Source organism: Rosa rugosa, chromosome 1, assembly GCF_958449725.1.
Source record: "Rosa rugosa chromosome 1, drRosRugo1.1, whole genome shotgun sequence".
NCBI classification, from domain to species: domain Eukaryota; kingdom Viridiplantae; phylum Streptophyta; class Magnoliopsida; order Rosales; family Rosaceae; genus Rosa; species Rosa rugosa.
Genome location: NC_084820.1, coordinates 3,940,153 through 4,003,305, shown reverse-complemented (window position 1 = coordinate 4,003,305; position 63,153 = coordinate 3,940,153). Strand labels below are relative to the sequence as shown.

Genomic DNA, 63,153 nt, shown 5'->3' with positions numbered 1-63,153 from the left:
AGAGTGCTTCTATATAATTACCACTCATTTTGGTCACTGTCCTAGGACCATTCTATTAGGTCTATAACTAAATTGATCATTGCAGTTTTTGAAACACTGATTTGAAAAAAGAAAAAGAAAAGTTAACAAACTATATATTCTAGAACTAGAAGATGAAATATTAGGGTATTTCTGATTAATTGATTGATGGTACACAAAATTCAACTAAATCGTGTAAATCCAAGGAAGCATGACTATGGATAGACTGCGACACATATGGAAGCTGTATGTATCAGCACGTAACTATGGATCCTAGTCATCCTACCATGGAATAGTAAGAAAAAATTGTTTCAAAATTTTCTGTGCCAAATGGCCAATGCGTTGTGGCTGCTGATCATCCCCAATAAATATCAGGATTTTCTATCATTATAAGCTATATGCCTTTTGGCCTTACAAAACTCATCCCAAATACTCTATTATGGTCCAGAGAAAAAGGAAGACAGTAAGCAATATTGGTCCCTAATTAATCATTTATCTACAACCAGCTACGAGTGGGTGCTAATCAGCTAATGTATAGATAAGTCGTCCTTAATATTAAATTTTGAGGATAAAGCGTGTTTATCAAGTAAATTTTAAATGAGATTTTGGAAAAATTCTATTATGTTGTTCACAATTCTTCATTCATTGATTGAGAGGCGTTGAATTAGCGGTCGATTGAACACTAAAGTAATTACAAGTTAAATGCATGTATAATTTATTGTCATTCAACGTGAGAATGTTCAACATTGCAGAAAGACTAGCTATTTGCATAGAAATGATCGAATGTACATCTTTAATAAGTTGATGCTACATTAATTGTTCAGAAAGAAGAGAAGAGCTCATACTAATAGTGATAAAACTGTTTTACATTATGCATGAAGCTGCATACATGATTCATGAGCTATAGCCTGTAAATATATCCAACACACATGACACGGCTTATTAACCGAACAAACAGAGAAATTCCCTATATATATCTATTTGACTTATACAATTTATTAGTATACAGAAGGGTGCTAATCAAAAGGAATAGCAAGTAATCAACACCAACTTTCTTGCGATGAAAGTACTTAAACCTGTTGATCTTAATTAATTTAAGTAGAGTGATCAAGAACAGATGTGGGAGAGAGAGTAGCCGGCGAGTTATTGGCTGCAGGCATGGACTTTGGGCGCTTTGTCCAAGCCGATGAGGAGCCGGAACGATGAAACCGGCACCGGAATGAGCCTTGATGTGTTGTTGGTGAGCATAAGCATTGGCCTCCTCCTTTAGGCGACGGTGCTTCTGCAGCGTTGCAGCTTTTCGGAGAATTGGTTGATACACTCATGTTATTGCTACCATGCCCGTGTGACGCCATTTCTATCTGGAATGAATTAAGAGAAGAAGAGTAGTATGAGGTAGGAGAAACTCTACTATGGTGCAAGTACTTATTGACAAGGCTAGCTTAATCTGAATGAAAGTATATATAGGAGAATATATCTAATTCGAGGAAAAAAGGTTAATTTATATCCTCAAAGTTTGTGAGGCCAGAACAAGCATAAGCCAATCAAGTTGTGCTCTTTGATTGCTATATATCCTCTCTTTAATTTGTCATTTTGTCCCTAATTCCTATGTTTAGCGTAGGTCGGTAACCATCTTTGCTATCAATCAAAGAGTTTCACTTTGAACAACCTTATCAGATCGCAATAGGGAATTGGCCCTCATAAGATGTTTGTGAAAATGCTTTAAAATTAATCTCTAAATATTAACTATTTTGAAAAAGATGCTCACAAAGTAATCGATAAATTGTCTCAAATGGATCAAAACAATGACAACAGCAACTTGAGGCGTGGGCATGTAGATGGGGTTCCATGTGGAATGAGGTCAGCTTTATACATCAGATGGTCCATCTATGCATTCATATGTTGTGAGTCAAAAGGTTTCTCCTCCTAATGTGGCATTGTGGCTAAGAGTTTTTTGTTGTCTTCTGCTCAACTCATAATGCAATATAAGCGCATATCCAATATGTGATTAGACATCTAAGCCATAACAAGCCCATCACTGTGAAAACGAGCTTCCAAGAGATTCCAGAAAAAGCTTCAATTCTTCTTGCTTAAGTTGTTAGAACTTGAATTGAACTCATCATCATCTTAAGTAAACAGTTCTGATTGAAATGTTATTCTAATTTATAGGTGATATATGTTAAGTACTAGACTAGATACCTAATTAATGAGGACTTTTTTTTTTTTTTTTTTTGAGAAATAGATAACTTCATTAACTTATCCATAACCAGAAGGTACATACATCACAAGCAGTCTCATACCAACAGTTCTAGATGACACAAGCCGCCAAGCAAATGACAAGTAACCCTCACTGCAAACAAATACGCACACTTATTTATGCACCTAGCTCGATGAACACAAATCCACACTACCTAAACCCTTGCTAGAACAACTCTAATTGCCTAGAGACCTCAATTGGTGTACAACTAGAGAAGTTAAACTTACAGACTAGAATTCAAATGCTAGGTACCAGACTAGCCCACACCAAACACATCAAGAGGTCCAGCCCAAACAAGCCCAAGCCGAAAAAGGAGTAGGGGAAATGGGCTGAAACACAAAGCCCAACCCATTACCCCCACCCTCGCTCCAGCACCAGGCCAGCAAGAACCCGGAGCCGCCGTTGCCGCCGAGTCAGTCCGGTGGCCGCCCTACTCGAACAACCATGGCCTCCATATCGCGCACCAACCTGCCGGTAAGCTACCGCTAGAAAACACGACCTAGTCTGAATCAAGAAAGAGCCGCTCGCCTCCTCCAGAAGACCGACAACAGCGTCCCAGTCGTAGCACCGCCACCGCAGGCCGATCAGAAACTGCCTCTTCTCTGCAAGGTTCTGCGATTCCTCCCCCACAAACCGAGTGTGCGTAAGACCCGAAACTGATCTCGAGATCTACCGCCACCGCTTCGCTCACTGACCTAGATACTCGATGCCAAAGCGTCCTTCTCACAGGCGGAGGATCCTCGGAACCGCCGCTGTGCTTCCGCACGAAACCTAGGGTTTCGGCCTAGGTGCTCCGAGAAAAGGGGAACGTTTTAGAGATTTTACTAAATTTGACTAATGAGGACTCTCTTTGGTTAGGAATTCATTACTTAATTACAAGTTAAATCTATGAATATGTAATACATTAGGATACTTATTAAGGTGATTTGATTCTTAAGAAGTACCTTTATGGGAGGACTCTTAATAATTACATTATGTAACAATAAGCATTAAGTCTTTGTCGGAAAAAAAAAAAGAAAAAGATAAGCATTAAGTCCCGCCCCATTGAAGGAGCTTGAAATCAGAGAAGAGGAGAAGGCCTTCACTTGTGAAGTCGTACGAGTTCAATCAGCTGCTGCTCAGGATGTCTACCATCAATGAATCAGGTGATTTGCTTTAAACCATGCAGTAGCTAGCTGTGTTATCTATCTTGTTGAATAATTTGAGTCTCATCTATATCCAATAATCGATGAATTGTCAAACAATTTTCAAAAGGAATAGTCTTTTAAGCAGATATACCATACTGATATCTTCAAATTTAGAGAAAACATTTTTCAACTTGCAATACTAATTTCATTTTGCTCCGCTGTCGGCTTGCTCATAAAACAATTTAACAACCTGAATTACGATTTAATCATTGAACATAAAACATCCCTTCTAGCATTGTATAATATTATCCAAGTCCAACCTAATATTCTAGAATTAGGAGGAATGTGATGCTTTCTAGTTTCTACCCCGTTCTTCAAGAACGTACTCTAACCCCACAAGTTTCCTATTTGTTAAATGATGTGACAACTATATAGCATACAAATAATAATACAAGTCGGTGAAGTATAAAAGATTGCTTGTACTTCTTTTGGACAGAATCAGTCATGTGAAATGAAAATGGATAAGTATGAGGCATACGCAGATTTAAGTCGGTGCCAACAAGGTGTTTGATGAATTGGTTCAAAGTAGCCAAAAGCCTCAAATAAAATTTACTACGGAGTAAAACCCATAGTCAAGGATGAATGGAAACGTACTCGATGCATGAATATAACTGGATAAAAGTAGAGTTTATCCGCCATTTGTTGAAGTGATTGTGTATGGTAATAAGTAATAACTGAAATTGCCATTGCCATAATGTTGATGATTCCATCCAGACAAAGACTTGATCCACTGTCTAGTGTTTATTGAAAGTAACAAAAAAGAGGGAAATGAAAGGAAATCAGTGAACGAACGAATAAAAAGGGGGAGAAATGGAAGAAAGAGACAAGATGAGAGGCAGGTAGCAAATGAACTGCCAGTCAAAGAACAAACTACCAGTCAGTTTGGAATGCTATAGCCACTCCATTTTTGCTTCTTCCAGAAACTAATCCCCTATAGTCAAGGCCTCAAAGGCTAATCAAGTGTTCACATTGCCTGGAAACATCAAAACGGATACCACAATAGCAAGTCCCGTGTATAACTTTTCTCTCTCATTGATTCTCATTACAGTGCCTTCGCTTGGTTTTCACTTAATTTCAAACTGATAGAAGTCTCTCCATCCATACATCCTGTGTTTGAGAAATCTGATCGTGTAAGCGATTATGGCAAGAACAGGCAATAAGAACATACAAGCCAAGCTGGTGGGTATGTCTTCCTTTTTTTCTTTCATTCATTTGTATGCATGTATTGGCCTAATACTGATTAGCAATCTATTCTTATTTATATTTACATGATATGTTTGTTTAGGGAAATGAATTGAGTTGTGTGAGGATCCATGATCAAATTATGTTCCTCAAGTTACCACTTTGATTACTATTTATGAATTCAGAATTGTATATGCCCAAAAGTTAGTTTCTTGTGGAAAAGCACTTCCCTTTGTATTGTTACATTTTATGCTTTAGAAATTTAGCATTGAACATCAGCAAGAGGAATAGATGTTGGTTGATTCACTCTATTATGGATTTCTCAGGTGCTTCTTGGGGACATGGGAGCTGGGAAAACAAGTTTGGTATTGAGATTTGTCACAGGAAAATTTTTGGAGTACCAGGTCACTTTTAACATCAGAGTCTTTGTTATTGTATAATGTTTCATTATTCCTTCATTTTCTTCAGCATCAGCATTATAGGATAGTTCATTGCTTCTAACATGTGTAAGCTGCAGGAATCAACTATTGGAGCAGCTTTCTTTACTCAGGTTCTGTCATTGAATGAAGCTACCATAAAATTTGATATATGGGACACAGCAGGTCAGGAACGTTACCATAGCCTGGCTCCAATGTATTACCGTGGCGCTGCTGCAGCTGTTGTGGTCTATGATATCACAAGCATGGTAATTGATCAACTGTCAAATTTAGGTTAAATGTCCTTATGTGTTGCGGGTTTTTTGCATTTTCATGTTTGTAATTGTCATGGAACATTAGACTTTTACGTTTCAAAATTATACAGTCCCTTAAGTGGTTCCATTATAAGTACTCTGCAGACTATGTAATTTGATGTGAAGTTTTTCTTTTTTCGATACTCTTGTAGCAAAGACTTTGGCATCTTTGATATTTAAGCTTTGAAAGCAGAATGTGCCACTTGTGACATGGTCATTGTAAATCTTATACTTTATCTGTGATAGAAGACTATGTCATTAATGATCTGCAATATGAGTTGCTTAGACTTTATCTATCAAATGATACAAGACTCATTAGTGATCTGTAATATGAGTTGTGTACCTTTCGAGTGTGATTAGTTCAATGCATATTGTTTTTGGCTGCAGGAGTCATTTGTACGAGCAAAGAAGTGGGTTTTTGAATTGCAAAGACAAGGTACATTTAAAAAGTTTGAAGTGACCACTTTTTGGATTCATGTAAATTCAGTAACCAATATTTACTAACTCACTTGAGTGTATTTTACTTCTTGTTTGATATTAGCAAATCCAACTTTAATAATGTTCTTAGCTGGAAACAAGGCTGACTTGGAAGAGAAGAGAAAAGTAGGGTCTGAGGTATATATTCACTATTACCTTCCCCTGTTCATTTTTTTTTTACCTCTATTCATAAAGTATAGTCGACTGTAAATTTGCATCTGGATTGAGTTTTGCAAATGATTTTTCTTCTTGATGCTGTTAATCAAGCAATTTGACCTTGGATTTGCTGCAGGAAGGTGAGCAATATGCTAAAGAAAATGGCTTGGTGTTTCTTGAAACATCTGCAAAAACTGCACAGAATGTGAATGAGCTCTTTTATGAAATAGGTACTTTACCTCACCCTTTAATCTTCAAGATGGTGGCATTGAGACAGTCTTATCTCTTTGTATTTGATGTAGTTCTATAGCTGCAATCAACAAAATTTAAGAGAAACTTGAGAGATTAACCAAAACATGTTTCTTTTGTAGCAAAAAAATTGGCTAAGGCTACCCCTTCTCGTCAGACTGGGATAAAATTGCACAGCAGATCACAACCAAGCAGCAGGAGATATTGTTGCTCTGTATGATGCCCTCCCTATTTAAAGGTATGCAATTTCTTCTATGCATCAAATTAGTCACTTGTTAAAGTCTTCAAAAGAGTAAAGTTAACAAGCCTTTTGTTTCGGACTCCATATCCTTTGATTCACAGGTTTGTGATCTATTTCAAGGACCCTGGTTCAACAAGATGGAAACCGAACCGAACTGATTGTGGCGCATTGATGCATCAGTATGATGATGAAGACCCATCTGGAAACTTGTTACGTATTTGAATCTCGTTTCTGTACATTATAAAAGTATTATCTCATTACCAACAACATTGCCTTTGTTACAGTACTCAGTGATGTTCATTGATGTGCAAGAGTGATTCTGCAGCCTAATAATGAGAACAGAATGTCTCAAACAAAAATGTGTCGCAAACCAAGGTTAATCTCGACTACTAAATACTTGTTATGCCCTACATTATTTCTGCGATTACAATTCCGATACCATGTTAGACAACTAATTGTTATAGCTGAAATAGCCCATACTAGTCTCCTACACATTGTTTTGGTTCTATTTCCCATCGGTCAACGACTCGACGTTTCTCAGTTTGTCCATTGTGGTTGGAGACCTATTAGTGGTCCTATGCTTCACTGAATGCTTTAAGGAAGAGTTTGGGACCTCATGAATGGCATCCAAAGACAAATAGATCCAAGAAAGAAATTCAAGGATTCATCGAACATCTTCATTGTTCAATCAAATAACAGAGCGAGGACAAACAAAGGTCCAAAATGAGCAATATCTGTGAAGTTCTAGTTTTGTTACACAAACTGGACGATCATGACCCATCACAATGATTAAAAGGCCCTTTGGTATTACTTTTAAGCCTCTGAAAAGTCAATTTTACTTACCTCAAAAGCACTTTCATTAATGGCAGTTCACCGAAGTCGTTAAAAGCACTTCCGATGGCACTTCTAACAAAAACGCTTTCAACAAAAGCTACGGAAAGCAGCAATGTAGACCTAATGAAGCAAATGTCAAACGCATCTCTTAATTCATGATAAAATTAAGCTTCCGATCTCTTAATTCATGATAAAATTAAGCTTCCGATCTCTTAATTCATGATAAAATTAAGCTTCCGATTCTAGAGTTTCAATACTCCGAAGCACATGAAATGGGTAGGACTGTCGGAGGGAGGCCATGCACTCTTTTGGCCACATTCCCTATTCAATTACACTAGTAAATGCAGGAGTGAAGTTTCTTGCCTAATAGTGCTCTCATCTCATCTCATGGAAACCCAAGAGGTCTCGTCCTTATCAAACTGGACAAACACCTCGCAGTGCCATCACCACAGGTGACAACAGTTTCGGTTTAATTTAATTTAGGGTTCACTTGCACAGTGATCACAACTCGAGGTTCCTCAAAAACAGAGAGAGACTTAAATTTCCTTAAATTTTTCTTCCCAATTTGTTTTTTCCTTTAATTTTTGTTGCTTTGCCCTCTAGTCCCCCTAGTCCACTCCCTTCATAGCTCAGACTTCACGTGCATTTCTCACAAATTCACAATCCCAAAAACAAAAACAAAGGGTCATAATTTATGTACTGTACTGCTGCCATAATAAGACTGCTTCCCAATAACAATTACAAAAAAGCAAGTGAAAACAAAGAAATCAATTCTGTCAAAGAAAGAGATAGAAGCAGCTCTGTTTCTGGCACCATGGCTTTTCACGCATGCAGTGAAAAAAGTTCATCTCGCTGCTCTCTCTCTCTCTCTCTTTCCAGCTCATTTTACCATTTCCCAGTACAACATCACAGACCTGGTGAACTACCCAAAACAACCCTAGCTTCAATCACCATGAAGGAGAAGTACAAGGAGAACCTGAGGATGAGGATGAGTTACCATTGTTAGTGTTGGAATCACTACCTGAAGTTCCTAGAGACCTTGCGTCTCTGAGAGAAACAGAGCATGCCTCTTTGGGTAGCTTCTTCATTGGAGTTAGAGGAGGTGTGGTTGGGCTTGAAGGTCCAGAACCGGATGGAGTTGGTTGTGCAACCTCATCGTTATCTTCACCGGAGCTAGAAGTAGAGCCCCCCATTTCAAGTCTTGAAGGCGATGTGTCCGGAGTTTCAAAGGGAGTGTTTGCTTCTGTAGTAGTGCTGCTGCTAGCTCTGTTTGCTTCGTTGTCGTATATCGGATTGGAAATGTATACCAAATGATCTTCTCCGGCAGCAGCGGCAGTGTTTGGAGTAGTACCAGCTTGAACTGGGTCTCGTTGCGCTGGCTGTGGTGAATTTGCTAAGGAAATAGATGGTGATTCGTTTGATATTTCTTGGTTTGGGATGTCGAGAACGTGGTGGAGGTGACAGTGTTGTTGCTTCTTTGGTTCTGCATTGTACTCTTCTTTGCATGATGGGAAGAGGAAGCTTCTCGGAGCTCGAAGAACGCCTAAAAAGCTGCCTAGAGGAGGGCCTTGGGGTTGTAATGAGGGCTCGGCAGAGGTGGTGGTGGTGGCTGCTTCGGTGGCGGAGGCGGCGGTGGTGGACAGGTCGGTGTTGACGATGGAGTTGTTTCTGTCGGTTTTGTGCTGACGCCTGCGGCGGAGCAAGAGTGAACAGTATAGCTCAGCTAGGAGAACCAAGATTAAGCCCAAGACTATGGCAAGGCTCACCACCATTACCAGCGTTGCCCCCATTATCACTTTGGATGTGCCCTTCATCTCTCTCTCTCTCTCTGGGCTGTGGAAATGTGAGGCAGTGAAAAGAGTGCACTGGGTTATATTCGAGGGTGGGAAGCTTTGTTTTGGCGGGAAACAGTACTAGACCTTTGATAAGGAAAGAGCATGGGAAGGGAATCTAGAAAGGGCAAAAAGACCTGGGGAATGCGAAGGCTTCCCTTCTGAGCTCCTGACATTCAAGGGCAATTTAGCCATTTCATCTCCACCATGCTGCAATTGGCCATACATATAAAAACTACAGTTTAACCTTTTCTTCTTCCTGGTTCAGAGGTAAAATATATGAGCTTGTTTTGGTCTGAAAAAAATATATAATGACATTGAAACTCTGATACAACAAGCATTCTCAATCTCAACATCCTGTCAAATCATGGTATCTCTATCAATCAAAGCTGCACACTGTTAGAACTGTTACAACGAAAAGCGACGATGATATGAAACTCAGTATATAACCTATAGATATGCCCTAGTACATGAATTGCAGGAAATAGGGGATATTCTCTGATGAGTTGCTAGGGTTTTCAGTGTGAGGTAAAAAGGCCAATCATGTGGTGCCGTGGTGCTTAACTCGGTTGTAATGGGAGGATAGCCTTTGCTACATTTCTTCAAGGAACAAGCAAGAAGCTAGCAATGGTTTTCAATCGTGCTTGTAAAATTCAGCTTCTGATTGCTTAAACCTTTACCTTCCTCTTAAGGCTGCAAACTTGGCAGCCAAATCCTCATAGTCGGGCAACTTGGGATGCACATGCCGAGCTGGGTTGGACCCATCTGGTTGGAAGGAAGCCGCACGAGCAAATACTTTGGGCGTCTCTGATGGACCTGAATGTTCATGAGGAAGGGAAGTTGATCTTAGATGAGTTGGTTCAGACTCCTCCCCAGCAGGCTTATCTCTGCTTGCATGACGACTTTTTGACTTTCTTCTTGACTGCCCTGGCTCCAAGTTAGATGGCTTTGTGCTGTAATGAAGCAGCAGTTCGTCAATTCTTCTCTCTTCATCATCTTTCCTGTGGTGGTGGTCATCATCAAACAACAGCTGCAGGCCACGTCTTGACTCATCCCTTCTCCTACTCCTGCTTCTTGGTTTGCTCATTGCAGCTCCTATATCTTCACCGTTGCCAGCATCATTGGTAGAGGAGCGCGATCTTGAGGGTCTCCTTCTAGATGATCTTGGTTTTGGTACATTGTTGGTAGCTATATCATCCTGATGAACATACTCGTTCTCATGATCATAACTATCAACTTTCGCAGTAGCACGCCTCTCATGATCACGACCTAGTTGTACCCTTTCCAACACATTATCAGCAAAGGCTCTCTTATATGCTGCAGGATCCATAGAGATGCCGGTACCTTGAGAACAATCATGACCGAAATTAGCTTCATGTTTTCTATCTTTTGCTCTGACATTAGATTTCACATAAGGAGGAGGAAGGCCATAGTTGGAGAAGGGCTTCAATTTAGGTGTTCCTTCTTCTTTACCAGCAAAAGAATCTTTACCATCACTTTTCACAGGTGGTCCAGCAACATTTGGCTTTACATGAGGAATAGTGTTGGGGTCGTCTCTTTTACGAACGCTATTCTCTGCTTCATAATGCCTTTCTGCTCCTTTTCCCCGAGAAGAACTGCCTAATCTAACTGGTTTTGAAGGAGCATCCTCTCTTGCTTCATACCTGTGAGCAACTTCTTGCCTTTCCTGGAACAAGATGCCATGGCCCTCTTTTTCCTTGAGACTACCTTCCCCGCCTTTGAGAGACTTGTATTCTTTTCCTAAAGGTCTATGCCTAGTCTGATCATCGAGCTCATCCTTCTTCAAGGCTATAACCTCCTTGTTGTTCTGTAATTTGTGGCCACCATTAGGATCAAGTCTCCTTTCTGTTGACAGATGGTCATGCCTATCTCCTTTTAGTACTGCACCATTCCCATTAGACAATTTGCCTTTATCGTCAGTAACAGGGAAAGACCCATAAGTTTTTGGCTTGTCCTGCAAAATTGCAACTGCCTTAGAATTCGAAAGAGCAATACTTTTTTCCCAAAAAAGAAATTCACCAATCTTCGACATCCTAGGACTTTGTATTTTATCTGAATATCTGATACAGGTGTTAGTACAGCAACACAGTAGGCCATACCTGTATAAAAGCAGGAGGTTTAGACATCATTTGTTCAAAGGCCTTGGAGTCCCACTTTATTGAATACTCTAATGCTATGTCTTTCATCAATTGAACCTTCTTTTCCAATGTGGGAGGCTTGGAAGCTATGTTCTCAACAAACTATCAATTAGAAATTCAGTTAGTCAGTTTCAAAGCAGTTAGGGATTCATAAAATTCCATCAAGAGCAGGTATATAATACTTACCTTTTGATCCGCACAGTAATCCAAAGAATTCGCGTATCTCTCTTGAAATAGTTGCCTAATGTCACGCAACTCTGGTAAATCAGAAAATCTTGCCGCAGCAACCATCAGTGATGCAACAGCTTCCTTACAGTCCTCGGGGCATTCACTGAAATGACAATAATGGAGCAAAGTAAACATTATAATGAGGTAACCTGTCCTCCTTTCAACTCATTAATGAAAGAAAGGTTTCAAATATAAAATTTCATTTCCTTTAGCAGGAACTCAGACCATCTATCTGACATACACTATTCATGATTCTATAAGGTCAACAAACAAACTGTAGTAATGACAGAACCAGCTAAAGTTTCAAACATTCATGACGTGAATATCTATGCCAGAACCGAATCAAAGTTTCTCCAGTGAGTCTTTGCAATTATATTACAACCTGTCACACATGAAATGATGATCTAATTTATTACTTTACTCATATCAGCATCTTTCCCAACTATTATCCCACATGATGGCAACTAAATTCACCTCATTTCCTTTCTCATCAAATTTGCATTCTTATTTTCGATTTCTAAGATCAGCACTCCATGAAATCAAACTATTTACGCCAATGTAATGGAGCTTAATTCTCTTGTCATTTCTCCTTTGCAGACCAATATTTCTATGGCTATAAGTGAATGTACATTGGCTAATAGCATTTCAACTCCGAAATCAAACTAGCAGCTGCCTATTAATAGATAATGAAAATCATGCAAACAATCTCTCATCGCAGCAGAACAAGTCAACGCGTCAGAGTCAAGAGCAGCCGCATTACCTTTGTTTCTGCATGACTGAAAGATGCTTCAACACCAAATCACAGCATCGCTCAACGAAATCGTAACACGCCGAAAGTATCACCTCCACTGTAAGTCCCTCAGCCTGGATTGATTTAATTTCCATCAAACAAAAAACCGTGTAAACTTTTATTTAATTCACAGATTTTAACCAAAAAAATAAAACAGATTTTCAGATGAAAAAAGAAAATTAATAATAACGGTAAGAATGCGATAAATCCTATCCTCGGGGGCCAACCAATCAGACTCACAGGAAATTTCAAAATTGATCCTAAATTCAGAAGAAGAAGGAAAAAACACACAATAACGGCAATGAAATAAAAGCTAGAAAAGAATCTCACCCTTCCGAAAGCATTAATTTCGAGGCCATGGTTGAGTAGATCAGCTATATCTTTCTTCAAAAACTTCTGCGTCGCGTTCCTCTTCCTCCGAATCACATCGATCCGAGTTTTCGTCAATTTTATCAGCGATTTACTAGCACATGCAGAAAATTGTACGAATTATAGAGAGCTAAGAGTATAAAATCATAAACAGAGAGATCTGAGAGCTCACCACTTGGCGCCGAAACCACGGCCGAGCAGTCCGTCCAGCATTTTCTCCGACTCGGTGACCGGAAAGATTCGACTCAGCGACTCAAACCAGAGAGAGAAGCATTAACTACAGCAAAGAACAAGAGCAAAGAAGGAGAAGGAGAAGAAGAAGAAGAAAATCTCAGAGCCAAAAATTAATATAAAGTCTTTCTCTCTGCGACTCTTGTTCTCTTTCTTTCGATCGTTCTCTCTTTTCAAAACGAGTTTGAAGCCACTAGGACGGGGACAGAGAAATTTTCCTGACCGTAATGCCCTCGGTTGCTTGTCTTAGCTGACCCCAGTCAATTTAACGTTACGGAGGGTATTTTGGGAAGGTGGTGGGGACTCCGTGATCGTGGCCGTTGATTTAAATACTAGAGTAGTGGAGGGAGTGGGCGTTCGGTGGGTCAAGGAGGTTGATGGAATATGCTGAGCTGGACCCAGGTGGAATCATTTGCTTCTTTTATTTTTTGGGAATTAATTTTTTGATAATATTTATTTATTTCTTATTTTTGTATTGGTATTGATTTCAGTTCTTTCATTTGACTGTGTGGAATTTGGCGAGACAAAGATGATAGGGTTTACAGAGGTCGTTGGTAACGGCCATTCCAACCGTATTTGCAGATGATTATTACTAGAAAAATTAGTTTCCTGAATGGCACATGGGATGTTGATCATGTAGATTTATGTTAATTAATTAATTTCTGATGTATTTCATATTAATCTAATTAATGTTAATTAATCTGGTCATGGGATCCATGAGATTAAGCATTAATTACAATCAATTAAATGAATTTCATACCAGTTGTTTGTGTATTGTGCTGAATTAGTAAATGATCAAGGAGAGATAACACGGGGTTTAAATGCAAATCGTACGACGTATCTTGTCATAAATATATGGTCGCAATCGTCGCTCATATATGATATTTACTGGTTATTGATCGTCATTAAGTGGAGATGATAAATAGTTTACTATCAATCTATTCATATATGTTTCTTGATCTTTAGTCATCACTTGGTCTTAAGTTAAATTATGTAATGTCACTTTAATTATAGAATCAATACAATATTGATGCTTTCTTCTAAAGCGAAAGAAAAACACCATTAGATTAAAACATAACAAGTGCAACGATAAAATATTAGGCATTAATTAACTATTCTTTTTCTTCAGGTAAAGAGATAATATACATATCAGATAACCACTGCAAGTGGCCTAGTGGTTCTTGCCTTGTTGGGTGTGCTCCCCAACCTAGGTTCGAACCCCGAAGCTGTCAAAGTGGCTAGGCACTGTGCTGCAATGCACAGTTGGAGCATTTCACATGCGCCGAAGGGGTTTATCTTGGGCCTAGGAAGCCTTTGGGTTCCCCTTGACAAAGTCAAAAAAAAAAAAAATACATATCAGATTAGGTTGATGCAAGTTTGGTCATTAGTATAATCTGAGACAAGTCCTGAAAGAAAGTCAGTAGTGTCACTTCCACATCTGCATAAGACAGCCCACTGTGGATTAGGCAGTGCATTGACCTCAACCTAATCAAAGCCTCTAATTGTCCTTTTGGGACATAAACTAAGCAAACCCATGTTACTTTGATCAAACAAAAGGGACACAATGGCTTTCCATTCATTGCTTCTTGTTTAAGTCATGCATCCAAAACTCATCTTCAGTTCTGAAAAGGATGTGTCAATCTTTTTCAGTCTGTTGAGATCATAAAGATAAAGACCACATCACAATCCAGTCTACCAACCTGTGCATATCAATCAGCATCTAAATCTAATGAGATATAGCTGGAGTTCCTATCAAACCTTCCAGCTGGTGCAAGGCACTAATTAAGGCCAGGATTGTTTTGCTAAGTTTGTTGAGGATTCTTGAATATACTTTACCAAATTTCAATCATACTTTCTTTCCATGGAAATCTCAATTCAATGCCTCCTCCTGATCAGCTTGACTCATTTAATTCCAAGTTTTTGGTTTTGGTTTTTTCTCTCCTTTTGGATTACATGCTAGAGGCCCCAAATCTAATATGGGCCAAGACATTCAGCCTCATCATCCTTGTACACATCAAGCCCAAAACTGTGGACTAGGGCTGAAGTTGGGAAACCCATCACTAGAAAAGACTGCATTTCCACGAAGCTCAACTTTTGGGCCAAGACAAAATTTGAGATGATCACAAGCCACATATGGACAGTTTTTTATTTTGGTCCGAGACATAAGAACAATATTTTTTTTCTTTTTTTTTTTTGATTCGACGACATAAGAACACTTGTTCCCCCATTTCTGAATAATGAAATGAATTTGCATGGCATGTGTTCATATGCAAAATCTGCATTTCATCCTCATTATATTAATTGAATGGCTTTATTTTATATACTAATTATGGTGATATAATATATGTTTTTGTCGGTTTATATTAAACTTTGAGCCATCTAGAAAAAGGAATAAAATCTTATTTTATATACTAATTCTGTTGGTATAATATATGTTTTTATCGGGTTATATTAAACTTTGAGTCATCTAGGAAAAGGAATAAAATCTAAAACAATACTAATCCATCTAGATATTCTTCATTTTCTTTAGTTGAAAACAACTTTCTCATTATTCTTTGAAAATGGCCGGTCATTAAAAATAATAATATAGGCACCATTGTCGTGCTTATTTATCTATGAATCTTTTGTCGAAAAACTAATGGGTTGACCACTAGAAATCCCATAAATAACTAACCCAAGATAGCAAACTAACAAAAATTATCACATAGCAAGATTTTCATTTCCTTGTACCACTAGAAAATCCAGCTGGACCTGAAATTGCAATGCCAACAACAAAAAGGTTGGGATATCCAGAGATGGCTTTTGTGCTAATGGTTCGCAATTACAGAATTAATATCCAAAAAAAGAACATATCTCACCAACATTACAAGAGTGAAAATAAATTTCTCATTATGATTTGAAGTCAGTAGCAGTACAGAGTTATTTCAATCCCAAGCACTCAGAACTAACTAATGGTATGCCATTACAATAAAAATGCCGGCTCCTGTATTGGAATAACGAGTCATATATGGCTAATTCTTACCAAAAACATCTCAAAAAGTTGACCAGGAAGTGGAACAAATAGTTTTCTTGGTCAAGCAATTCATGTCGAACTAATCTTTCTAGCACGATATTCTGAGGTAGAAGCTCACTGTAGAAGAGCAGGGTTGAGATTGAAGCAGCCGGATCACGAACCAGTGATGTTAGTAGCCTCACCAGTGACCTGAACATCAATGGGCTAAGAGACTGCATATCAAGAAAGATGAGATGTTAGAAAACAGTCAAAAACACAGACCTGATCATGCAAAATAAATCTGGGTTTTGGTTTTGATCATACATACCATGATTTCTTGGGGAGGAAGGAGAGCAAGGAGGAGGAGATGAAAATTGGACTATGAATAAAGACATATTGGAGGTTGAGGTTTTGGGAATTGGGAGGTGACTTTTTGTGTGTATCTGTCGATCTTCAGCGGACATTCCGACCTACCCGTCTACATATTTCGTGTGTTTGGCAAGAGCAAAAATTGGGTGGTGGTCGTGCAACTCACTTTGAATATGGGTGGCCTATTCAACTAATTAAGTTCACTATTGGCCAAAATCCCAACTCCGGGCTCGGGAGTTTTGTCTCTTCAATCAACTCATTTCCACGTGTATCATAATCAAATCATCCAAGAATTAGAAAATTCAATGAATTTGAGCGACAGATCTAAATTCTAAACAATCGAAGAAAGTTATTTTAAACACTGATAAATAGATAATTTGAAGGCGACAATAATACCAAAACCAAGAAAATGGTTACGGTTTCTTTTTTGTCAGATTCACCATTCAATAGACTGATGTATAAACAAAATGAAATTTGCAAGTCCAGAAACATTATGAAACACTCATTCTAGGGTGCAAGAAGTTGAATGACCGCTAATAGTAAACTATTTATTACTTAAACCAGGTACCCGTGGGGGAAGGTTCCTCTATTTTGAATGAAGAGTTGAAGACCAACCTTCATGCACGCTAATCCGAAGTCAAAGTAATGCTTTGATTGAAGTTTTACTATAACAAAATCATGAGAAAATCAAAATTAAGATGAAGGCAAATATAGAAGAAATCCAAGTCATTTAACCCCCTTTGGCTGCTACTGTGAGCTCAAATTGAAATAGTTTAGATGACTCAAAATTTGATTCAATCCCATATCTATATATAGGTATCTAATCGAATTCTCTCCAAACCTTTGAAGATGAAACTCTTTGAATTTGAACAAGTACGTAGAGGAATTTCTAGAATCTATCTCATTCCGCTAAACAAACGCTACCTGCTTTATTGAAATGAGCAAGCCATTATAGGTTTGATGTTTTAAGTTGGTAAATACCCCAGGTGCCAAATTCAGCTCTTATCCATGCATAGTAAGAAGAATCAAAATCTAGTCACTGGTCAATCACTCCATAGGTCATTAAACCAAAATATTGACCCCCAATTCTTGTAACAGAATCGAAATCCCCACGAATTATATAATTCCGCAAAATAATTATACTAATTTACTAGGAAGACTTGGAAAATCAGAAGAAAATGAGAGTGGCCGAGTAGTGGTTAATTTCTTCTACTGGTACATGTACTCTGAGGATATATATATATAAGATGAGCAATAGTCTCAACCTATGGCAATGAGTAAACTGAGGAGAAACGTTATTGTGCTTCTTCTTTTGTCATTGCAATCTTTCTATTCTTGTCATGCACTAGCACTAGAATCTACACTGAAACAAGGCCAAGAGCTACTAGACCGGGAAACTCAAGATCTTATTTCTCAAAATGGTATATTTAAGTTCGGCTTTTTCAGTCCTGGCACTTCAACTATCTACAGTGCTACTAGTAACCGATACTTGGGAATATGGTACCGCAACCTACCAAATCATCCAGATGCAGTGTGGGTGTCAAACCCAGAAACTCCGATTCCTGATTCATCTGGAGTGTTGACATTGGATGGTGATGGAAATTTGAGGATTACAGATGGTGGAGGGAAAATACTACATGTGTCACATCCAAATATTCGAACAGTTTCAGGTAACGTGACTGCCACATTACTCGACACTGGAAATCTTATCTTGAGAGAGGTAGATTCGAAGGGTATGCCTGGAAATGTTTTATGGGAAAGTTTTAACTATCCATATATCAAACACATTGTTGCCTGGAATGAAATTAGGCATGAACCTTAAGACTGGACAGAGTTGGACACTGTCTTCGTGGTTCAGCGAACAACTCCCTGCACCAGGTGCTTTCAGGCTTGGCATGGATCACAGTGGGATCAACCAATTGATCATCTGGCGGCGAGAGGTCATATACTGGACTAGTGGGATCTGGGGAAATGGAAACTTTCAACTGGCCCCAGAACTCACAACAAGGGTTGATTTATTCGAGTCCATTTTGTTTCAAACAAGGACGAAAGATACTTTTCTTATTCTGTTGGAAATACTTCTACTCTTTCAAAGTGGTAAATGAACCTCTGGGGCCAAATCTTGCAGTCCATTTTGAACCTAAACGGTACTAGTTGGGAGAACACAGAAACCAGTCCATGCAACTTCGACCCCTATTATCCCGATGCCATGTGCATAGAGGAGAAGCCCTCCAAATGCAGGAATGGTTCTGAGATATTTGTGCCAATAAGAGGCCAATTTAATAATACTAAATTTCTTTATCATGATAGCAGTACTAACTTGACTATTAGTGATTGTCACGCTACTTGCTGGAACGACTGCACCTGTATCGGCTTCAGAAGTATATATTCCGATCCAATGGGTCTGGATGTGTGTTTATGACTCAAAGAACAGAATTTATCCAAAATAGTCAGTATGCAGCACGTTATGTCCTTACCATAGAGAATAATAGCAAAGGTATATTTTGATTTTCTAGTGCATCTTCCTAATATATGGTTTTAGCTCTCTGCTGTTCTAATTTTTGAACTTCATTAAGATTTTAGAAATGCACTGAAACCAATGAAATAAGAAAGTTAAGCGATAATGGGTTTCTGCTATGTGATCATTTGGAATCTTGCGACAATAAAATCTAACCTGGTATGGTCATCAGTTCGATCTCAGGAACTTCAAGTCTCAACACTAACTTTGTGGTTGGCTCCAGATGGAAATTCTACAGGAGGAGGCAAACAAAGATATTCAAGAAGAACAGTAAGGAAAAAATGGTGGATATTCATAATCATAGGCATTACACTTGCTGTGGCGGTATTATGTTACCTGTGGTACATACATAAAAGAAAACATGGAGTCATGGAACACACTGGTAAGTATAAAACCTATAAAGCACTTGTTGGTGTTAATTTATGAATTGCATGTGCAAGTAAATGTAGATGCTTTTGCATTAATCTCTATGCAGGACAAGAGCAAGGATTAGCTGAGTTGAGATCTCAGATTATCAAGCTCAAAGTAGGCGAAAGGATAGGGCAGAACTTTAAGATGTTAAGTTTTTCTAAAGTAATGGCTGCCACCGATGACTTCTCAGTTGCCGGATAGTTAGGAGAGGGTGGTTTGGACCGGTGTACAAGGTAAAGTCTATGTTTATCAAATAATGGCTATCTGGAAAATTGATACCTGACCTTTCAAAAAATGATGCAGGGGATATTACCTGATGGGAAACAAGTAGGAGTAAAGAGACAAGCAAGAAATTCAGGACAGGGACTAGAAGAATTCATGAATGAGATTACACTTATAGCTGAGCTTCAACATAGTAATCTTGTTCAGCTTTTGGGTTGTTGCATTCAAGGAGAAAAGAAGATACTGATCTACGAATTTATGACAAATAGAAGCTTGGATGCCTTCCTAATTGGTTTGTCCATAATTAATTCCATAATCCCTTACCCTTCATCTGTAATTTCTCTTCCGGTATTTTGTATTGGACTACCAAGCCTAGTGCCTTAACTGCAGAATCCACTTGAGAGAACCATTTAGATTGGCAAAGTTGCGTCAGCATCATTGAAGGTTGCACAAGGACTTCTCTATCTTCATAAGCATTCAAGAGTTAGAGTCATACACAGAGATCTTAAAGCTAGTAACATTCTACTGGATGAAAATTTGAATCCTAAGATCTCAGACTTTGGCATGGCCAGACTTTTTGGACAGGATGAATCTAGAGCAAAAACAAATAGAGTTGTTGGAACATAGTAAGTATTGTCATAGTAATGTCTTTCCTTCGGTGGAAATTAAAACATATCACTATGACAATTTATATGCAGTACTATTCATTTATATGAATGTTCTCTAAATGTGATATCATGATTTCATGCAGCAGTTACATATCACCAGAGTATGCGATGAGGGGCATTTTCTCTGAGAAGTCTGATGTTTACAGCTTCGGAGTTTTACTGCTGGAGATTGTGAGTGACAAAGGGAACAATGTCTTTGCTTCATCTACATCTCTCAGCCTTATTGAGCATGTAAGTAATAAAGGTATATCAGATTGGGATTCAATTTCAATTAGAACAGAGAGACTCACAGATTGCATCAAAATTTAAATGATTACAGGCCTGGGATTTGTGGAAAAAAGAGATGAGAGCCATGGGCTAAGGGACGCAACGTTGGACTCATTTTCTAAAGACCAAGTGTCAAAATTTGTTCATGTTGGTCTCCTGTGTGTGCAAGAGTATCCAGTAGATAGACCTAACATGTCAGAAGTCATACACATGCTTACAAATGATGTCATAGTTTTACATGATCCAATGCATCCTGCATACTCTATTTCAGTGAGGTTGGTTCATCCCGCCGGGATGGAAGGCCAAATCTCGGTTCAGCGTATGGTATGTCCATTTCTGTGATGGAAGCTAGATAAAAATACTGCAGCAACACAACTACGACCAAAAGAATATGTCATGCCACACATTGAAAGATCTTAGAGACACAAAGACACTTCGTGTTAAATAGTCAAAACTCAGCAAGATGAAACAATGGTTCCAAAATGGTGAACTGTCCACCTGTTCTATATACGTAAAAGAAATCAAGAACACAATGTAGACCTTTTCTTTCTTTTTACCGACACGGCATACTCCACATTTTTTCACTATTTGGTGGAGAACGAGGAGCATGCAATGCACGTACTGTTGTCTGCTAGAGGTTCTCTATTTCTTAGTGTGAAAGCAAAAAACTTCAACAAGAATGACCAAAAGGTTTGGGGTTTTATCTCTCTATTTCTTAGTGTGAAAGCCAAAAACTTCAACAAGAATGACCAAAAGGTTTGGGGTACTCCTTTACCTAAAAGAGAAACTTTGGACATTACTTGTAAGTTGAAGCTAGCATTACATCCCCATCTCATAACCCAACGAGTCAAACACACGGTTTTTAGATTCTCCCTCCCTCGTGCAATCCTGTACTTTGCATAGGTCAAAGGCAAGGAGCCAAACTCTTTTCTAATATCTTCATCCTGTGATTATCAGAAGCAAGCTTGCCGATTTATGCTTCAAAGTTCAAATTGTGAACTCAAACCAAAAGAACTTTGACCCTTTTGTGGCCGCTGTCCATATGGGAAATAAACAAACACACACTCGCCCTAGTGTTTATATTGGAAAAAAAGACCCATGACCTAATCTTGTTCAAAAGTAAAATGGCAACTCATTGACATTTAGGGTTTTCCAGTAGTTAAATATAGTGAGAATGCGATCAAGGATGTGATATTAGGCTTCTATGACATAAATAATGATATAGCCAATGACTTTAACAAAAGAAGAAGGTTCTAATGCGTCTGCATCACTAGCCGTCTGTATATTTTTCAAAGAAATCAAAGAACCATTCAAAGAAATACTTATGTCACTAGTCCACAATGTCAACCTAGTTTTGGTCACTGGTCCCCCTAGAGTATCTAAATTGTGCAAGTAATTTCCAACAATTGTAATCTTAAACTCTTGAGCACAGAAAAGGTATTCAAGTTGCAACCATTTCTGTGAGACCATGGCTAAACTGAGAAGCCTGTTGCTTCTCTTTTTCTCATGTTTTGGCATGCAATCTTTGTTTTCTTCTTATGCAGAGACACTGATATCTACAATGAAGCAAGGCCAACAGCTGAGTGACCTAGGTTCTGATCATCTGGTTTCGGATAACGGCTTCTACAAGTTGGGATTCTTCAGTCCTGGCTCTACTAGTAACCTTGGTGCTACCACTAATCGTTTCTTGGGAATATGGTACAGCAAACTACCAAATCATCCTGATGCAATCTGGGTGGGGAACCCAGAATCCCCGATCAACGATTCATCTGCTGTGTTTAAGTTGGATAGTGATGGAAAGTTGAAGATTGTATATGATGGAGGCCTAATATCTGTGTCAGATGTCAATCAAACAGTTTCTGGTAATGTCACTCTCTCTTTACTTGGTACTGGAAATCTTGTCTTGAGAGAAGTAGATTCAAAGGGAGCAGCTGGAAATGTTTTATGGGAAAGTTTTAGCATTGCATCAAATACATTGTTGCCTGGAATGAAGCTGGGAAGGAACCTCAGGACCGGAGAGAATTGGACTATTTCTTCATGGTTTAGTGATCAGTCCCCTGTACCAGGTGCTTTCAAGCTCGGTGTCGATCCCAGTGGTACTGACCAATTGATTGTCTGGCAGCGAGAGGAGGTATACTGGAGCAGTGGAGTCTGGGAAGATGGAAATTTTCAAGATGCCCCTGAATTGACGAAAAGGGATGATTTGTTTTGGTTCACTTTTGTTTCAAACAGTGAACAAAAGTACTTCTCTTATTATCTCAAGAACAATCTCACTCTTGATGTTCCAGAAAACAATACTACTATATCAAGGTGGGAACTGAATTCTTGGGGGCAAATTTTGCAGTCAATTCTATCTGTAAATGGTAGTATATGGGAAACCACAACTATCAGTCCTTGCACCTTCAACCCTAAGTATCCGGATGCGGTGTGCATAGAGGAGAAGACCTCCCAATGCAGGAATGGCTCTGAGCTATTTGTTCCAACAAACGGTTATTTGAATGGAACTGAATTGACATACAGTAATAACAGTACTAACTTGGTTCTCAGTGATTGTCACGCTACTTGCTGGAGCGATTGCACCTGTATCGGCTATGAAACAATACACATGAATGGGTCTGGGTGTCTGTTTTTGAGGGAAGGAGCAAAGTTTGTTCAGAACAATTACTATGGAGTTACTTATCTCTTGACAATACCAACCAAAGGTACACCTGCCCCAACATATACCTATGATTTTTGCTCTTTGCTGTTTCGAATTTCTTTCAAAAACTAACCTGATCCATCAGCTGTCAACTACTTAATGCTAATACTGTGGTTGGGTTTAGATGGAATTACAAAGAAAAGATGGTGGATATGGTGCATCATAGGCGTTTTGGTTGGGGTAGCACTGCTGCTTGCAAGCTACTTGTGCTACTGCTACACGAGGAGAAGAAAACTTAGACTCATGCAACAAACTGGTAAGCAGAAACCATATAGGATTTCCTTTCTCTTATTCGAGAATTGCATCTGTACAAGTTATTTAACCATTGCATTCATCAGATACAGCAAAGGTGGAAACAAGTCAAGAGCACAGATTACTTGAGTTGAGGTCTCAAACTACCGAGATTGAGGAAATATACAAGCTCAAAATAGGCAGAAGAAGAGGGCAGGAGTTCAAGATGTTCAGTTTTTCGGAAATAGTGGCTGCAACAGATGACTTCTCGTTTGCCAGCAAACTAGGAGAGGGTGGTTTTGGACCAGTTTACAAGGTAAAATCTAGGTTTTTATCAACAAGTACCTATCTGAGGAAGTGGTACCTGACTTTGAAAAATAATGCAGGGGGTACTACCAGATGGGCAACAGGTAGCAGTAAAGAGACTTGCAAGACAGTCAGGACAGGGACTAGAAGAATTTATGAACGAGATTACACTTATAGCTGAACTTCAACACAGTAATCTTGTTCAGCTTTTGGGTTGTTGCATTCAAGGAGAGGAGAAGATTCTGATCTACGAATTCATGATAAATACAAGTTTGGATGTTTTCCTCTTTGGTAAACCCTAAACCCTCCAAGTTAAAGAATCACCTCTTCCCCTTCATTGAGAAAATAGCATCTTTTGTATAATTACTATGCCGACTTCAACTGAAATGCAGATTCTGTTAGAGGGAAGCTTTTAGATTGGCAAAGGCGCGTCAACATTATTGAAGGGATTGCACAAGGACTTCTTTATCTTCACAAGTATTCTAGAGTTAGAGTCATACACAGAGATCTGAAACCTAGTAACATTTTACTAGACGAAAACATGAACCCTAAGATATCAGATTTTGGAATGGCCAGAATTTTCACACAGAACGAGTCTAGAGCAAACACGAACAGAGTTGTTGGAACATAGTAAGTACAAAGCAGTTTTCACAGTAACTTGGCACTGTAACATTTATAGACTTGCTTTTCTAATATGAAATGTCTCTAAATTCTCTATGATGATCTTATGCAGTGGTTATATGTCTCCAGAATATGCCATGAATGGCATTTTCTCTGAGAAGTCTGATGTTTATAGCTTCGGAGTTTTACTGTTGGAGATCGTGAGCGGCAAAAAGAACACTATGTTTGCTTCATCTACTGCTCTCAGCATTATTGAATTTGTAAGTTCTAAAGATATTTTGTACTTGGCATTCAACTTCAACTATAGATCCGAAAGACTCACATATTACATAAACTTCTAAATTGCAGGCCTGGAATTTGTGGAAAGAAGGTGATACTCAAGAACTAGCGGACACATCACTAGTCTCATGCCCCAAGGACCAAGTTTCAAAATTTATTCATGTAGGGCTCTTATGTGTTCAAGAGTATGCAATAGAAAGACCTACAATGTCAGAAGTGATATCCATGCTTACAAGTGATATCACGTTTTTGCCTGATCCGAAACAACCTGCCTACGGTGCATCCAGAAGTGAAGTTGGGTCATCACTCCCTGACGGAAGATCGGATATTGATTCAGTTAATGGTGTATCCATAACTGTGATGGATGCGAGATAAACATACTACTTTCATGTACCCTAGGACAGTATTCGTTATTCAAAATAGATTTTACTAAAGAGAGGCACTGTGAATTTAGAGCTGGCTCTGATAAATGAATGTAAATTGACGATGCCATTTTTGAAGTAGAGTTAGACATTTCATCCAAAACCAATCATCATTCGATACCCAAAAATCATCATCACATACCATAAATAATTATTCAACTCATACAGAAGCATACTCCTTATTAACTACAACACTACAAGTACTAACAAACTCAACTCAGAAAACAAAAAGGGAACCGATCCAGGTTCTACCAGAATCCAAAGACAGAATTATTCTTATCTGGGTCAATCTTTTCCGGAGAGTCCTCTTCTTGCTCTTGCTCTTCTTCCTCCTCTTTCTTCTCCTCCTCCTCCTCATCTTCCTCCGGCGGGTCATACGGCATCGGAGGCGGTAATGGTGTCTTCATAGGACTAAACTGTGGGAATATGTCAGGTCTCCGCCCCGGCTTAGGCCTCTCCCACTCCTACAATTCCAAAATGCAAATTAAACCTATATTATCATCACTAACAAAAACGAATTCCAAATTAATTTCAAAAGAAATTTAAGTATAGAGTGACGACAGCATACAATTGGGAAATCGAGAGGGTTGCGGCGAGTCAGCTTCTCTTCATCTGGGGCCATACAAACCACGTGGCTCCGGCGCCGGCGAGAAGCGAAAGATGCGGATGAAGATACAGAAGTAGTAGGAGAAGCTAAAGGAGATTGCCTTCCCCAACTCCAAGTGGGCGATACACTCAGCGATGAGAGGGTATGAGACGCCATCATTTCTCTGAGTTTGAGCTTTGAGCTTTCAGTTTCGGCCGCCCGCAAAGGACATGAAAACTATGAAAGGCCAAGGCCAACCGCCTCACCCACACGCTCTTACCCTCTACTCTCTACCTGTGACAACCTAATTTTTCAATTTTATTTTCAATTATTTGTGCTTCTTGTTTGGGCTGACTAGAACAATTTCCACGGCCCAATTTGATATCCTCCAGGCCCATAAGCCCGACCAACATTTATCCTCAAGAAAAATACAGGATGTTTATCCAATTCAACATTTAACCTCAAGAAAGATACAGGATGTTTATCCAATTCATTGCTTCACAAGGCTTACTACGATCCTGTATCATTTTTCATTGCTTTTCACAAAGCTTACTACGAAAGGATAACATTAATAACAATGAACGGAAATAACTCTGGAGGTAAATTAAGCAAGCTTGGGAGTCAAGGGTCACTCTTTCATAGATATCCAATATTTCTTCATCAAGCATCCTGAGAATCATTGGCACAAAGTTGGTGAAGGCTAGGCTAACACCATACAAGCTTAATTTGAACTGCAGTCTAACGGTTTTTCACGTTCTTACTCTCCACTTTCCCAGGCGCTTTCGTGCTAGTACTGATTTAGATTTCGCAGGGATGGTCTTTTCTTCCTCGCTGTCTTCACTGTCCAACACAATTACTGCCTCACACTCGGGTCTTGCTGTTTCTTTGCCTTTCTTTTGCTTAGTTGCTCCAGTAATGTCAGTGTAATCTTGATGCTGCTTCTCAGCCGCCCTGAAGTCCTGATGTTGCTTAGGAAGGGACTTGGATGGATATGACGAGACACTATGGGGGTGTGGATGTATATTGCTGTTGTTCTCTTCCAACTGAGCAATCCCAAATTTCTTATGGCTTCCATTTTCACCACAATTCTTTGATACACTGCCATTATACTCACTCATCTGTGGCACCACAGTCTCCTTGTTATCCTTTCCCTGCGTCTGCGATGAGCCTCTAAATCCAAGTGAAAGCTTCTTGCCAGCTAAACAAAGCCTCTTGCGACTTGTATCAATAGAGCCATTTCCCATTCCATCCATCATATCTTTATTTGGTTGCCGTTTGACACTGTCAACAACTGGGGCTGCTGGCAAAGGCTCAGATAACACATTGGTATGGGAATAAGAAGGCAGAATTTGAGGGGTTACAATCATTTCATCTTTAGTTTCACTAATCACTTGGGATGTGCTCAATGAACCCAATGACTGCTTGTTCCCAAACTGCCTCAGACTCTTTGATCCCATGTTGATGTTGTCATCTACCAATTTACTATCTTGACTCGGATGAGGTCCTTGCTTGTAAGAGTTTCTGGATAGCGGCAGCAGTGATCCTGAAGATGGCACAGGAAGGTTTTGCAGTTCAACTGATGGACAGTGATCCAACTTCTGTATGTCATTGTCACTTTTCTCCTGGGATTGGCTGAGGGCTCCTAGCGATAACTTCCATCTGCTCCCACATAGCTTCTCCTGATTCATATTGAACTTATCAGGATTATCTTTCAGCAACTTTTCTGCTCCTTCAACTTCCATCTGGTCTTTAGGCACTTCCCTCCCTTCCTTACAAGCATCTCTTTCGCAGGCTGGGACTGAAAACTCCAGTGACAGCTTCCTACTAATCCCAATTAACTTCTTGTGACTTGCAACAGACTGATTCGCATCATGATTTAAACCATGGCTAGTTGTTTTAACCTCCAGCTGCACCTGGGAGAAAAATAAGAGTGAATAACTTTAACACTTTCAAATCCCTCAGATCCACAAAAGTATACTTTTTAACCGCATATATGCTAAGAGCCTAAGACTGAAACTGACAGTCACAAAGACTCAATAAACTTCTTATGACTTACAACAGACTCATTAGCTTGGTGTTTCGACTCATGGCTTGTTGTTTCCACCTCCAGCTGCACCTCAGAGCAAAGAACAGGAAAAAGGTTAACACTTACTAAGGGTCATATCCAGAAAAGTAAACTTGTTAGCAAAACATAAGCTCATACTGCGCTTGGATTTGCAAGGCTTTGAAATTGACTGTCACAAACACTACTCCCACTAGCTGCAGCCTGGGCATACTTCTCAGTCATAGACCGAGCTTTCTGGTCAAAAGCTTGTCTATTGTATTTGAACTCCCTACTCTGCATACCCAAAAACACCGAACACAAACTCAATGAAACTAACTAATACCGAAAAAATTCAAAGACCCAAAACTCCCAACCATACATGAGCACCATACAAATACTCACCGCCTCACACATAAGGCCATCATCAGGATTCGGTTCACTCAATAACAAGCCAATGCTCGTAAGCACAGTTGAAATGTTCAACGATGGTTGCCATGCTCCCTAATCATATAACCAAGCCTCATTATAAATTGATACATAAACCAAACCGAAAGTTTCGCATCCCAAACCTAACTAACAACACAACATCTTATTTAGGGTTGCTGAAATATCTCTGACCTTTGGAGGAAGATTGAGAATGTCAAGGCAAATCCGGCCACCGGTGTCGATATTCGGGTGATAAATCGGCGTCGCAAATGTCACACTTGGAGGCTGAAACGGGTACCTACAAAAAAAAAAAATCAAAATTAAGAAAATCCCCAAATTTCTGAGAATCCCTAAATGAACATGATATAGTCTATATTCCATAACAGACCTCTCTGGTATCTGAATCTTAATGTTGAATAGCCCATCGGCGTAAACGGTTCCTTCGGGGCCTTGGATCTCTGAAACAGAAGCAAGACAGTTCAATTGGTAGTTTAAAATTGTAGTCGGAAAAAAAAAATGCCTAGAGAAAATTCAAAAGGGGATGAATTGAGAGGGTTACGGGCGTCGATGGTGGATAAGGAGGAGGATGAGGAGAGGAGAGGGAAGGAGGCGCCGGGAGGAGGGTCGGTGAGGAGGAGCTTGAGCTCTTTCTGCAATCGGAGGTTGAGCCTCGCCGCTTGAGCCATTTCGCGCTCTGCAGATTTTGGAAATGAGAAAAGGCGCGCGCTTGCTTGGTGAAATTGGGAAATGGGGGGGGGGAGTCATGTTGAATGATATTGGCCGTCGAATTTGTACCTGTGGATGGATGGATGGATGGAGGGTCTGGATTGTGAAGGGAAAACGAAGAAAAGAGGGAAAAAAGAAAAACAAAAAGAAATGTTGACAGTGGGATTTGAACCCACGCCCTTTCGGACCAGAACCTTAATCTAGCGCCTTAGACCAACTCGGCCATATCAACATGTTGCTACGTAATTCACATGTGTGGAACTTGTCTGTGTGTACAGTACATGGGTTATCTAAAAAATTAAAATGCTTTATGCTCAAAAAATTACCTCACATTTTAGGAAGACTATATATACATAATTTAAAATAAGATCTAATTTATAAAGACCAATATAAATTAATAACGAAAAAATCATACAATAACAATATTTAACATCATAATTAGAAAAAATTAAAAGCGAACTAAATACTACAAAACAAAATATATAACTCCCCCACTTACCGCACAATTATCTTGATTTTTTTTTTTTAACGATCAATTGACCAGCACAAAATGCATGTTGAGAGGTTAGCATATGATCCTAGCCTTCTATTTTGAATGAATAAAAGAATCACAGTAATATAGCTTGCCAGTGTTGCATAAACAATATAGAAGTAACAAGTTTTGTGTCCTTTTATTATATCAAACTGTCAGGGAAATATTTTTGAAGAGGTTGGGTAAATAATGCACTTGTTCATCTCAATTTGGTTTCGCCTAGAACCATTTACACTTCAAAAATGTGTAGTAGTGGTGTTTTTAAGATATTTGAGGAAACTAAATTTCCTACTAAAACTCTATGAAATTGTTTGAAGAATTGTAACCGTGTGTATATTATATTAATTAGTTCAGAACTTCAGATAATCGTACTCATTCATAAAATATAATATAAGCAAGTATTTCCTTTTGATGACCCTTGAGTTGATGGATTTCTAACGGACCACATGGTAAGCCGTGACTGGTGAGCTTATTGATAGAAATGTCAATCAATGTGTGTGTAATGCTAAGTATTAGAAAATGTCATCAATGATAACAGAATTGTTCGTGTTTGGTTCAACAACACAATCACTAATCCTAACTTTTTATTATAGTATAAATATATGAGCACATTGTAATTAGACGCAGTTAACCTCATGGAGTGATTTCATGATAATTAATATGTATTACAAATCACGCCGAGCGATGCATAAAAGGTATGAATAAAAATTTTCAACTATATCCAATGCCAAAAAAAAAAGTTTTCAACTATATGAGGGACTATTAATATTAATTTTTTTTTTTTCAAAAAATTATTGTTGTTCGGTTTGAATTAGACCAACTCGGGCATATCAACCGTTGTATTTCGCCTTAATGTGCAATACATGGCTTATCTTAAGGGGAGTGAGATTTACATTTCTCATTTTACAATCCACACTAATTTTTTGTTTTTTCTATAAATCACCCCCCCCCCCCAATCCTTGATGTTTCTTTCCTTTTTTTTTATTTGAAATTCTTGTAAATTACAAAATTTAAGTTGCTAAAAAAAAAATTTAAATTACTATTAAATGAAACGTGGATCATAAAATAGGAAATATGATTTTCACTGCCCATCTAAAACTTAAATATACTTTATACTAAAAAATCACCCGTACCAGGTCATCATGGATCAAGAGTCTCAGGAAGAATATATATATATATTTTTTAAATTGAAAAACTAAAAATGAACTAAACAGTAAACCCTACAAAAGAAATAATAACAGTAAATAATTATTCTGCCCCCTTACCTACACAATTACTTGAGTTTTATCTTTCTCTTAAATCATCAATTGGCAAGCACAAAATGCATGTTGAGAGGGTAGCATATGATCATGGCATTCTAATTTTGGATGAATAAAAGAATCACAATGATATAGTTTACCAACGTTACATAAGTTGTATAGAGGTAACAAATTGTGTGACTTTTTATTCTATGGTTTTATTAAGGAAAACTTTTAGAAGAAATTGGATAATGAATTCATTTGTTCATATCAACTTGGTATGCTCATAGAACCACTTACACATTTGATTACTGATGTTTTGAGATATCGGAGAAAACTAAATTTTTAACCAAAACTCTATTAATTAGTTTGGATAATTGTACACAATTGTATTAATTAGTTTGGATAATCATACTCATGCATATAGTCATTTATAAGATACAATACTAGCAATGGTATAGTATTCTTCTGCGCTGACGAGTTTCAAAGATTCACATGTTAAGCTGTGATTTTTTAGTCATAAAAATGTTAATCATGTCCTTGCAACAATAAGTATTATTAAATGTCATCAATGACAACATCATCATTCGCGTTTTGTTCAACAATAAATCAATTTGTTAATATCAAATATATATATTTAGGACTATAATAATATTAATGTATAATTATTTCTAAAATAGTGTGGTGTGATTCAAACTAAATTGAATGATACATACAATTATATCACTCATCATTGGTGGAGATCACACACATTGTTCATCCAAAAAACATTGCCTAATACGTCAAGTTCTTATCTTGTATTTTCTGGTTTCATTCATTCCTAAGATACAAGATCTTATCTTCAATTTGAAATAAAAAAACTGGTCAAACATGTGAAGTTCAGGAATGTTTATACCAATATACAAACCATGTTACCGACAAATTACAAACCACAAATTCAAATTCAATTTTTCCCTCCCTCTTTTTCCTGTCCTCTACCAATTATGAAAAAAAAAACTTTGTACCCAAAGCGTGACATGTTTCCACTTCTAGACAACCGAATAATGACAGCGTGACCCGTGTGGCCGTGTCCTCGCTTTACTGGGCTCCACGTTCTAAAAGTCCCCACAATCTACGCCCTCTACAACCCACAGACCACGGCTAACAATGCACCCGCGAAACACCCAATCCCGCCGCCTACTAAACGACGTGTAGGCCATGAAACCCCGCCCGAGACATTCACAACCATATACGAAAAGTAACACGTGTCCCCCGCCACTCACAGTCGTCGCGTGTACCTCACGCGCCGGTATTTTTCTACTCCTTTTAGAGCTACTGTACTCTAGTACTGTGCCATTCTCGGTGACCAAAAAAAGCCTCTCTCTCTTTTTCAAAGCTTCAAAACCCTCTCAAAGACTCACACTGTAAAGCAAAAGTTTGAGACCCAAAACAAAACCAAAAAAAAAATCCTCCAACCACCACAAACCTTCAGAAGCTCTCTCTCTCTCTCTCTCTCTCTCTCTGAGCTAATACGGCGCTCCGGTGAGAGATGAATGCGGTGGGGAGACAGATGTCGCGATCCAATTCGGCGATGCAGCACCAGCGTCAGTACTCGGAGACCTTCTTCTCCGACGCGTCGTCGAAATGGCTCCAATCCTCCGGCCTATCACAGGTGACATTTGCGACGGTCGTCGTTTTTGATTTTGAGCTGAAAATTTTGGAATCGGTTGTTCTGAGTTTGGTTGATTGCAGGATTTTGAGCTGTACGGGTCGAGATTGAACCGGAATAATCAGAGGAGCGGGAATGAGCGGTCACCAGAGGCATCGGCGACTCCGATTGTGTCGCGGTCGTCGAGCATGAGAAGGCTCGGCGATGATCGGGTTGAGTTTAGCCCTGGATTGCTTGATCTGCATTCCTTTGATACCGAGCTCTTACCTGAGGTTTGGTTTTTTTTTTTTTTTTTTTTTAATATTTAATTTCTGATCAGAAATTTAATTTCTGATCAGAAATTTAATTTCAGTAATTGCATGTTTCTTGAGTAAAAAATAAATAAATAAATAAATCAAGAAAGATGGATAAATGAGGCTTTGCATTGCTTATATGAAAGCATCAATACGGACAATACCTGATATTAGAATTGATAGAGATATCGAACTCTGTGGTATACAATTTGCTGATGATATGTCACTTGTGTGTATGGTAAAGATTAGATTTTTTTTTCCATTTGCTCATGTTGTGTGTTTTTTATGTATGCCATTGCTAGATGCATGTTCGTGGTAAAAGTTTCGATGACTCTGATCCATTTGTGTCGACCAACAAACTTACAAGCAGATCACGAGGTCTGCCTGAGAATAATCTTCTCAAGAGTGTGTCGATAGATAAAGAAAGGGCCAACAGTGTTGCCAAGATCAAAGTTGTGGTATGTGTCACTCTCACTCTCTGGTACCATTTAAATGGTGTGCTCATTCGATTTAGTATTGTGTGGCAAATGCGAGCTTTTGAGCATGAGTGGTTGAACATTGCAATGGAGTGGTGGTAATGATTTCTTATGCAGGTGCGCAAGAGGCCACTAAATAAAAAGGAAATTGCGAAGAAAGAGGAAGACATCATTACAATAGAACCGAATTCTAATGCTCTCACGGTTCATGAAACAAAACTTAAGGTGAGATCCTGGTGCACCGAGTCTGTAGGTGTAGTTGTTTTTCTCAGTCCTGTTATGTGTGCATGTTTGTTGTCGTGTGAGAGGTGAGAGACTGAACATAATGAATTAATACCTCGACTCCTCACAGGCCTTGTGCTGATGTCTAGCAAACCAAAATTATACCCATGTGCAGAAAGTTGGGCAATTCTAGCTGAACTTATCTTGAGAAACTGTAAATGGAAAGTTATGTAGTTTCTGAATGCCGATCTTACCGTAAATAAACTATTACATTGGAGCTTACTCAGCTTAGTACTTTGGTATCTCTCGAAAAAAAAAAAAAAAAAAAATCCCTGGTTGAGCTGTGACTTAGGAAGTTAGGAGTTTTTTTAGTCTAATTCACAATCCTCTGCAGGTTGACTTAACAGCATATGAGGAGAAGCATGAATTTGTTTTTGATGCCGTTCTGGATGAAGATGTTTCAAATGATGAAGTGAGTTAATTAGAATACTTTGATTTCACTTTACTGTTTCCATTAATTGGTTTTACTATATCTTTGACTATTGGTGGTTAGGTATACTTTGAAAGTGTGGAACCCATAGTTCCGCTGATTTTCCAACGAACAAAAGCAACTTGCTTTGCATATGGGCAAACAGGCAAGTATTATCTCCTTTCCAAAACATAGTACTTATCACTGTATACTCAAAAGGTTGCAACACATCTGTTGCTACTCATGTAAGTTGCACTTTTTTCTTTCTTTCTTTTGGAGTTGTTCATACTTACTGGTATTTTATAAGAAGGTGATTGGTTCAATCCAGTTCCTCAAGGACATTCCTTTGGTTTCAAATCATTGTGTTCTTGTACACATTGGAAATATTTTCAGAAATCATTATACAAGTTCCTTTTAATGAGTTTAGGTTTCAAACTCTTCTTTCAAACTTTATTCTCTAATCTCTATTGGCTTAGTCAGTCAAGACCTTTTCTTCTTCTCTTGAAAGCATTCCAAATCAGAATGGTTTCTGTTTCTCGCTTCTAATTGTTTTTTTTTTTTAATTTTTTTTTAAATTATTTTTTTATTGTGTACGTACACCTGATTTAATCTTATTTTGCTTTGTCAGGTAGTGGAAAGACTTATACCATGCAACCGCTGCCCATTAAAGCAGCCCAAGATATCTTAAGACTAATGCTGAATTCCTATCGAAACCAAGGCTTTCAGTTATTCGTGAGTTTCTTCGAGATATATGGAGGAAAACTTTTTGATCTCCTAAATGATCGGAAGTAAGTTCTTTCATCCTCATGAGCAATAAAAGATTCAGCATCAGGTTGATATCCTGAAAGATTTCCACTTTTGCAGGAAACTTTTCATGAGGGAGGATGGTAAACAGCAAGTGTGTATCGTTGGGTTGCAAGAGTACAGGGTGTCAAATGTTGAGACAGTCAAGGAGTTGATTGAGAAAGGAAATTCCACAAGAAGTACTGGTACAACTGGTGCAAATGAAGAATCTTCCCGATCACATGCGATACTTCAGCTTTGTATCAAGAGATCAGCGGATGGAAATGAATCAAAGCCTGCCAGACTTGTAGGAAAGCTGTCTTTCATAGACCTTGCTGGAAGTGAACGCGGTGCAGATACTACAGATAATGATAAACAAACAAGGTGGGGATTTTCTGGGTGTATTTCTAAACAATAAGAATGGTCTTATAGCAAATAGCATCATCCAATGCATTCTTAGGGTTAATGAGTCAGTTGGTTCTCCTACCTAGGAGAGATCTCCAGCGTTCTGGAGACTTAACCTTGTGCATTTTGCATTTATATTGACTATCTGTGTGTTGCAGGAGATAATAATTTACTTTTGTTCTTGCAGAATGGAAGGTGCTGAAATTAATAAAAGCTTACTTGCTCTAAAAGAATGCATTAGAGCTCTGGACAACGACCAAGGTCACATTCCTTTCAGAGGGAGTAAACTCACCGAAGTTCTTAGAGATTCATTTGTAGGCGACTCACGCACAGTTATGATATCATGCATTTCACCAAGCACAGGATCATGTGAACACACTCTTAACACACTAAGATATGCTGACAGGTATTCTCTTTTAAAATAAAAGAAGCGGTGAAATGTATGCTATCCTTGTCTAGGATTGTATAGTTTATTACATATTTCATGAATTTGCCACTTTCAGGGTGAAGAGTCTGTCGAAAGGGAGCAGCTCCAGAAAGCAACAACTATCTTCATCTTCAAACCTTAGAGAGTCAACAACATTGCCCTTGTCTTCATCTTTATCAACTGACACAACCTCTGAGGATAACACGCTATCTGTTCCTCAAGAAAAGAGCAGCTTTGGTTGGTCCAAACAGATTGACCGAGAACCCTCCCCCCAGTACGTTGTGAATCGCGTACCCAGTGGGAGGGCAGAAGGACGTTTGCCTGCATCTGTATATTCAGATTCTTACAGGGATCAGATAGGTGGTCAAAGTACCATAGGCGAAGATGATTTTGACTACTCTGATCAGACTTATGAGAAAGAGAGACCATCGCGGCCAAATAGTAAGAAGGTACAAAGCTACCAGACATCAGCTGTGGAGGAAAAGAGAAAGACTGGCAGTCAGGTGAAATGGAGGGATCAGCCTGATTCTGAGGCTATCAACTCTAATTCCGATGATGATCTAATTGCTGTATTGCAGGTAAGAAGTAAGATTTCAAATATTGAGTTTAGTACAAATTTTTGAATTACTAAGTGTGTTGTGATATAATGACTTTTAGGAAGAGGATGACCTTGTGACCGCTCACCGAAGACAAGTAGAGCAGACAATAGATATCGTTAGGGAGGTCAGCAACAATCTCTTTTCTGCTTAGTTTTATTTACTACTATGTTTAAATATGGTTTAACTGGGATTAGTTATGCAGGAGATGAATTTGCTGGTTGAAGCAGATCAACCAGGCAATCGACTCGATGATTATATCTTCAAATTGGATGCAATACTCTCTCAGAAGGCCGAAGGAATTCAACAACTGCAGACTCAGCTGGCTCAATTCCAGAAGCATCTAAATGAGCACAATGTCTTGGTATCATCTTCAAGTAATTGATATAATCTGGGAGAAAGAGAAGTCAAAATTGGCATGAAGATTTCCTGAAGTAGTTGATATGATGTTCATCGTTTTCCTTGCTTGAGGTCTGGTTCTTCTTATTTATTAACTCCATTAATCTACTTTGCCCATCTCTAGTGACCTTTGAGTTACAGGAATCTTGCAAATACTAACTTAGTTTGTGTTCTGCTGCAGTGTGCTTATACACAAAACTCCTCGTTCGAGTTACTAAACTGCTATAAAGTATGTAAACCCCTATCTCAAAACGCCTGTTTGGGGTAGACGGCTAAATCTTGTTTCTTTATCTGTTAAACATTTTTCAAGTCTTCTGAATTGTAATCTATGAGCTATGAGAACAATACGCTCGTGTGTGCTCATGTCCATATTTTGTAAAGGTCTGTGTGTAGCTGTGTAATTTTATCCTGTATTGATATCCCTTGTATCGGTTCCCTTATTTATATGTTCTACTATCAAAACTCTACATCTTTCCTTGCTGCAATGGTGGCAATACTCCTTAATTTGATCATAATGACGATATCAAAATCGCAAAATCGATGTCTCTTCTATCTTCTTGTAAGTCGGCTTAAAAGTTAAAACAGTATACAGTACTACTTTTTTCTTTATTAGATTGTAATCTGTGTTCCAAGCATGATGAAAGCATACCTGATATCACTATCATCTCCTTTATCTGAAGATCTTGGATCCTTTTAGAACATTTTGCAACTTCCTTTATCTTCTTTTCTCAGATATTGTGAGACTGTTCCTTTCTAATCATGATTACGAACCAGCTAACTTAGCTAATAAGTTTTTCGCTAAAGACAAATATGGAATACGAAGTCAATTAATAGTAAAACATGATTAAGGCGGTTGTGTTTAGAAGTTGATAGTTTTCAAAATTGAACGCTAGAAGGTGATTTCATTGGTGGGTTTTCTAATTTTTAATATTGTGGTTGTTATGGAGTTGTTGTTTGACAAATTGATTTAAATACTGTATTATATAAATAAATCGACCGATCAAGAAAAATGAACCAATCATATTTTTGACCAAAAAACAAAGCGCCAACCAATCATAAAACCAGCTTTGGATACTTAGTAAAGGTTTCTATAAATAATGTGTTGCCGTGGGCTCTACGTTTTTGGCAAGTTTAGGGGGCATGATTAGACGCTCTTTAAAGGGATGCATCTTTTTTCCAAAACAGTATAAAGCTATTATTAGCCTATTACCATTTATCTCACCCATAGAAACAAACTAGGAAAACCGTCTATTACCGAACCCATATTAATATGAGAAATTAACTTCATTTAACAATATTTACTAATGAAATCACCTTCATTTATCGTATACTAGCATTTCTCTACACATGCTCTGCATGTGTAAGTATTTTTCTTTTCAGAAAAAAAGAAAAAAAATAATGGATGAAAACAGTTATTGCATAGAGAGGATAGAGAGAGAGAAAAGTGGAATTTGTAGGATTTATTTTGTTTATTTTTATTAATAAAAATATAATTTGCAATTGTCATAATGGCCATTGTGATTTAATTAATTCTCAAAGTATTTTAATGTTTTAGGTTCATTTCAGTCAAAAAATTTGATTTTGGCTAACAAAGCCTCTTCTCTTAATTATAGTATAGATAAGATAAGAATTGGTCTATTAATGCACAGAGTTGGTAGCGGTCGAGATTATGTAATACAACAAAAGTTTATCCTCTTTTCCAAACTACCATTTATCTCACTTACAACACATATTGTAACTTGGATTAAGCAACACAACTATATAGATGTATCACCAAATCACATATCGACAAATTGTGCTACTGATTCGTGACATGCGATTACAAAACAAGTTAAGGAGGATTATCGCAAAATAATCTCGATCTCTTCCCCAAACCCTAAACAAGAGTCCCTCATCATGAATCCTAGACTCATTATGACCCAAACTAATCATGTAAATGCGGGATCAAAATAGCCGACAAGAGTCCAATAAGAGAGCAACAAGCCACCAAGCATAGATTTGGAGTAAACAAATATGCTCCCCGTGGCCCTAACACCACTCCAAAAGAACCAAAAGATATTAATTTCCAAAACCATGGACACGACGGGCACTTAATTAAACCCGCCACATAACCCCCCTTAGCTTTATGCGCTGCTCCAATGCACGAGTAGCCCTTATTTTAATAAACCCAAAAGTAAAAGCAAAATCGAATTCCGAATCTAAACCCCCCTAACCCTAACCCTAACCCTAACCCTAACCCACCATTAATAGTAAGTCTCAGTCATTTTTTAATTATTAGACACCTCCCATTTTCCATCCTCTCTTCTGATTGGCTCGTTCCCTCTTACATTTCCATTCCTGAACTTGTCTAATTCATTAAAAAAAAATTCGAAGACCCACCCCACGCGCTGCTTCTGTGCACGTTTAAACACGCTTGCTTTATCCGGAATTCTTGTGCTTGGTTGTGATGGGTGGGAAAGTTTGATTAGCCCTAATCTTAGCATCTTAATCTTATAAATTAGTGTTTGTTTTTATGCACATTTTTTCAATTAACTATCTAAGTATCTCGTTTTGGCCAACCCATTTAGATTGGAGCACTTGTTCCAATTAAAGAGAATGATTAGCTCGAATAGCATAGTTTAGTGTTGGTTCAGATGAAACTTGATGCACTCTTCACGTGTGGGACTTTGACTTGTGATTCATGTGTGGATTCCTTGTGCTGATAGAATGTGCTCACTCAGATAAGGTGAAATAGAATTCAATTATAAAATAGCTCTAAAATTTCAATATTTTTCTCTTTTAAATTGAAGTTAATAAAAATAAAAGCATGTATTGTGAAATATAAAATAAGATGTGTGAGTCTCACGCCCTAAGCATCAGTGACTGAATAAAAAGTTAGCACTGAGCTTTCTTATCTCGACTTAAACGAGAAGTTATATGCATCTATATCGATATCCATATTTTTTATGTTATTATGAGTAGTGTAACTTTTCCTTTCTCACATCTGAGTCTACGGTCTATTCACACACCACGTGTTCCCTTGTCAGTTATATATTATAATTTGAGACAAAAACAGCTGGCTAATGTCTTAAATTATATATCACAAACAGGAATGATTCATATAATAAGGCAATAAAAAAGGCTTGCTAATTACATGTTAGGCTAGGACTCCATACCCTTGTTACACTTCCACTTAACAAGGAGCAGTTATCAAGTAAGATAGTGCCGATCGAAACTATAATCTGGATTATTATTAATAATTAGTACACACCCTGTCGTTTAGGTCTCACTACAGTTGTCCGCAAATGATCCGTGGGGGAGCACCACCACTCATATCCACTTTCCAAACCCCGCGCGTGTGGAACCCCCCAAAATATCTAGCCCCTGACGTGTGATAAAGCGCGGGCCAGGTGGGCCCCTTATCCTCAGCCAATCAAATATCAAATAACCTCATCGCCTTATGAACAGCGGCCACGTTAGCCTGTGTAACTGTACACGCGTCTGTTTATATATAACGGTGGTCAGTACACAGGGAGAAAGAGAGAAGAAAAAAAAAAGGGTTGATGATAACGAACACATCACACGGAGGAGAGCAGCAGCACCGCCGGTTGGTTCAGAATCCGAGAGCTTCTTCTTCTTCTTCTTCTTCAGAAAAGCCCATGGAGGACAACGGGAACGTCATCGCGCCGTTCGTTATGAAGACTTATCAGATGGTCAGCGATCCTATAACGGACAGGTTAATCGCTTGGGGGAGGGCTAACAACAGCTTCATCGTCGTCGAGCCTTTGGAGTTCTCGCAGCGGCTGTTGCCGGCTTATTTCAAGCATAATAACTTCTCGAGCTTCGTCCGGCAGCTCAATACTTATGTGAGTGTGTTTTTGTAGCGATTTAATTTAATTTCTTTTCTTTTCTTAAGTTGGGTTTTTGTTGAATTGGATGTGATGTACGTGCAGGGATTCAGGAAGGTTGATCCGGACAGGTGGGAGTTTGCGAACGAGTGGTTCCTGAGGGGGCAGACGCATTTGTTGAAGAACGTGGTGAGGAAAAAACATAATCACAACAGGACGGTGACGTCGACGGCGTATGGGAAGTCGGAGGAGCTTGACGACGAAGAAATAGTTACGGAGATAGCGAGGCTGAGGCAGGAGCAGAGGAGCTTAGAGGAAGAGGTGGAGAACATGAGCAAGAGATTGGAGGCGACGGAGAGAAGACCGCAGCAGCTGATGGCGTTTCTTCACAGAGTCGCTGAGGATCCCGAGATTTTGCCACGTATGATGCTGGAGAAGGGCCGGAGACTCGCGGAGGGGTTGGGGGACAAGAAGCGTCGGCTGGTGATAGCGTCCACCTCGTCCACGTCATCATCGGGGATGGGGGCGACGGCTTCCGTGAAGACTGAGGATGAAGTTGACGGGGCGATGGGCGTGATTTCGTCGCCGGAGACGGGTTTTGAGATGGAGAGCTTTTCTCGGGGGTCGACGTCGCCGGAGGCGTCGACGGCCCAGGGGTGGTGGAGCCAGAACCGGGTTGTGGGTCTGAATCGGAGTGATAACGAGCTGTATGGTAATTCTACGGGGTTAGCGACGCAGTCGGGTCATGGAAATGGGAATAGTGGTAATTCCGGGTACGGGTTTGGCCCGTTTGGGTATAGTGGAAATAGGAGTGGTAGTGGAGAAGTGGGTTATTTTGCGGAGCTGGAAGAGAGTCCACCACCGCCTTATCCATTCTCACTGTTAGAAGGTGGGTTTTAGTTTTATTTAGTTTTTGCCTTTTTGGGGTATTTAATCTAAATGTGCTACTGTTTTTTTAAATGTTCATCCTGTAAACTAATAATAAGAATTCTTCGTTTTTGCCTGATAATATGAGAAATTTTATTTTTCCTGCTTAGCTATCAGAAACATACTACTAAATGTCAACATAAGTACATAACACAACTTTACAACTTTTTTGACTGTTACTACGAAGTCAATAATGATTAATTTCAAACAAAATGTAAGCGAACTAACTTTCGTACTTTAGGTTTCTCTACCAAATCTTAATAAATTGAAACAATCTATATGATAGATTTTCTATGGTACTTGAAATATATATGAATCGAACTGAAAAGTGGACCCTATTTTGCCGTAGAAAACTTGTAAAATATAAATTTCAACTACGAATAGGTGAAAATAAAACAACTAAGAGCAATATGATGTGATAGATAATAATTTGTTTATTTTATATTTTAACTAAACTGTATGAAAAAAATATATTCACATTTGCCACACACACAAGAAACATGTGAGCATTTGGTGATCCGATTTCACCAAGAAAAAAGTGATGTTGAAGTGTCGAGTAAGCAACTAACTAAAATCCCTATCTCATTCTCAAGTGTGTAATGCTTCCTTTTTCAAATTTAATAATTATAGTCGCTTTCACATGAGCAAAAATTTGATTGCAATTTTTTTAGTGTTTTTTTTTTTTTTTGGATCAAATCAAACAACTCATATACATTTGATCAAAAAAAAAAAAAAACTCATATACAGCAACTAGCTTATGACTCACGACCTCCCACTTATAAATGAGAAACTTGTGCCACTAGATCAAATGGTACTGAGAATATTTTTTTTTGTTTCAACTTCATTTTTTTTAAACATTTACCTAGAAAAAAAATAGTTATGTCTATACGTGCCAAGCAAAATTTCCAAAAAAAATAATATCACTTCACGTGATTTACCTTTGTAAATTTAAAACTCTTTACAATTTTTCCAGCCAATCGCAGCTTTCTTATTTTGGAGAGCCCTAATTCTACTTCTAACCACAAACTCTGTGGTCTGGCTTGCCTCTATTGGCAAGTTAGAATTCGTTGTACTAGAGGTCAAAATTTACCCGATTCGATTCGATTCGATTTGTCTTATCTGAGCACGGCCTTTTCCTACCCCAATGGACACCCATAAAATTACAACTAGCTCCCCCAACAGTCATGAAGGGTACCCTTCATTAATAGGTCCGGCCCGCCTCGCTGTGCGCCATGCGCTAACTGACGAATACACGACATAGTGCCCAACTTGCATTCGTGCTCCCATGTCACCGTGTCATCCAGCACGTGACTGCTTCTCAAAATGCACGTGCACAACAATTTGTAAAGAAAAAAAAAATGGTGGTGCTATACTGCTATTCGGCTATTCGCACACCTATTTTCTCTATTCACACACCCCTTCTATTTTTTTATTATTTTAATATAATTTTTCTTTTACAAATTATCCTAATTACCCTCATTTGTATTTATGTTTCTTTTTCTTTTTTCTATTTTCTATTTGGCAAATCAATCATGAATTAAATATCATTATACAATAAATCAATTTTTCTCATGAATGTCGTTGCTGATTAGAAAAATGAAAAAAAAAAAAAAGAGGATAATTTAAGTAGCATTGCAGTACCTTCTTGATCACAATATCTATGTTTCAATGTCGCAGATATATAAGAAATTTTTTTATCCAATGTATTAGAATCTGATCCGACATTGATCAGTTCATCTCTAATATCCAATAACAGTACTTGCAAGCTTACAAATAAAGTCCAAATCAAATGAATATCCAAAACTAGCTAGTCAATTAAAGTCAAAATGAAATCAAAGCGTCAACAATTTCAAAATTATCAATCAACTCAAGTCAAAACCATGATTAGCAAGCAAGCTATACCAAAATCAAACTAAGACGAACAGAACGCACAAATTTAAAGCTCCTAGTCCACTAAATCGCTGAGAAATTGACTTTTTTTTAGAGGAGAGCGATGGATTGAAATACACCAAATAAATTTCAATTACAATCACTAAACTTATATTTTTCTTCCATGTCTCCATTGTAAATCAGATGTAAAATCTTCTCCAAAGATGGGTCTAAAGTTGCTTGTTCTGCCATAATTAAACTTCAAAGCATCACATTAGAGAGGAAGAACGATTATGCTAGAGAAGTTTTTGATGGAAAAGAAAAGAGAAAATCGCAAAGAGTTTTGAAGTTCTCTTTGTCTGCGGGAAAATAAGGATTTATGATTTGGGGATGATTGACTAGCCAAATAGAAAAAAGAAAAAAGAAAAAGAAACATAATTGCAAGAGAGGGTAGTTAGGGTAATTTATATATAAAAAAAAATTAAAGTAAAAGATAAATAGAGGAGGTGTGTGAATAGAGAAAATGGGTGTGTGAATAGCACCATCAAAGAAAAATTAAAAACGTAATTCAGAGAGAGATTACCAAATGTATTCGAACAAAGTCAGATTAATAATCTGCCATAAAAATATTTTATATTTATCTTTTTAAATTTTTATACAGCTTTACAATTACTTTTTTTTTTTTGAATTAATTAATTAATTTCTTTAGTAAAGCGTTATTTCAATTAATTTTCCACCAGTGCAATAGATGAGATTATAAGAGCATGTTCAGCGGTGAGAGTTTGGTCGGCAGGGGCGGATCCAGGATTCGAAAATGGGATGGGCTAACTTGAATATGGTCTTTTTTGGGCGAAGCCCAAAATTTTTTTTCGGTGCAACTATGTTAAAAACCAGTAACCACACGAAAAACAGGTGGAAGAAGCAAAAATCCAGATTCACAATTTCACAGCAGCAACTCACTCGCCAACTCCAATTCTCCAAGTCAGCCACTGACCTCCATCCAAACGCACAAGCAGGTCTGCCTACAAAACCAGTAACCACAAACCCAGAAATTTAGAGTAGATTCATCATTCATGGGATTTCCCCAAATTGAAATTTAGATCTCCATGAAGATGAAAGATGGAGTAATTGTACCTGTGAAGTAGGATCCCCAAATCGGATTGTGGGTTAACGGAGATTTCCGGCGGCGGTTTGTGGGAGTATTCAATCCTTCACTTCAACTGACCTGGTGAGTACTTGAGTAGTGACCTGCTGCGGCAGTGGGAGACTGAGTATGCGATTTCAGACTTCAACAGATTTTTTTTTTTTTTCTTTGGACTGGTATGGGCTGAAGGGACATATACTTAGGGGTTTTTGGGCCAAAATGTTGTCTGGGCTATAGCCCATAAAGCCTGCCATGTAGTTCCGCGCCTGTTGGTCGGTCTCTGCTTAGGCTAGGTCACCACCTCAGCCTAAATTTGAAAAATTTTGCTTCCACCGATAAATTGGTAATCAGCTTCCTCTTGACATTCTCTTACCCAGGTCATGAAGAAAGCCAACTTCCTGACCCATTCGGTGACCTAGTGAACCAGGCTACCACGCTGGCCCAATCCCAAACGTGGGCGACGTCAGCCATGACATAGATAGAGGGACGGAAAATGCGCGTGCGTGCAGCCCCTTTTTTTGTCTCCTAACAACGTGAAATTTCGGCGCTCATACGTATCATCAGTTTTTTTTCGCATAGCGACTGAAGACGGGACGATAATAGTTCAGTACGTGGCAGGCCGCTGTTAGTTTCTTTCTAAATTTGAAACCAACGGTCCTTAACCTGGACAGTTGGGTTTAATTAAACATCAGATCCTAAGGTTCCTAATTAATGTATATGTATATATGACCGTTAAAATTAAAACGGTAACAAATGGTAACCAAAAAAATTTCACTATAAATACCTAGCCAGTTATTTTATCTCTCACTCCCAAAAGATTATTTTTCAATTTTACACCCGTGACTCTAACCCAACAGGTGAACTGGCTCTAAAAGAGGTAATGCATACATAATTATAGTTTTAATTAATTTAAATTGATAATTATTTTATCAAGTATTTAATATGGATTGGGGGGTCAGAAGCTTGTTTTAAAGTTTTCCGGTTCATACATTCATCTTAATTTTGAGAGGCTAACTAGCATGTTTTAAAAATTGTGGAGGGTGGTGCCAAGGCCACTCTTGGCTCTTGAATAGTTCCGCCACTGTCTCTCGAGACAGGCTCACAACTAGAAAGTGGTGATATTTGACGAAAATTCTTCTACCCACCTAGGTGGGTGGTCACCTAATGCGTTGTCAAGACATCTAGCTTTCTGAGGCGACTACGCGATCTGAGCCATCAGATCAGCCGTTTGTTAACAAAGCTAGTCACCGTCAGCGCCGTTAACTGGTATGAAAAAAAACTCCACAGTCAAAGAGGTAAAAATCCTAAGAACGGGTAAATGAAACAAAATAATTAATCAAGCTTTCGCGGAGTCACTGAATGCTTGCGCATATCGGCGGACTCTATTGCCTGCCGATTAGCGGGGAGTTGACATCATCGGAAAGGTGACACCCAAAGCATCATGGTCCGCCTAACCAGTCCATCTTTCTCCAAAGAAGCAACCCGCCCGCTCGAAATCGGTTTTTCAACTTCTTTGATTGATCTGCTTTGTTGAATTTGATTCAAATTGTAGCAATTTATCTATGGTGGAACGAAGGTGAAATTGGAAGCTGGTAGAAGCTATGAAGGAACAAAGACAGAGGTCCTGCAGTACTATTTTTCATCTTCATTTTCTTTCATCTTCTCCGCCATTGCTCGTTGAAGTTTCTGAAGCCAATCAAGACTGTGATCCTCTTCTAGAAGTCGACGGTGAAGCTAGATCGTGCTTGATTTAGAATATGTGGGTTTCGGAATTAAATGGTGGATCGAATGTTATGGGTGAATAGATGGAGAAGGAAGATGGGATTAAAGACTTTGAAATCGTCGCAAGATCTGGAGAAGGAAGAAGAGCCCTCAAAACGAATTAAAGTTGATAAAACCAAGGTCAATAAACTTAAATGTTGGTGTTGGTGCGGTGGCTAATGCATGATGTGTTGGGATGGCAGCTCAGGTACGAGCCATCTCATCCCCTACTTTTTTTTTTTTTTTGTTCAATTTATAATAAACTGAATTTAGGGTAGCAGCGCGTGTATTGCACGCACAGTTGAAGTCCCGGAAACGGATTCTATGCATCGTCAGTGCACTAACACTGACACATCTGAGCCCTTGATTTTGATCCAGATTCAATCTAGCCATTAATTGCACGTTATGATCTGTTAGTCCAGTTAGTTTGGTAAAAATGTGTTTCTTGGGTAAATAGCTTGGGTAAGTTACTTGGTCAAAACCAACAGAGCTCTGTTCTCCAACAACAATTAACCTCAGACCTCAGCAGCCTCATTAATTGGTCATAGCCTCACCACCACCAAACAGCTAAAGGGCGTTGATATTCCTGCGCCAAAACCCTCGTGCTTGCCAGAAACCAAATAACCAAGTCCGATACCTTCCCGTAGAAGCCAGAGATTGTAATTTTACATAAGTTGCTCAAATGATGTGTAAGATTATTAGAACAAAACCCACAGATGGGAGAAATCTGATATCCAGAATATCAAATCGATCAAAACTCAATGAAATTGAAAACCAATTATAGCAACTAGTAGAGCTTGATGAGTCGACGAAGTTTCTCATCTCATGCTTCCTCAATAGTCGCCGGAAAATGCTGAAAACCCTTCGGAAAGCCCGAAGCTTTCGGGATTGAGTTGATACGGGTATATCCTCCAACTTAGAGGAAGGAAGGCCCAAGAGGACAACTCAAGGACAACCTCCTGCTTATTTGCATGATTACGTTAGGAAATAATCATCCTAGTTTCATTATGATTCTTTTCCTTACAACGTTCTGTATCAAACATTTAAGTCTCATATCTTTTATTATTACTTTCCAGATTAGGCTAGGTTTTCATCACTATTTATGTTGCTGCTTGTAAGACTTTGGATTATTGAGTTATATGATATAAGAAAACGTGGCTTTGGCTGCAAATACGTGTGAGTTCTCTAAACATCTTGTTTCTTGTGTCAAGTGGTAGAGTTAGAGACCTGTGTCTGACTTAATTTCCCATTAATCTGGTATCAGAGCCCGGATTCTGTTTGGTGGGATCGATAGACGGTTTCCATGGCTAACAGACGTGGTAGGGGAGGTTTTCGGATGGAGGGTCGTGGCAATACCAACGACATGGAGGAAATCAAGGGGTTGATTGAACAACTTAGTGAACGCCTTGCTCGCATCGAAACTCAAGGCCGTGATGATGGTGAGAGTTCCGACGGGGAGGAGAGTGTTCATTCTCATGGTGATAGGAGGCATGGTAATAACCATGATCACCATTCTTTAAACTTGAAGGATCTCCCTGAGTTTGAAGGAAGAATGCGACCAGATGAATTCATTGATTGGCTTAACACCATTGAAAGAATATTTGATTACAAGAACACTCCTGATGAAAGAAAGGTGAAGATGGTGGCGATCAAATTGACACACAAGGCCTCTGCTTGGTGGGAATCCTTGCGATCTCGCCGTGAACGCCTAGGAAAGCCGAAGATCAAGAATTGGGACAAGATGAAGAAAGAATTGCGAAAAATATTTTTACCAGAAAACTATACTCAAAACAACTTTATGAAACTTCACAACATAAGGCAGGGGTCGAGAACAGTTGATGAGTTCACAGAGGAGTTCGATCTCTTGACTACAAGATGTGGAGTGATAGAGGAAGAGGAGCAGTTAATTGCAAGATATCTTGGAGGGTTGCGAAAAGAAATTCATGATGTGGTGGTTTTACAACAATATTGGAGTTACAATGATGTTTACAAATTGGCTAGTGAGGTGGAGAAACAACTAAAAGTACGTCAGAAGCGGCCTAGCAATGAGGACTCCTACCACAAACAAATTGCTGCCAAGTGGGTTGCACCATCTGAGACTGATAAAAAAGGAGAACAAAGGATTGAATTCCAGAACAACCGCACCAATCTCAAGGAGGGTGGCAAGCCTAAGAAGTGTTTCAAGTGTTCGGGGTTGGGACATATAGCATCTGAATGTCCTAATCGACGGGTGGTGAACTTGGTTGAGGAAATAGGAGAAACAAGTGAAGCAAGACATGGTGAACTAATGATATCTGATGATTGTCATTATTATAGTGACGAAGAAGTTACCTGGAGTGATCAAGGTGAATCACTTGTGATAAGAAGAACCATGAATGCATCAAAAATAGAAGAGCACCCAGATTGGAGAAGACATAATATATTTCATACAAAGTGCACTTCCAATGGTAAGGTGTGTCAAGTTATCATTGATGGTGGGAGTTGTGAAAACATTGTGGCACAAGAGATGGTAGACAAGTTGAACTTGCAAACAGAAAGGAAGCCAATATCCTATAAGCTGCAGTGGTTCAAAAAAGGTAGTGATGTAGTAGTCAACCAACGTTGTTTGGTATCATTCTCTATTGGAAAAAACTACCAAGACTCACAATGGTGTGATGTAGCACCAATGGATGCTTGCCATCTCTTATTAGGCCGTCCTTGGCAATTTGATAGGAGAGCTCACCATGACGGGTACCAGAACACCTACTCTTTCTTGAAGGATGGAAAGAAAATTATTTTGGGTCCATCTAGAGCAGACCACAAACCAAAATCATCCAAAGCAGAGAGCTGCAGTTTTCTCTCCACAAAGAAGTTTTTAACTGAATCCAAAGAAAGTGGGGAATTGTATATGTTGATGGTGAAAGAAGTGGGCACTGATGATTTTAGTTATTCGAAGGTGTTGGCACCTTTGTTAGAGGAAAATAGTGAAGTCATTCCTGAGGAGTTACCTTCTGGGCTACCACCTATGCGTGACGTACAACACCACATTGATCTCGTACCAGGTTCAAGTTTGCCAAACAGGCCTCACTACCGCATGAGTCCACAAGAATATGAAGAGCTCAATAGGCAAGTGACTGAGTTGCTACAGAAAGGAGTGATCCGGAAAAGTATGAGTCCGTGTGCAGTACCAGCATTACTCACACCTAAGAAGGATGGGACCTGGCGTATGTGTATTGACAGTAGAGCAATAAATAAGATAACAGTAAAGTATAGGTTTCCAATCCCACGCTTGGATGATATGCTTGACCACTTATCTGGAGCTAAGGTATTTTCAAAAATTGATTTACGAAGTGGGTACCATCAGATAAGGATAAGGCCTGGAGATGAATGGAAGACTGCTTTCAAGACCCGTGATGGTCTGTTTGAGTGGCTTGTAATGCCGTTCGGATTAACGAATGCCCCTAGCACATTCATGCGACTCATGAATCAGGTATTTCGCCCTTTTATTGGAAAATTCGTGGTTGTTTAATTCGACGATATTCTTGTGTATAGCTGTCACACCCCAAACCCAAGACCAATATTATACTGAAATATGGTACCCGAATTTGTGATGTGGGTTATTACAAATAAAACTTCCTCAAAGGATAGATTAAAGTAAAAGAATTTGCAAATAAGTCTGAATAATACTTTTATTAGAAATTGAAATTATTATTTTTACAATACTAAAGCTGAACAAAATATATTACATTATTTCTTTTGAGAAAGCAGTAGAAAATAAAACATTCATTTATTTAGAGAAACGCCCCATTTTCCCCAAGCGTCTAATCGCTACCTGAAAACAAGAAGGTGTAGCATCATGAGCAACACAAGCCCAGTAAGTACACAACATACATTCTTATATTAATGTGTCTTATAGGAAATCAAAGTGAATAACCAAGTAAAAATGTACCGGGAACCATTTATATGTTCATACGAATTCTTAAATATGTATATGTATACACACAATACACACACACATATATACAAATATATTCATCCGTGTGAATGGTTTATAATAAATCATATAGTCACATCTCCTTATTGAACCAACAATATATTGCAGCATTAATACGTGAAGTAACCTCAAAGAAATGCATGCTCAATTCTCTTTTTCACTTAGCATCGTAACATATTAATAATATATCGCAGACATATATTTGATTGAAATAATATAAGTACACTTCTCTTCTTAGTGAATTTTCGGATTAACTGGCAACGAATCATAAATCCACGTACTAGGGTATGTCTACTATACCCAAAGCACGGGTAAGTCGTAGCATACTGAGGACACTACCAAAGTATGTATACCCAAGGTCGGCTACTTCCTTCCTATGAGTATAATAGTGCACTATCTATAGGGACTAGGGCCCAGGCTTAACGTCTCATAACACCAAAACACATTTACTTAAGCACGGGGTAATACTAACCACCCAGCTTCACAATTGTACTTCTCAAACATAATCAAATCCACAAAATACAATCTTTATGAATTATAGATCGTAATATATATGTATATGTACACACACATATATATAGAGACATATACTTAGGAATAATTTCATATGAAAACATATGTAACATAATTGTATAACACAAATAAGTAAATTCACTAGTAAACAACATAATAAAATAAATAAGCTTATACATAATTGAAATCAAGTAAAATATTAAAGCACAAGCATTAAATGAGTAAATATACACAATTAATAAGCTTGTAAATAACTGAAATAAAGTAAAATAATAAAGTACAAGCATTAAATAAGTAAATATACAGAATTTAACAAAATTATATTATAGTTAGTATTTCAGTTCTTATGTCCAAATCCATTGAAGTTCATCAAACTTCAAAATGTGTTATGATGTCCATCACAAGTCCGAATTAGTCAAATGAGTACACCATGTCAAAGGGTTTTTCACAAGGAATTCAATGGAATAAGTCATGTAGTCCAGATCAGAGGGATATAGTCCAGAAATGGTGAAGAACCATAACAGTGCAGAAACCGATATTTTTGTTACTGACCTTTGGTGTTTAAGTCTTTACGTTCTGTGTATTTTACCATTAATTCTCAAACTCTCCAGATCACAAGTAGAGGTCCTAAGCTTCAAATTGATATAAAGTTTGTAGAAAATGATTAAGGAATGAGGGAGATATGAATTTTTGAAGTTGTGATAACTGTATGAGATTTCCAGCGAGTTTAAAAGTTGAAAACTTTGATTAGCCATAACTTCTTCATTTCTTAACCTTTTTTAGTGATTCAAAAGCCTAAATTGAAGAAATTTTGATGAGGAATTTAATACTGTAAATATTTTTGACAAAACAGACTTTTTTATATACGAAAATACAGGTTTGCAGCAAAGCAGATCCTTTTCCATTTTATCATTGATTATGCAATTTGATAAATCTTAAAGACAAAATAATATAGAAATGTATTCATGTACTTACTTAAGGAACTCAGAAGGTCTTGTGATCAAACTTTGGACTTCTTTCACAAAAGGAAACTTCTTAAGGGAAATAGGATGAAGGATTTGTGTGAGGAACTTTTAGTTGGGTTTTCTCTTCAACTAAGGGAGTTTTTGATCAAATTTTGCATTTGATCTTCAAGTTGAGTATGATCAGATCATAATGATATATATAGGCTAGAATTAAGCACTAAGATAAGTGAGTGACTAATATTGTAATGCAAGTGGCTAATTCACTAGTTAGGTTAAATGATTAAAAGGAAGAGTAAAATTAAAAGAGTAGTAAAAGAAAGAAAACATAAAGCAGCTTTGCCAATTATATATATATATATAGATACACATTTACCTAATTGATAAGTAAAGAACTTTAGTGCTTTCTTAAGGTAAAAAGAAAATATCAATAATTAGTACTAAAATGACATGCATCATAAAAATAATATGGATGAGAGTCTTGAGCTTAATAACAAAGTAAGACATTTCGAATATAACTAATAATATAGTACTCTATAGTTGACACTAATTTTCGGGTTATTACAGTCTACCTACCTTAAAAAAAAATTCGTCCTCGAATTTTTACGTACCTTGTTCTATGAACAAATGAGGATGTTTCTTCCTCATTTCTGATTCTAACTCCCACGAAGCCTCGTTTTCATCGTGTCGATTCCATTGTATCTTCACTAGTGGGATTTCCTTAGTACGGAGTTTCCGTACTTCTCGACTCAAGATACGAATAAGTGCCTCCTCGTATGTGACATCTTCTGAGAGTTCTATGGTACTATGGTTGATGACATGGAAATTGTCTGGTTTGTATTCCCGTGGCATAGATACATGAAAAACGTTGTGCACGTTGGATAAGTTTTGGGGTAGATCTAGTCGGTAAGCTAAATCACCAACCTTCTCAAGTTTCGCACATAACTTGTGTTCCCTAAGCACTTGTAAAGTTGTCTCCAAGTGTTGTGTGTGATCCGCTTCACTTTTTGAATAAATCAAAATATCATCGATGAAGACGATAATGAATTTATCCAGAAATGGACTGAACACTCGGTTCATCAAATCCATGAATATGGCTGGTGCATTGGTTAATCCAAAGGACATCACCAACCACTCATATTGTCCATACCGTGTGTTAAATGCGGTTTTATGGATATCATCCTTCTTGACCAGAAGTTGATGGTACCCAGAGCGCAAGTCGATCTTTGAAAATATTCGAGCTCCCCGTAGTTGATCAAACAAATCATCGATTCGCGGCAATGGATACTTATTTTTGATAGTCACCTTGTTTAGTTGCCGATAGTCGATGCATAGTCGGAGAGATCCGTCTTTCTTCTTCACGAACAAAACAGGTGCTCCCCAGCTAGAAGCGCTAGCCCGGATAAATCCGAGATCGAGCAATCCTTTGATTTGCGTCTGTAACTCCTTCAATTCTTTTGGTGCCATTCTATAGGGAGTAACAGAAATTGGTCTGGCTTCAGGTATAAGGTCAATGCTGAATTCAATTTCTCGACTTGGAGGTAAATGAGTGATTTCTTGAAAAACGTCTTTGAAAGAGTTCACCACAGGGATTTGGTCTATTAAAGTTTTTGAACTCTTTAATTCGACATTGGCAAGAAGTTTGGAAGGTATGAAATTTTTGGGCAAGTCACACTGAATTTTTCTAATGGGTTGACCAGGAATAGAGAAGGTGATGGTTTTCTCACGACAGCCTATGAGGGTATTTGCTTAACCAATCAAATCCTAGAATTATGTCAAATCGCCTCAAGTTTATGACTATGAGGTCCATGGGAAATTCTGTATCTAGAACATGTATAGGACATGATTTGCATACTTTGGTTAAGGTGGTAGATTTTTCTAATGGTGTTGAGACTGTTAAAATTTCATCATGCTCACTTGGTGTCAATCCCAAAGTTGTGACAAATGTAGCAGATATAAGCGAATCGGATGCACCAGTGTCAAATAGTATATGAGCATGAGTACTATATGCTATCAGCGTACCTTCCATCACGATGTTCTCACAAGCTATGGCATTTAGCTGGACAGGACGAGGTGGTGGGTTATTGTTTCGCCTCGGTGCATTGCACTGTTTTGAGAAATGTCCAACCTTTCCACAATTGAAACAAGATCCTGGAATGCGACGTGGCTTTGGACAAGCATTAGACATGTGTCCCGTTTCCCCACAGTTGAAACACCAATTTGGCCCTCTTGCCACCTCCTTTCCTTTTTCAGTTGATGAGTCTCTCCCTTTCTGCTTCTTCCATGGTTGTTCGCTTTTCTGATTAGACATTGGATGACTTCTTTTTCCTCGGAAACCATTCTCTCGCTCTTTCTCCATGCGGTACTTTTGATTCTCTTCTTCTTGAGTTAAGGCTTTGTCTACAGCTTCTTCGTACGTGATTCCACGCTGAGTGACCATTCTTCGAATATTGGAGTTCAGTCCTCCAATGAATCGTCTTGCCTTTTTGTCATCGGTATCTACCATGTGTGGAGCAAAACGAGAAAGTTTAGTGAACTTGGTCTCATACTCAATCACAGTCATCTTTCCTTGGGTAAGTTGAATAAACTCTAATTCTTTCTTGTCTTTCTCAACTTGTGGAAAATATTTTTCCAGAAATTTCTCTTTGAAGACAGCCCATTCCATGTGTTCCATTGCTGCAGGGAGTGTGACACGTTTGACCGTGTCCCACCAGAAACGAGCATCTCCTTCTAACAGACAAGTAGCCACTCTTCGTAGCTCTACTTGGGTACAGTCCATCATTTCAAAGTGGATTTCCAGATTGTAAATCCATTCTTCAGCCTCGTGAGGTTTCCCTCCAGTAAATTTCGTTGCCCCTAGACTCTTTATGTATGTTACTAGCCGTCCTAGCCTCCCACCAACTTGATTTGCCTCCATCCTTCTTGCGAAGGCTTCGACAAAATTGTCTGCATCGACAGGTGGATCTCTTCTATTGGCCATAGTCCTAATTAAAGAAAATGATCTATATGGTTATAATCCAAACCAAAATATTCTTAAATAAAATATTTTATTATAAACATAATTTATAGTAAAACTAATTACACAAAGGTTAGAAAAGGCTTTTAAGAGCTATTTTCTAACATCAACTTGATTACAAGCATTATTGAAACACAACGATCTTTTCATGAAATGAAAATACAAACAACAAATTTCTAGGGTCTCCCCTTATTTTAAGAACTACCCTTCTCCAGGACCACATTAGGACTAGAGGTATATGTTTCCTCCATTCCATCATTTAAACCAGGAGTAGGCATAAAACCAAAAGGAATAGACACATGGGGGCGAACACTCATGTATGGCTTTGATCTAATATGTGTATGAACATGAGAAGATGATGGTGCAACAACATCTTTGACATGTTTAACACTAGGAGATTCTACTGACTCTTCAGATTGAGCTACTTGTTGGTAATTGGGTGGTCCCCAATCTTTCGTCCTAAGCATCCCATTTGCAATGGCCTCATCATGTTTTCGGGATTACTTAAAATCCATCTAGCTTCCATGTATAGATTAATTCCTTCATTAACATATAAAGTTGCCATGTAGTACTTATCATCAAGGTTAATGCCAGGGTTGTCTTGGGAGATGTCAATACACATGTTATATGCTAGTTGCCTAGCCTCGGCATGTAGTTCCGAATACTCATTCCCATATTGGACATCACTTCGCAAAGCTTCTACGTATCGATAATCCATACTGTTAAGTGATCATTGATAATTAGATACATAAGTAACAAAATTCAAACTAAACGATAATCCATACTGTTAAGTGATCATTGATAATTAGATACATAAGTAACAAAATTCAAACTAAACGATAATCCATACTGTTAAGTGATCATTGATAAATAGATACATAAGTAACAAAATTCAAACTAAAATATTAATGATATTAATATGATTAAAACTTCAAGATGCAAAGACTATTTATAAATAAGAATTTATACACAACTTGAACAATACACATATAAATATAACCCTCCCCGTTCTTGTTAAGTTTTACAAAAATAAAGGGTTTTTTTTTTTTTTTTTCAAAACTTAAGAGAACGAAAGCTCTGATACCAATCTGTCACACTCCAAACCCAAGACCAATATTATACTGAAATATGGTACCCGAATTTGTGATGTGGGTTATTACAAATAAAACTTCCTCAAAGGATAGATTAAAGTAAAAGAATTTGCAAATAAGTCTGAATAATACTTTTATTAGAAATTGAAATTATTATTTTTACAATACTAAAGCTGAACAAAATATATTACATTATTTCTTTTGAGAAAGCAGTAGAAAATAAAACATTCATTTATTTAGAGAAACGCCCCATTTTCCCCAAGCGTCTAATCGCTACCTGAAAACAAGAAGGTGTAGCATCATGAGCAACACAAGCCCAGTAAGTACACAACATACATTCTTATATTAATGTGTCTTATAGGAAATCAAAGTGAATAACCAAGTAAAAATGTACCGGGAACCATTTATATGTTCATACGAATTCTTAAATATGTATATGTATACACACAATACACACACACATATATACAAATATATTCATCCGTGTGAATGGTTTATAATAAATCATATAGTCACATCTCCTTATTGAACCAACAATATATTGCAGCATTAATACGTGAAGTAACCTCAAAGAAATGCATGCTCAATTCTCTTTTTCACTTAGCATCGTAACATATTAATAATATATCGCAGACATATATTTGATTGAAATAATATAAGTACACTTCTCTTCTTAGTGAATTTTCGGATTAACTGGCAACGAATCATAAATCCACGTACTAGGGTATGTCTACTATACCCAAAGCACGGGTAAGTCGTAGCATACTGAGGACACTACCAAAGTATGTATACCCAAGGTCGGCTACTTCCTTCCTATGAGTATAATAGTGCACTATCTATAGGGACTAGGGCCCAGGCTTAACGTCTCATAACACCAAAACACATTTACTTAAGCACGGGGTAATACTAACCACCCAGCTTCACAATTGTACTTCTCAAACATAATCAAATCCACAAAATACAATCTTTATGAATTATAGATCGTAATATATATGTATATGTACACACACATATATATAGAGACATATACTTAGGAATAATTTCATATGAAAACATATGTAACATAATTGTATAACACAAATAAGTAAATTCACTAGTAAACAACATAATAAAATAAATAAGCTTATACATAATTGAAATCAAGTAAAATATTAAAGCACAAGCATTAAATGAGTAAATATACACAATTAATAAGCTTGTAAATAACTGAAATAAAGTAAAATAATAAAGTACAAGCATTAAATAAGTAAATATACAGAATTTAACAAAATTATATTATAGTTAGTATTTCAGTTCTTATGTCCAAATCCATTGAAGTTCATCAAACTTCAAAATGTGTTATGATGTCCATCACAAGTCCGAATTAGTCAAATGAGTACACCATGTCAAAGGGTTTTTCACAAGGAATTCAATGGAATAAGTCATGTAGTCCAGATCAGAGGGATATAGTCCAGAAATGGTGAAGAACCATAACAGTGCAGAAACCGATATTTTTGTTACTGACCTTTGGTGTTTAAGTCTTTACGTTCTGTGTATTTTACCATTAATTCTCAAACTCTCCAGATCACAAGTAGAGGTCCTAAGCTTCAAATTGATATAAAGTTTGTAGAAAATGATTAAGGAATGAGGGAGATATGAATTTTTGAAGTTGTGATAACTGTATGAGATTTCCAGCGAGTTTAAAAGTTGAAAACTTTGATTAGCCATAACTTCTTCATTTCTTAACCTTTTTTAGTGATTCAAAAGCCTAAATTGAAGAACTTTTGATGAGGAATTTAATACTGTAAATATTTTTGACAAAACAGACTTTTTTATATACGAAAATACAGGTTTGCAGCAAAGCAGATCCTTTTCCATTTTATCATTGATTATGCAATTTGATAAATCTTAAAGACAAAATAATATAGAAATGTATTCATGTACTTACTTAAGGAACTCAGAAGGTCTTGTGATCAAACTTTGGACTTCTTTCACAAAAGGAAACTTCTTAAGGGAAATAGGATGAAGGATTTGTGTGAGGAACTTTTAGTTGGGTTTTCTCTTCAACTAAGGGAGTTTTTGATCAAATTTTGCATTTGATCTTCAAGTTGAGTATGATCAGATCATAATGATATATATAGGCTAGAATTAAGCACTAAGATAAGTGAGTGACTAATATTGTAATGCAAGTGGCTAATTCACTAGTTAGGTTAAATGATTAAAAGGAAGAGTAAAATTAAAAGAGTAGTAAAAGAAAGAAAACATAAAGCAGCTTTGCCAATTATATATATATATATATATATACACATTTACCTAATTGATAAGTAAAGAACTTTAGTGCTTTCTTAAGGTAAAAAGAAAATATCAATAATTAGTACTAAAATGACATGCATCATAAAAATAATATGGATGAGAGTCTTGAGCTTAATAACAAAGTAAGACATTTCGAATATAACTAATAATATAGTACTCTATAGTTGACACTAATTTTCGGGTTATTACAATAGCCTTAATGAAGCAGAACACTTGAAGCACCTACGAGAGATTTTTGAAGTATTGAGGGTGCAGAAGCTATATGCCAATTTGAAGAAGTGTGAGTTTTTAACTGAAAGCTTAGTTTTCTTGGGATATGTTATTTCTGCTGAAGGGATCAAAGTGGACTCAAATAAAATTGCAGCAATTTTAGAGTGGCCAACACCAAAATCCATCCATGATATTAGAAGCTTTCATGGCCTAGCTTCTTTTTATCGGCGGTTTATTCACAATTTTAGCTCCATTATTGCTCCAATGACTGATTGTCTGCGTTCTAATGTATTCAAATGGACTGAAGAGGCTAATAAGAGTTTCCATGCAATAAAAGAAGCTATGACCAAAGCCCCTGTCTTGGGTTTACCTGATTATGATAAGGTTTTTGAGGTGGATTGTGATGCGTCCAAGAATGGTATTGGAGCTGTCTTGAGCCAAGAAGGAAAGCCCATAGCTTTCTTCAGTGAGAAATTAAATGACACCAGGCAGAGGTATTCCACATATGACGTTGAATTTTATGCCATTGTTTAATCTTTTCGGTATTGGAGGCAATATCTTATCTTCAAAGAATTTGTTCTCTACTCTGATCATGAAGCCCTCAAGTTCCTCAATGGACAATAAAAACTTAATAGGCGCCATGCCAGATGGGTCGAAGAGCTACAAGAATACAACTTTGTGATCAAGCATAAAGATGGGGTGCAAAATAGGGTGGTTGATGCCTTGAGTAGGCGTGGAGCACTTCTATATGTGATGGAGGTACGAGTTTACGGATTTGATTACTTAAAGACGTTATATCAAGAAGATGTAGATTTTTGTGAGACATGGAATGAGTGTAAGGAGAAGAACTCTATTAAAGATTTCCATATTCAAGATGGTTTCTTATTCAAGGGTAGCAGGTTATGTGTCCCCTAACTGTTCACTACGGCTCTGGATCATTGAAGAAGTGCATGGAGGTGGTCTTGGTGGACATTTTGGGAAGACTAAAACTTTGTCATTAATTGAGGAGAAGTTCTTTTGGCCCAGGTTGCAAAGAGATGTACTGAGGTATGTACAACGTTGTCGTATATGCCACCTAGCTAAAAGTAGAAGTCAAAACACAGGGTTGTACACACCCCTTCCAGAACCAAAAGCTCCCTGGGAAGAAGTTAGCATGGATTTTGTGGTAGGATTACCAAGGACAAAACAGGGGTTTGATTCTATTTTTGTAGTGGTGGATAGGTTTTCCAAAATGGCACATTTTTTACCTTGCAAAAAGACAATGGATGCTAGTAATATTGCCAATATCTACTTTCGTGACATTGTAAGGCTGCATGGAGTTCCTCGTACCATCACATCTGATAGAGATAGCAAGTTTGTGGGACACTTTTGGCGAACCTTGTGGAGAAATTTGGGTACAAAGCTTCAGTTTAGTACTGCTCATCACCCTCAAACCGACGGGCAGACAGAAGTGGTGAATCGAAGCTTGGGAAACTTATTGAGAGCACTAGTTCGGCATAACAAAGCAAGTTGGGTTGAGTTCCTTCCGCAAGCTGAATTTGCTTACAATAGCTCCAAGCATAGTACTACGAATATCAGTCCTTTTGAAGCTGTATACGGTAGCAACCCCAATGGGCCTTTGGATTTAATTCCATTACCTGTCACGGATCGATTCAGCGGTGATGCCAAAGATATGGCAGACCATATTAAGGAGTTACATGAACAAGTGCGGCGAAGACTTGTTGAGAGTAATCAGAAATACAAAGAGGTTGCTGACAAGCATCGTCGTTATGTTGAGTTCAAAGAGGGTGAACTGGTTTGGATCAACTTGAGCAAGGAGAGGTTTCCACGTGGGAAGTGTGGTAAACTACATGACAGAGGAGGGGGACCATACAAGGTTCTCAAACGAGCTGGTAACAATGCTTATGTTCTCGAACTCCCTGATGATATTGGAGTGTCTCCTACTTTTAATGTTGCTGATTTGCAAGTCTATCATGGTGAGAATGAACCTACTGCTGTGGACTCGAGGGCGAGTCCTGTCCAACCCGGGGTGCCTGATACGGGTGTATCCTCCAACTTAGAGGAAGGAAGGCCCAAGAGGACAACTCAAGGACAACCTCCTGCTTATTTGCATGATTACGTTAGGAAATAATCATCCTAGTTTCATTATGATTCTTTTCCTTACAACGTTCTGTATCAAACATTTAAGTCTCATATCTTTTATTATTACTTTCCAGATTAGGCTAGGTTTTCATCACTATTTATGTTGCTGCTTGTAAGACTTTGGATTATTGAGTTATATGATATAAGAAAACGTGGCTTTGGCTGCAAATACGTGTGAGTTCTCTAAACATCTTGTTTCTTGTGTCAAGTGGTAGAGTTAGAGACCTGTGTCTGACTTAATTTCCCATTATGAGTTCTCTCTCCAAGATCCATGAATGGGTGAACTTATCCCAGGAGAATGTCGGCGATGAGAGAACGAACATAACGGCACAGTTTCGAAGCAGTGAAGTGGCCGGACTGCGAAATTCTGACCGGGTCGTTATCTCGGGTCGAGAACATGGTTGATTGCGTTGGACCAATTTTCTGGATATATGGACCGCTCAGATTGCGTTGCGCTAACTTTTTTTTTTTGTTTAAATTAATTTCTATTCAAAAAAATTAATTTCTATAATTCTAAAATTTTGAAAAATTGTAATAAATAGCTTGAATACCCAAAAATTTCTCGAAAAAGTCTCGCGACCTCGTCGCTTTGTGTACTTTATTATCAAACCTTCAAATTGTAGATTTCACCTGAAGAAAAAATCAAGGAAAGACTCCCGAGCATTCTTTTTTTTTTTTTTTTGAATAATGGGGTTTGGAACCCAGTCAGCATTCATAATATTTACAGAGATTAAGAAATAAATCTCGAACAACCTCAGCTTACCTACTTTAATTTTTCTGGAGCTCGCGTTTAAAAATTTCCTTCTTAAATTTTTTCCTCATGATTCGGTTCCCCTTATGCGTGCAAGTATAAATGAATATAGGATTGACCGTTTTGGTCGATGTCGTGTTTCTCCAAATTCATTTTCCACGTTGTTGTTGCTTTTGAAAGGTCCAGATCACTTCATATGGAATATACAGGTTATACAACATTAGTAGGCAAATTGATACTTCTTATAATCTGCAAAATAAAAATTGAAAAACTTTGTTTTCGATCATTTTCATGTATTCATGACATAGATATACGTCATATTCACATTTTCCACCTACTTTAATTTTTCTGGAGCTTGCGTTTAAAAATTACCTTCTTAAACTTTTTTTGCTCGTCATTCGGTTCTCCTTAGGCGAGCACGTATAGGTGAACATGAATATAGGATTGGCCTTTTTAGTCAATGTCATGTTTCTCCAAATTCATTTTCCACCTTGTTGTTGCTTTTAAAAGGTTCACATCTCTTCATATGCAATGTACAAGTTATATAACATTAGTAGACGTATTGGTATTTCTTACGGTTTGCGAAATAAAAATTGAAAAACTTTGTTTTCGATCATTTACACGTATTCATGACATAGTTATATGTCGTGTGAAAAAATTGAAACGGTTCATGATCGTTATGTTATCGATCAACCAAAAAGTTATATATATTACTTCAGTTGACAAAGTGAATCGAAGTCGAAACTATGACGAAATTAGATAAATTTTTTATAACCTACATATAATATTTCAATTCTCTCATCCAACAGTTGGCTTTCCTATTTTCTTATGTCTTGATGAATTTGCTCTTTGAAAACCTAATTGATAAATCTTTGGTTGTAAAAGTAAAAGTAACTTTTACTTTTTTTTTTTTTTTTTTTTTATTTCCAAAAAAAAAAAAAAGTAAAACTAACTTTGGTTGACTAAATGAATTGAAGTCTTTACGAAAATGAATTTGGTGAATTGTTATAATTTAATTTGTTTGAATGAAATTGAAAGTCATTCAATGAAAAATTTATTACTACTCTGTAAAATTTAAGAAAAAATTCTCCGACCCTATTGTTTTTGCTCTCTTTTTTGGTCTCCATTCCTTTATAGTTTTTTACCCTATTGTCAATTACATGTGCACCCTCCCTACTATCAAATATTACTACTCAAACAAATTTAAGGAATTAAAGTGACATTATTGGAATGAGTCTATGGTTTTGATTGATGATTGTTTAAAGACCTCGAGAATATTTTCTGAATTTTTTTTTATGTTAAATCTCTAATTTATGGACTTGATAATAAGGTACACAATGTGACAAGTCGGTGTGAATTAAAGAATTTTCGACCGCCGAACTATTTATTATGATTTTTTAAAATTTCTGAATTATGGAAAATTATAGAAGGAATAAAAAAATTTAATGACCCAAAAGGCCCAGAAGCGTCGGCTCTCTCTACCCATTTTCTCGACTAGCGAAGCTACGACGGTGACCCGACCGTATCTCCTCCATCAGGAAACGTTGCGGCGGAGAACTGGTCGCATCCAACTCATCTTTCCATCGCCGACGTGCCTGTGGTCTTGGCTTGTCGATTGGTCGAGTATGGAGGGAGAATCGGTTGCACAGAGCTTTGGCAGCTCCACGGTTCTTCGGCCTAGATTTCCGGCGACCTGGTCCCCGTTGGCGGTGCTGCTGAACTTCGGTAATGGCCACGTTTTCTTATGCCAATAACCATGCCAGAAGTAATTTTTATCATGGTTGTACTTCCTTGTGATTCAATTATAATTTTGAATTCTAGTCACCTGCTTCATCTATACCTCACAACCCAATCATCCCTCCGGCCTCTTCCCAACACTAGCTTCATGGTGTGGTTGCAATGGAGATCGATCTGGTCGCTGGTCGACATCGATCAAGACTCAAAGAGTATAGAATAGCAGTTTCAGTTTGTTTCGATAGAGGAGCAGTAATTTTGATATGGTAACTTCGTTAGATAACGGCGCGTGGTTTACACGGGCTGTTAGTTTTGTCAGTACAACTGCATTGACAGTGCATGGAATAAACTCCCTTGAAGTCCCCCAGGTGAGCACCCACCTAGTTGAGTGGAAGAAGCTCCGGATATTTGAGACTAAAATGCTAAACATGGGAGTTCTATGTTGGCGCAAGTTTTAATTAAGGGAATAATTATGATTTGTCTAAAAGTCAAACACAACCGCCAATCATAGGAAGGAAATCACCTGTCCCAAATTTTTCTGTCCCAAGCATGTCTCTTTACTTGAAATACTGACACGTGTCCATTAACTTATCAACAACAACTCCGTTAACTTTCTTTTTCTAAGATTTAACTTTTTTTTTTTTTTTTAATTAGAAAAATGAGGAATAGGCAGCAACAACCAAAACCTATGTATGCTGGAGCTTGTTGGTTTTTTAGTGACATCTTA

At 37.9% G+C, this 63,153-nt stretch overlaps 9 protein-coding genes, 1 long non-coding RNA gene, 1 other non-coding gene and 2 pseudogenes across 14 annotated transcripts; 6 read left to right on the top strand and 7 right to left on the bottom strand.

Moving 5' to 3' along the window:
• The first annotated feature begins 4,387 nt into the window (after positions 1-4,387).
• Positions 4,388-6,907, top strand: LOC133727002 (ras-related protein Rab5-like). Of its 2 annotated transcripts, none has more exons than XM_062154629.1 (8): positions 4,388-4,645; positions 4,971-5,048; positions 5,162-5,329; positions 5,762-5,810; positions 5,916-5,989; positions 6,144-6,237; positions 6,379-6,494; positions 6,599-6,907. In XM_062154629.1, the coding sequence occupies exons 2-7, from the start codon at positions 4,986-4,988 to the stop codon at positions 6,474-6,476; spliced, it is 546 nt and encodes a 181-aa protein (XP_062010613.1). In that variant the 5' UTR covers positions 4,388-4,645; positions 4,971-4,985; the 3' UTR covers positions 6,477-6,494; positions 6,599-6,907. The 2 variants fall into 2 exon arrangements, with proteins under 2 accessions (XP_062010613.1, XP_062010612.1); XM_062154628.1 differs by having other exon boundaries at positions 4,391-4,641.
• A 1,094-nt stretch (positions 6,908-8,001) lies between these two features.
• On the bottom strand, positions 8,002-9,297 carry LOC133711376 (flocculation protein FLO11). The gene has a single exon (XM_062137508.1). The coding sequence runs from the start codon at positions 9,143-9,145 to the stop codon at positions 8,279-8,281; it is 867 nt and encodes a 288-aa protein (XP_061993492.1). The 5' UTR covers positions 9,146-9,297; the 3' UTR covers positions 8,002-8,278.
• Positions 9,298-9,448: 151 nt separating this feature from the next.
• On the bottom strand, positions 9,449-13,117 carry LOC133711370 (uncharacterized). The gene is made up of 6 exons (XM_062137503.1): positions 12,882-13,117; positions 12,671-12,803; positions 12,311-12,414; positions 11,509-11,653; positions 11,284-11,424; positions 9,449-11,138 (listed from the first exon to the last, which is right to left on the bottom strand). The coding sequence occupies exons 1-6, from the start codon at positions 12,920-12,922 to the stop codon at positions 9,840-9,842; spliced, it is 1,863 nt and encodes a 620-aa protein (XP_061993487.1). The 5' UTR covers positions 12,923-13,117; the 3' UTR covers positions 9,449-9,839.
• Positions 13,118-15,803: 2,686 nt separating this feature from the next.
• On the bottom strand, positions 15,804-16,670 carry LOC133727001 (uncharacterized). The gene is made up of 2 exons (XR_009854968.1): positions 16,261-16,670; positions 15,804-16,165 (listed from the first exon to the last, which is right to left on the bottom strand). It is a non-coding gene; the product is annotated as an uncharacterized LOC133727001 (long non-coding RNA).
• A 904-nt stretch (positions 16,671-17,574) lies between these two features.
• Positions 17,575-21,053, top strand: LOC133728868 (G-type lectin S-receptor-like serine/threonine-protein kinase CES101; annotated as a pseudogene).
• A 725-nt stretch (positions 21,054-21,778) lies between these two features.
• Positions 21,779-24,975, top strand: LOC133711343 (G-type lectin S-receptor-like serine/threonine-protein kinase B120). The gene is made up of 7 exons (XM_062137480.1): positions 21,779-23,089; positions 23,210-23,341; positions 23,424-23,632; positions 23,703-23,913; positions 24,015-24,252; positions 24,356-24,503; positions 24,592-24,975. The coding sequence occupies exons 1-7, from the start codon at positions 21,856-21,858 to the stop codon at positions 24,895-24,897; spliced, it is 2,478 nt and encodes an 825-aa protein (XP_061993464.1). The 5' UTR covers positions 21,779-21,855; the 3' UTR covers positions 24,898-24,975.
• An 82-nt stretch (positions 24,976-25,057) lies between these two features.
• Positions 25,058-25,830, bottom strand: LOC133711364 (histone chaperone ASF1). Its single transcript, XM_062137498.1, has 2 exons — positions 25,513-25,830; positions 25,058-25,408 (listed from the first exon to the last, which is right to left on the bottom strand). The coding sequence occupies exons 1-2, from the start codon at positions 25,708-25,710 to the stop codon at positions 25,193-25,195; spliced, it is 414 nt and encodes a 137-aa protein (XP_061993482.1). The 5' UTR covers positions 25,711-25,830; the 3' UTR covers positions 25,058-25,192.
• Positions 25,831-25,956: 126 nt separating this feature from the next.
• LOC133711350 (probable ubiquitin-conjugating enzyme E2 37) lies at positions 25,957-28,737 on the bottom strand. 2 transcript variants are annotated; one of them, XM_062137487.1, is made up of 7 exons: positions 28,560-28,737; positions 28,389-28,458; positions 28,193-28,298; positions 27,977-28,075; positions 27,734-27,868; positions 27,587-27,640; positions 25,957-27,443 (listed from the first exon to the last, which is right to left on the bottom strand). In XM_062137487.1, the coding sequence occupies exons 1-7, from the start codon at positions 28,684-28,686 to the stop codon at positions 26,280-26,282; spliced, it is 1,755 nt and encodes a 584-aa protein (XP_061993471.1). In that variant the 5' UTR covers positions 28,687-28,737; the 3' UTR covers positions 25,957-26,279. The 2 variants fall into 2 exon arrangements, with proteins under 2 accessions (XP_061993471.1, XP_061993476.1); XM_062137492.1 differs by lacking the exons at positions 27,587-27,640; positions 27,734-27,868; positions 27,977-28,075.
• Positions 28,738-28,877: 140 nt separating this feature from the next.
• TRNAL-AAG (transfer RNA leucine (anticodon AAG)) lies at positions 28,878-28,958 on the bottom strand. Its single transcript has one exon. It is a non-coding gene; the product is annotated as a tRNA-Leu (tRNA).
• A 2,881-nt stretch (positions 28,959-31,839) lies between these two features.
• LOC133711322 (kinesin-like protein KIN-13B) lies at positions 31,840-36,685 on the top strand. Of its 2 annotated transcripts, none has more exons than XM_062137463.1 (13): positions 31,840-32,147; positions 32,228-32,416; positions 32,740-32,895; positions 33,031-33,138; positions 33,530-33,607; positions 33,689-33,770; positions 34,233-34,392; positions 34,469-34,771; positions 34,980-35,198; positions 35,296-35,797; positions 35,877-35,942; positions 36,021-36,286; positions 36,396-36,685. In XM_062137463.1, exons 1-12 carry the CDS (start codon positions 32,025-32,027, stop codon positions 36,198-36,200), a joined length of 2,166 nt encoding a protein of 721 aa, XP_061993447.1. In that variant the 5' UTR covers positions 31,840-32,024; the 3' UTR covers positions 36,201-36,286; positions 36,396-36,685. The 2 variants fall into 2 exon arrangements, with proteins under 2 accessions (XP_061993447.1, XP_061993444.1); XM_062137460.1 differs by having other exon boundaries at positions 33,689-33,774; positions 34,237-34,392.
• A 3,041-nt stretch (positions 36,686-39,726) lies between these two features.
• On the top strand, positions 39,727-41,050 carry LOC133727000 (heat stress transcription factor C-1). Its single transcript, XM_062154627.1, has 2 exons — positions 39,727-40,059; positions 40,147-41,050. The coding sequence occupies exons 1-2, from the start codon at positions 39,757-39,759 to the stop codon at positions 40,939-40,941; spliced, it is 1,098 nt and encodes a 365-aa protein (XP_062010611.1). The 5' UTR covers positions 39,727-39,756; the 3' UTR covers positions 40,942-41,050.
• A 5,995-nt stretch (positions 41,051-47,045) lies between these two features.
• On the top strand, positions 47,046-49,374 carry LOC133728791 (uncharacterized; annotated as a pseudogene).
• A 3,539-nt stretch (positions 49,375-52,913) lies between these two features.
• On the bottom strand, positions 52,914-54,170 carry LOC133728711 (uncharacterized). The gene has a single exon (XM_062156169.1). It carries the CDS (start codon positions 54,168-54,170, stop codon positions 52,914-52,916), a length of 1,257 nt encoding a protein of 418 aa, XP_062012153.1.
• Between the last annotated feature and the right edge of the window lie 8,983 nt (positions 54,171-63,153).

Bases quoted from the DNA above. Each gene is read 5' to 3' on its own strand.
- LOC133711350 (XM_062137487.1), bottom strand. From the start codon at position 28,686: ATGGCTCAAGCGGCGAGGCTCAACCTCCGATTGCAGAAAGAGCTCAAG. The intron at 28,076-28,192 runs GTCAGAGATATT...TTATATGATTAG, and splicing joins TTCTCAATCTTCCTCCAAAG to GGAGCATGGCAACCATCGTT. The intron at 27,869-27,976 runs GTGAGTATTTGT...TTGGGTATGCAG, and splicing joins ATGGCCTTATGTGTGAGGCG to AGTAGGGAGTTCAAATACAA.
- LOC133727002 (XM_062154628.1), top strand. From the start codon at position 4,603: ATGGCAAGAACAGGCAATAAGAACATACAAGCCAAGCTG. The intron at 5,049-5,161 runs GTCACTTTTAAC...TGTAAGCTGCAG, and splicing joins GAAAATTTTTGGAGTACCAG to GAATCAACTATTGGAGCAGC. The intron at 5,990-6,143 runs GTATATATTCAC...GATTTGCTGCAG, and splicing joins AGAGAAAAGTAGGGTCTGAG to GAAGGTGAGCAATATGCTAA.
- LOC133711343 (XM_062137480.1), top strand. From the start codon at position 21,856: ATGGCTAAACTGAGAAGCCTGTTGCTTCTCTTTTTCTCATGTTTTGGC. The intron at 23,342-23,423 runs GTAAGCAGAAAC...TGCATTCATCAG, and splicing joins TAGACTCATGCAACAAACTG to ATACAGCAAAGGTGGAAACA. The intron at 23,914-24,014 runs GTAAACCCTAAA...ACTGAAATGCAG, and splicing joins TTTGGATGTTTTCCTCTTTG to ATTCTGTTAGAGGGAAGCTT.
- LOC133711376 (XM_062137508.1), bottom strand. From the start codon at position 9,145: ATGAAGGGCACATCCAAAGTGATAATGGGGGCAACGCTGGTAATGGTG.
- LOC133728711 (XM_062156169.1), bottom strand. From the start codon at position 54,170: ATGGCCAATAGAAGAGATCCACCTGTCGATGCAGACAATTTTGTCGAA.
- LOC133727000 (XM_062154627.1), top strand. From the start codon at position 39,757: ATGATAACGAACACATCACACGGAGGAGAGCAGCAGCACCGCCGGTTG. The intron at 40,060-40,146 runs GTGAGTGTGTTT...ATGTACGTGCAG, and splicing joins TCCGGCAGCTCAATACTTAT to GGATTCAGGAAGGTTGATCC.
- LOC133711322 (XM_062137463.1), top strand. From the start codon at position 32,025: ATGAATGCGGTGGGGAGACAGATGTCGCGATCCAATTCGGCGATGCAG. The intron at 33,608-33,688 runs GTGAGTTAATTA...ATTGGTGGTTAG, and splicing joins AAGATGTTTCAAATGATGAA to GTATACTTTGAAAGTGTGGA. The intron at 33,771-34,232 runs GCAAGTATTATC...TTGCTTTGTCAG, and splicing joins CTTTGCATATGGGCAAACAG to GTAGTGGAAAGACTTATACC.
- LOC133711364 (XM_062137498.1), bottom strand. From the start codon at position 25,710: ATGATGGCGTCTCATACCCTCTCATCGCTGAGTGTATCGCCCACTTGG. The intron at 25,409-25,512 runs GTATGCTGTCGT...TTGGAATTGTAG, and splicing joins ACCCTCTCGATTTCCCAATT to GAGTGGGAGAGGCCTAAGCC.
- LOC133711370 (XM_062137503.1), bottom strand. From the start codon at position 12,922: ATGCTGGACGGACTGCTCGGCCGTGGTTTCGGCGCCAAGTG. The intron at 12,415-12,670 runs GTGAGATTCTTT...AAATCAATCCAG, and splicing joins AAATTAATGCTTTCGGAAGG to GCTGAGGGACTTACAGTGGA. The intron at 11,139-11,283 runs GTATGGCCTACT...GCAATTTTGCAG, and splicing joins AACCTCCTGCTTTTATACAG to GACAAGCCAAAAACTTATGG.